The 56,988-nt window shown below is 43.8% G+C and overlaps 1 protein-coding gene and 1 long non-coding RNA gene across 2 annotated transcripts; one reads left to right on the forward strand and one right to left on the reverse strand.

The window, feature by feature from the left end:
- Window positions 1–8,722: 8,722 nt before the first annotated feature.
- On the forward strand, window positions 8,723–42,271 carry LOC128143024 (uncharacterized). Its single transcript, XR_008235593.1, has 2 exons — window positions 8,723–9,006; window positions 41,026–42,271. It is a non-coding gene; the product is annotated as an uncharacterized LOC128143024 (long non-coding RNA).
- CDHR3 (cadherin related family member 3) lies at window positions 13,816–56,038 on the reverse strand. The gene is given in 20 exon segments (XM_052789850.1): window positions 13,816–14,862; window positions 14,864–15,021; window positions 17,861–17,909; window positions 18,829–18,860; window positions 20,340–20,353; window positions 21,750–21,931; window positions 24,511–24,755; window positions 26,408–26,579; window positions 28,313–28,539; window positions 32,522–32,620; window positions 32,766–32,865; window positions 34,344–34,512; window positions 36,151–36,340; window positions 37,684–37,832; window positions 42,055–42,159; window positions 42,265–42,359; window positions 44,315–44,400; window positions 46,924–47,092; window positions 51,170–51,372; window positions 55,542–56,038. Coding segments are annotated over 20 exon segments (2,571 nt in total). The 5' UTR covers window positions 55,609–56,038; the 3' UTR covers window positions 13,816–14,802.
- Window positions 56,039–56,988: the final 950 nt, after the last annotated feature.

Below are 56,988 nucleotides of genomic sequence, written 5' to 3' on the forward strand. Positions count from 1 at the left end.
GCTGAATGAGTTATCTGTGCTACAGAAGGGGTTTTATACTGATGCCTTGGGTTTTCTTGTAGGGAGAACTATCTATCACTCTTGCAGACTAAAGCTGCTTGGTGCTGCCCAGAACTTCTTTCTGTCAGCCCAAAGTGGGGGCTTTTATTACTTATAATTCATTTGAATTTCATTTTGGAAGAGGTAAGAAGTGCAATGTTCAAGTGTCCTTTTTTAAAAGCATGCTCTTCTGTTTCTTCCCTGTTCCTGGATAAGGGATTTGAAAGCAATGAGCTTCTGCTGTTTCCTGTTTAACAATACTAGCTGTGTTACTGCCACAAGAAAACAGGCTTGCCTTTTCTCAGTGGTTACTCAAGTACCAAGTATTATCCCACCTCACAAAGGCTTCTTGAGGGAAGATAAGAGAAAAGCAGTACTCAGTTCCAACTCTTGCATTAAAAGTATGGCACTCAAAATCATAATGCAGTCTTCTCGGGACCTTCCCTCTGTGTCCTGGACCTTCTGCAACTCAAGAGGCAATTCTTAGCAGGAGAAGACTGGGGCATAGGGTTTAGGAAGGATGATACCACTCTTGTATTCAGAAGTGAGATATGAAACCAGTTACTTTTATTATGGGTTTGTTTGGGGTTTTTTTGATAGCAGCACTGGGCTATGATCTAAAGGGCTGATGTCACTGCCAAATGGTTTTGATGATGAAGTGGTTTTTTTAGCTTCATGCTCAAAGGTCTTTAAGCAGATTGGTGTTAACACAGTGATTGACCCAGGTGTCTCCACATCCTTGCTTGGGTAGATGTTATATGCAAGTGGGCCAGGGCACATGCATTCTTCTAGTAGTTCCATGCTGTTTGCACTTCCTTTATCATCAGAAAATGAATTATGGCTGGGAAGTCTTCCGTCATTTCAGTGGTCTGAACTAGGTCTTGAAACTTCACTGGTAGTATTGATGATAAAAGATGAGCACGATCTTTTCTTTTATCTCTGCTACCAGGCCCTACCCAGCAGAATTGCATTGAGCTATAAACGTAGTGTGACTTTTGTGGAGAGGCATGTTATGGAGAGCAATTGCAATGGTTTGGTGTTAGCTAACATAGAATACAAAGCTTTTATTGAGATTTAAAGTACTGAGTCAGGCAGTTGATTATAAATATAAGGAGGTGTTATTCTGAAGTTTTCTTGCACTAGTTGGTCTCCTGCCTCTCAAGAACTCCTGCCAACAATGATTTTTGTGCTGTCCTTTCTGACCTCTTCACTTGCGTCGGTTCCATGTTCCTAATACTGACTTTAAACCTTAAATCCTCATTCTTCCTTGAAGTGACTTCATTTATTACCTAATGTTGCCCTGAACTGAGGGTTATCACACATGGCTCATTTTGTAATGTTATATCTATATCACTATGAATAGTTGGGAAGAGAGGGACAGCAAAGAGTTGGGGAAAGAAAATTACTTTACTGTTGCACATAGGACACCTCTTTTTTTCTTTTTTTTGGGGGGGGGGGGGGCAAGTCAAAACTATTGGACCTTCTCTGCTTTCTTCCTAGCAGAATTACAGCCACCTGAGATAAAAAGCTCTGTGCTATTTTAGCATGGTGAGCTATGATAGGATCACTGGTATGAGGTTACAAAGATCAATATTTAGATGTTTTCATAATTCTATTACTATATTTAAATTTCAAAGCTAGACCTGAAGCAAATTATTATTTGTCACCTGATCAAAGTTAACACTACTTTGAGTGAGAGGTTGAACCAAGTTTTTTTTCAGAGGTCCCTTCTTTGTAATGTTCTGGTTTTTTCCCTAACACCTGATGGGCCATTGTTTGTCCCTTGTTTTTTGTCTTTTAGCCAGAGGCTCCCTGTTTGCATCATTGCATGTGCTTATTTAAAATATGTATTTCATCCTAAAATCTAAAAATTCTATGGATTTTCATATTGCCTAAGAGGGAAAAAAAACCCTGCTAATTGTAGATTAATGAAGTTTTTCAATGTCATAATTCTTTGGGATTTTAAGGTTACATATGATGTGGCTAAAACATTTATTAACCTTTAATATTTTTAACAAAACTATGTTCCTGTCTATTTAGTATATGCTTATCTACCAACTGAAGCTCTAGTTCTGCAAAAAACTGACTTTGCCATAAATAGCCCTGTTAGTCATTGGGATGGCTTAGTTATAAAATGGTAACTGTGTGTATTTTTTGCACATGTGAGAGCAGGAATGAATTAGCCACCAATGAGGCATATACTGATCTATGGTCTAGTCCACAACTGAAAGTGAAAGAGAGTTGGAAATCTTAGCATGCTATGACTGACTGTTTCAACAAAAACTTAAATTTCATATGTACTCAGAGACGTTCCTGTTTTCCATAGGGCTGAAACTTTCCCTTACATTTTTGTAAATGAAACAAGTGCACCCTGTCCCCAAAGTGCTTTCCTTCAGAAGACAGGGAGACCAAATATGGCAGGCAGGGCTATAGCTGGTAAAATATAGATCAACAGATACATGGTTACATTTTGTAGAAATTCAGGCTGTGTATGTGTGTGCTCTACACAGCTAATTGTTAACTGCATCCTGGCTCTGCAGGCTAATACAAGTGTGATGTGTAGTCCACAGCAAGCAAGATTTTAAAAAGGAAAAATAACCACATGTACCCTTCTGGTTCATTAGGAGAAGGCTTGTTTTCCTTTGCAAGGGGGGGGGACTGATGCAGAATACTGCAGGCTTTGATGTCTGCTAGAGTCTGCAGCTGAGATGAAATGGAAAGCATCGTGCAGCAGGAGCAAGCAGCTGCTCTCATTTATCCCGGACACCCACAAAGGGCTGAGCAGCCTTTGCCTTTGAATTGACATCACATTCATGCTGGCAGCATCAAAATACTCAGTCTTATTTACTCATGAGAGTGGGGGGGGGGGGGGGGGGGACGACTGATTTACCAGCTTTGTCTTGACTGCACAAGAATCACCATTGCTATAGGGGATGCAGTGCACTTGATCCCTCTGTACTGAGGGAACAAAGGGCCTGGAAATCTGCCATGTCTCTAGGTAAGGTATCCTCAGCTGGCAGCAATCTCTCTTGCAGTGATCAGTGGAGTGAGCTCATGAAAATCCTCTTGGACTGCATAAACTCTTCTGGTAGTGGGCTATAGTTATGCAGCTCTAGCAAGTGAAATGAAGTGTGATGCATGGTGTGATACTAGAGAGAGGGATTATGATCAGAAACCCACAGCAGGAAGAAATACTGGATGGTGTCAGTGAAGGAAAATGAAGCGGAGGGGTCGGTATGGGATAGCAATAGGGAGCTCCATGGTGGAGAATAGAATCCCATCAGCATTAGGAGGTGTTTAAGGAACCAAGTAATTTGTGGTTTAGGGTGCTGTGTCCAGTGACGTGAGGGTCAGGCCTGTGTGACAATGCCAAGAAATGTACGTACAGTGTGTGCTAACTCCAGGAGAGTCCCTGCTATGGGAGCTAACATGGTGTCAGTGGTGGCTGAGAGCTTTGCCACCATCCTGGAGGAAAAGGTGGTAGGAACTCAAGCCCAAGAGAGATCTGACAATGTCAAATCTCCAGAGGCCAGTGCAGACAGTGCTGAATGGAGTCACTTTGGGATCTTTGACTGCTATCACCCCAGCAAGCAAACCCATCTCAAACACAGGCTGTAGCCAGGACACTGAAAGGCCAGCAGTATTAGTAGCTTATATTATACTAGAGCTGAGCAGTGTTGTGATGTACAGTGAGTTCACCAGGGCTCTGCCTCTGCTTACACACCTCTTATTGCTAACAGTAGAATGTGTAGGTGTGTAGCTCTCACTGAAGGCAAGAAAGAGGATAGGTGCTGCCTTGATGTGAAGAGCTGTAAGACTGTGGGTTCATCACCTGCTTGAGGACACAGGGTAGCTGCAGCCTTTTTATTTTTCCTTATCCCCTAGAACTGAGCAGCCTGTAAAGCTGGGGAACTTGGCTATGCTGTGCTGCACCATGCTGGTTTGGCTGCCTGCCCTGCTGCAAACTGCTGGGGAGCTGGTAGGGTATCTCACTCTTGGAAGTTGTCTTAGGATAATCCCCGATGCTTCCACAAATGCCTGACTCTTGAGCAAATCAGGACTGCACATCAGACGTTGTGGATCATCTACTTTTATTCTTGTGGCAGTATTTAGGATGTGTTCATTCCCAACAGATTTGCTGTATAACCTAAAGCAAAGTTGTTGTTGCAAAGTCAGGGGCCAGTTTTTGCTGCTTAGTTACCTTTAACCTGAATAATTAAATTACTCAATGCTATGGGGCAGGAGCGCATCCCCCCCCCCTTAAATACTAGTGAGTGAGGCTGTTTCTTTCAAGGTTAAGATCAAGTCCATGTATGCTAGCAACAGCCATTTGGAGTTGTATTTCAGAGCCTGACTCAAATGTGGAATTCCCTCTTCTTCTGTCATGTCAAGTGAATCCAGGTGTGCCCTTAATAACACTGCCCTCCTACAGATGCTTGGTATTTAGAGCAGGGAAAAACAAATGAAAACTTCAGGCTTGTGTTTTTAGAAGTTTTCCTTATACTCTTCAGTTGCAACTTCCAGAAACTTGCCTGCGCTCAGTAGCTCTTCTTTTCTGGCTATTTCATTCTTCATCTTGAGTCAGGAAGGCAGCAAAATAGACCTGGGTTGCACCATCCTTAAAATTTGTGCCCATATGGACACAGTCAAAGGTTTTGCCCTTCATTTCAGGGCAAGCACTCTAGGGGCTAGAGAAACCTGTGCTAACCCTGACTGTATTTTTCTTGCATTCTTTCCTTAACAAAATCTGCCTCAGCCAGATCCTATTCTCTGCCATCCCCGTCTTCAGTTAATGTTTCACTGTGGATCCTGCTTGACCAACCCTGGAACTCTCCCCCTTTTTTTCCTCCTGGACCTAACCCATAATACTCAGGAAGATTTCACAGTATTTTTCTAGGTATCTAGGTAGGTTCCCTCTCATTCTACTACATCAGCACTTGTTGTGAATAGGTGGGGTGTATTTGGGCAGCCAGTTCTCATAATCCATCCCTTGTTTAAGGAAACTGATTGATTGCTGTTGCTGCCAGGAGAGCTGCAAGTACCTGTGCCCCATCAGCAACGGGTGGTTTGTACTTGCTATTACATCCTGCCAGTATTTGAGCAATTCCTCATTTATTCATAAAACACGCTCTGTCTTTTCTTGGCTTGTGGCTTAATGTTAGTGCTGCCAGCTGCATTTTCTTCTTACCTGTTTGCGCAGCATTTTGACTTAATGCAGTCATCAAGGAGGCTGTATACTGATCTTTTACTCATAATCTGAGTAAAACCTGGTGTTAGCACAAGCTCTAATCAATTTACCTATTTCATTTCAATTTCATTTAAAGTTTGAAGTAGTTTCTAAAAGGACCACACTCTAGTCCACAGTTGTGCTTGCTTTCTGTGGCCTAAGATCAGCAGCTATTTGTCCCAAATCCCCTGGGTTATTTCTTGTCTTGTAAAGCTGCAGTAATTTTACTTGCTGCACTTCCCTGCCTTTGGAGGGTAATCTATCTGTTGTTATACATGCTGCTGTTCCCAGCTCCTTTTTCTTTTCCCATTTATACATATCATCCCCTAAATCATCTTCCTCTGGTGACTTCAAATCTAATTCTCCACCACTTTCTGCAGATACAGCAGCTATTTTTAATTTTTGCATCCTGATCTGCTTTTGCAAGCATCTAATTTTAGCTTCACATTTAATATGATCAGATTCCCTTGGAGCTCTCCTTTGCTCTAGGGTGAATGGCTGCACTGTGCATGTTAATCCTTCTGCTGCTTTCTGCTTCTGTGGCTTTTCTTTCCCTTTTTCTGAATTGAAAATACTGTATTTCACTATTACCTCTTTGAGCCACTAGACTGTACTCCTTTCCAAGTTTCTTAGTATTTTCTTTTAAAACAGTTTTCAGATCAAAGTAGTTGTTTTCTGCTTTTACTCTGGCTCTGCCAGCACAAAATGTTTTGGCTGCTCCCACAACAGTCACAGTAATACAGGAATTGTATCCTCAAGTTTCACTTCATAAACTCTACAATAAATAGAGAACACTTATTCTACATCATCCCCAGTCCTATGAGTGACACACACCTTCTTCCATGGAGAGGTGCCTGTAGCCTGGAAGATCTTGGGGGGGTTTTGTTGATACTCTTATATTGTTCAGATCTTCCGCTGGATCAGTTGGTATCATTTGGGTGGCATTAGTGGCTTGTCTAGGACACTGCCTGCAGTGACATAAAGCTTGTTGTCCAGCAAAGAAATGGAAGACTGGGCAGACTATAAAGGACAGATGCTGTCTATCTAATGAGAAAACATTTTTTTTCTGGTACCATGCAACATCCTAGTCTGAATGCAGCAAAAGGAGGCTGTGGTGCCTTCAGAGTGAACTTGAACTATTCTTACACAGGTGATTTGTGGAGTATTTTATCTCAGGAGTCTTCCCTCTCTTCAAAGGGGCCAGCATTGTCTTTGGGCTCTCTACTGACATGGTGTGCTTCTAGCGCTCCTGGAACAAGTCACACTTACACCATGGAAACAGCCTGCAGTTCAGCTGAACGTTTCACTTTGTTGAGCTGGCCAGCACAAAAAAGATCCCTGATCAGAAGCAGAAGAGGAGAGAAAAGAATACAATATGCTAATAATGGGTCCAAAGCAGAAAAACAGAGATACAGTCCTTCAAGCTGTGAAAGCTCGGAGCTGAACTCAGGTTTATCAGTGGTTCCCAGCAGTGACTGTGGCATACATAGCATCTTCATGACCGTGTACAAGCAACGACCCCATGCACAGCACCAGCAGTACACCTGGAGAGGACTCATGCAGAAATGGGCATGGTACTGGCAGGGCCTCTTCCCAGGAGATCACGAATGCAGGTAGATCAAGCAGTTACGGTTAGAGAAGAAAAGAGTATGTGCCAGTAGAGGAGATAAGGGTGATTATTTTTAGCTTTAGTTTCCACAGAGACTGTGCATCAAAAGTAGTGAGAAAGGACTGGCAGGCACAGGAGGCTGTGAGGTTTGTACTTGGCTCCATGAAGAGCATCTTGAGGATGAAGCTAGACGAAGAATTTGAGAAATGCATTGCTAAAGCAAAAAAGCCAAAGGGCCCATATTCCCATTTTGTCCTGAGGCACTGAAAGCTCTTAATCAAGGAAGTAATTTAATTTTGAACTTTACTGATTGTCTGGTTTTCCATGAGGCCAACGGGGGTACTTCAGAGCTTTCAACCTTGCTGGAAATAGAGCAGGACTGCTGGAAACTTGGAATGTCTCTGCTCTCTTCTTCAAGAGACTATGAACCTGTTCTTCCATGTGCTGGGCAGTTACTTGGATGTGTCTACAGCAAGTGCAATAGGCCTTCAGTCTGGAGCAACAGAGTTTTACCTGCCATGCATCAGTGCTAGTGCCCCAAAATGGGCAGGACTGTGAAGGATCAGTCCCTTCAAGATTAATCCCTTGGGGTACCATTCAGTTGCAACCATGTGTCATGACCTACAGCTAGCAAAGCCAAAAGGACAATGAATCTTCCACGTGAGAAGAGCTAGCAGAGTGATTACAGCTAAGTTCTGGCTAGAGGCACTCTGGGGCTGGCTGCTGCTTTATTTTGCTAAGTGGGTAAGTTCATGCTCTTTTAACTTGTGGAAAAATCTTCTGGTTCAGTGAGGGGGCAGGATCTCTTCAGAAGTATGTAGGAATATGGTATTGATTCAGCCCTGGCTGTGCACGAGGAAATCCTGGGAGTATCCGCCTTTGTCCTGACTTGCCTGTCAGAACAGCACTGAAATACTGGCCTGAAATGTCTGTTACTTTAGTTCTTCATTGATCATCTGAGTTGGCTCCCTCACACCGAGCACAACAGTGATGGGGAGAGGGGACAAAAGTGTAAAAGGTATGAGCTGCAGCTTTTCTGGTCCTGGAGGGTACACCAAAGCATGTTAGCTGTCAGCTGTCCCACAGAGACTATCCACACAGTGCAGCCAGCCAGGGAGAGTTACACTGATGCTCTACTCGTGTCCCCCTTCCCTCTCATCCCCTCTGGGGTTGGTGGGGTAGGCAGGACCTCAAAACACACCCTGTGACATGAGGTGAAGTAGTTGGGAAAATTCCTCACTGAGGCTGATATGTCACTGAGCTTGATAAGTTGCTGTTGGACATTGTTGGTGCTCTGGTCTCTCTGAGCAGGCTCAGAAGTGCATGCTCAGGCACCTGGGGAGGCTTTTGGGGTGGTGATTGACAGACCAAGGTGTCCAACTTCTTCAGACACTTTCAGAGCTGGGTAGCAGCTGAATAGATGAGGTTACATATCTGGATTTTAGTCCTTGCCTTTTAATCTTTGACAGCAAGTAAAAACTGCTGTTTCTGTGTGTAGGGAATAGGAAGTACCTTCTGACAGAAGGTCACTGGTGTCCATTTTGATCTCTTTGAATGCTGTCACTTTTCTGAACTTCAGAACTACTTTTTTTTTCCCCTGGAATTTTGGGGGTGTCTGATCTCATAGGTGCTTCTGCCACAGGCTGTGTGCTCTTGCATCTGTAAGGCCATTCCAGAGCAAATACATTAGATAGTTAGCCCTGGCTGCTGGCAGTTAATGGGGAAAGCTCAGCCTCTGTAGATGTCAGTGTGGTTATACTGCTCACATGAAGTGGGAAGATGTGGTCAGGCTGGATATTGCAGGGAGGAGCATTCAAGTAATTAATTCAGTGTGAAAATGGATTGAGTATGATTCTTTATTGCTTTGCTGTCCATGGCCATGCAGAGAAATGCCGGAGCATCCTTCCCCGCCCGCTGGTTACACCCAATCTGCACGGATGTAAAAGAGTAGTTGATGAAGTACAGGAGCATCCATCCTGTGGCTTACATAAACAGTAAGGAATGGGTTCAGCTCAGTGTGGCGAAGGGAAAAGCTCAAAGAAAACAGAAAATAGGGCACTTGATGATTCCAGAAGTGACCCGCTGTGCTCTGCAAGAAAATTAATCCTACAACGGGACCATCTCTTTCTGGGTATGGCTGCACGGTTACGGTGCCTTACGATCCGGCTCTTTTTCCCCGTTTTTCTCAAATATACTTGTTCTTGCCGCCTCTTTCCCGGGCCTCGGCGCACGCCGCCTCCTTCCCTCCCGCCGCCCCCGGGCCGGGTGGGGGTTTGGAGAGGCGGGCAATTTGGCACCCGGCATTGAGTCTCTCGGCCCGGCCTGCCGCCGGCCCAGCCGCTGGGGGTCAGTGTTGCTCCGCTAAAGCGGCGGCGGGTCCCCGCTCCCCGGGACTGCCCCGGGGCGGCGGCCGCGGGCAGGCAGGGGGGGGGGGTCCTCTGCCACCGCGGCTCTGCTAGCAGCAATGCGAGCTGGCAGGAGCAGGGCTCAGCCCGGGACATTCAGACACGCCGCAGTCGTGCTTCTGTAGGGGAACCCCCTGCCTCGGTTTCCCTGTCTGAAATGCAGCGCCTCACCGCCTCCCTCTTCTTTGTCAGCAGCGCCCAGAGGCCGCGGTGAGAGTCTTCAGCTGACGAGTCGCTGACCAGACGGCAGACATGCCTTCTTTGCTATGGCTTTTAGTAATCACAGGAGAGGAGAGATGGCTAGAGCAAGCTGGGATCAGGCCAGCAAAGGGGATGCTGATGCTTCTCCTTACCTGCGGCCTGTGTGACCAGACGTGCACGTGTTGTCCTGGCAGCCTGCCTGGCCCTTGTCAGAGGCCGTGCCCAGAGCTCTGCCAAGTGTGCGGATCTGGCAGCTTGCAGGCCTGCCAGCTCTGCTGCTTATGTGGACAGGCCCCAGCCCGCAAACCCTCCGTGAGGTCCATTTGTACCGGGATACGCACAGCCCCTCTGAAAACAGTCGGCCGTCACGGCTCACCAGCAGGCAAGGCGTTGTGGGGTGAGCTCAGTGCAGACATCTGGGCAGGGCAGGCTGTGCTGGGCCCGGAGGGACTAATCCAGGCAGGTCCTGCACAAACACGGCACTGCTGCTCCTGTCCGCATGGCCCCAGCTAGTATCCGCAGGAAGGAATTGAAAATCAGACACGACTGCACCAAGCCTTGCCTTGCATGTGTCATTCACCAACTGCTTTTTTCAAGCTCTGGAAGCTAAGCAAGGACCTTGCCTCAAAATCAAATCCCAGGAGCTCTATTGACCTGTGGCAGCTAGAGTTTGTTACAAGAGAGCTGCAGAGCAGCGGTGGCATCCTTGAAATAACATTCAGAGTAAGATCTGTTCATCTATTTTGTTTTCAAGTGTGTCTTTCACTCAATAATATGGAGCTTGCTGCTGAAGCTTGTATTTGTCTTCTTCAATCTCCTGGCCAGGGCCATGCTTTTCTACTTGGCTGCTTTGAAGCACATCTTATAACATGCTTCCAGATGCAGAACGACCCTAAAGGCAGGTCCCAGAAAGCAGCCTGCAGACCTCAGAATGCTAACAAAGCATGCGCGATGCCCCATATCCTCCTGGGATCTGAGCAGGCAGCAGCAGAGCCAGGCTGACCTCCACACCTGGCTTCCCGCTGATTTTCAGCTTCCTGAGGCACTGGTGCAGCAGCACAGACCTGCCCTCGCCTGAACAACCTGGGCTGAGACTCAGCTGATCTACCTTTGTCTGTGTGTTGTGTAGGCATTGGTATCTGATCTAGTCAGCCAGAAAGAGCTGCTTTTAGGGCACAGTTCATCTGATCCATTCTAGACACGTCTGCTTTGCAATAAGTCTCTTTCTCCCCAGTGACTACACAGGGACCTTGCAGCAACTAGCTCAGACAAGGCATGTGCAGGTGAAGACCAGCAGGCACCGAGCCTGTGTTCAGCCTTTCAGCTGGAGCCTTGCAATGGGCCTGTTGTTGTTGGGGATCTCAGACAACCGATCAACCAAGGCATATGCAATATGCAGTTGTGGCTGCTTGCTGTCAAAATGTTATCTCCATTATGGTGTTGCAGTCTGGGCCTCATAAAATAACCTAGCAGCTAGATTCTTTGCTCAGGAGAAGGAGGATTGGTCCCCTTGTCTGACCCCCCCTCCTCTGAGGGGGTCCAAGCCCCAGCTCCTGCTCCTAGTGAGCAGTCACAAAGTGGCAGCCTCCTGGGCAGACATTCTCCATCTCTGCAGCTGAAACAGTTCTCTTGTGTAGGTCTTTTGGAGACCATGAACAAACACAGTATCACCACTTTTGCATTCCTTGAGATATACATGAAGTTACATGGCCAGAAGCTGAGACTTATAATGTTTATTGCAACTGCTATTTGTAATACGAACATGAAAGCAGAGCAATTATGCATTAGAAGTACATTTGCTTTGGAGAAAAGCACCAAAAAAACAGTAATATGATCACACATGAACTACCGGGGGAGCTAGACCCAGTCAGGAAAAGTGACCCATGCTCTTTTGTAATCACTCTTGAAACTTTGAGAGCAATGTTAATCCAAAGGTCTCAAAGCACTTCAGAGATGTGTAATAGGTGGAGACACAGCAATCAAAAGCTGTGGCAGAACTCACACTGATTTTTGTAGACTTTGGATAACATTAATGCATAATGTGTAACAGGCAGCTGGAGGTCAGGAACCGTTGCCCCCAGCCACTCCGCTTGAACCACCAGGTGCCTTTCTTCCTCTTCAAGTCTCAGCTTATTGGTGTCATCACTCTAAAATAAATGGCACCAAAGTTCACACCTTGTAACTATATGCACAGAGACTAACAGAGCTGTTGGAACACTAGGGAGGCTGTTCCCATCATCTAGTCTAACCCTTTACAGCACACAGCAGCCGTTCTTGACTTCTGAAGCCTTCAAATGATGGAAAGGCCTCACAGTCTCAGTTAATTGTTCTGATAATTAAATGCTTTTCTTGTCTAGAACCTGCACTTAATCCTTGCTCTCAGTCCATCTAGTGGCAGTTTTTGACACTGAATCTGTGTTCTCGAAGACACTTCTGAATGAAAAAAGCACAAAAGCTGGTCTAGCAATTAGATGAGGTTTCTAACCTCATCTAATTTAAATTACACATTTAAAGCTGGACTGCACTGCGTAAGTAGTATAATCTGTATTTTATGAAATAACATATGCTTCTTTTACATATATGCAAAGTATCTTTTCATATATTGTTCCATACAATATGCAATAAATGTACATGTAGGTCAGTCAGTTCTGTTTTCTCTACTTTTGCTCTACCAAAGACAGGCCAAAGAAATGAATGGCTGTGCTTTGGCTCAGTGAGACCTGAATTCATTCTTGATTCCTTCACGGGGAGGAAAGTCAATAGTAGTAGGGGCAGCTGATAGGAAAATTGTGCTGCTTTTGCATAAAGATGATGCTCCAATAAAGCCTTGTTATTCCTTGATTTTGTAGCTCCAAAGCAAGGAACGTAGTTTTGTGCATGGCCAAAATTAGGTCTTACAGTGAAGATCAGGATGAATTAGCTGGAGCTGGAGATCAGCATTGCACATATTGAAGCAACAGTGTGAGTGAGGAAGGATGTAGCTGTGCTTTATGGTCAGCACACTTGTTTCTCCATGCAGCAAGTAGCATGGGACTCACAAGATGCCTTATCTTGCCTGAACCTGCCCCCCAAAAGGCTGAGTACACCAGCTAAACTCACCTCATCTGGACCGAGGCATCCTGGGCAGTGTTAGCTCTTAGATCTGGCAGCTCTTAGATCCATGGTGCCTCTTTGTAGAGCTGTCAGTTGTTCAGAGGTTAGAGTATATGAGCATTACTACGAGGGTAGTTGCTTTTCACCCAGCTGTTGGCCAGCTGTGGGAGATTACGGCACCAGCAGCGTTGGCCCTGACAATACGTTTGCATATATGGATGTTCAGAGCATGCTGTGATACCGTGTTATGCTGCTGCTGTTGGTTTTGGGTTTTTTTTTTTTTCCCTGAGAAGGAAGGAAAGAAGTTTGTGTAGTTCAGCAGCAGGAACAGTAGTAAAGAAAGATGAATTTTCATCAATCTCTTTCCAGGTTTCCTGGCTGAAACTACAGCCTGTCTCTGCCTCCCCTTAAAAAAAAGTAATTATCTCTTAATCACAAAAGTAGAATGAGAGGAATCAAAGAAGCAGAGCAGCTGCCCTAAACGAATGCCCAGGAAAATAAATACAAAAGTCTGTGTATCTTCCTGTCGTGAAAACAATGCAGTTAAGTTCTTCAGGTAACAAAGATTTAACATTTGTAGGTGCCAGGAGTGCCTGTGGGTAGCTTGGTGTCAGAGTGATAGAAAGATCAGAGTTACAGCAGTACTACCAGATACCACAGAATTTCTCTATGTCACTGGAAAACCACCTGCATAGAAATTGAATATATCGTATTTACAGCAAACAAATGCAAACAATGGTGGGTTGGAGCTCTGAACGTGTGGCTAGCCCTGTTGGTGCTGGAGGGTCAAACAGCACTACAACAACTGCCGCAGACACAGTAAACTGATAACATGCTCAGAGAGTATAAATCACTCTTCCCTATCTCCATCATTGTGGTGTTCATGACACGCTGGGTTTCTGATTGTGCAAAGAAATGGCATTTGACTGAAGATGTTTGGTGTTTGTAAGGGAAATTGTTCCTGAGTCAAACCGCTCCTTTGGAGCACAGCAAAGACTCACAGCACTGTGATGGGTGGTTTTGTAAAGCATAGGATCCTCGATGAAATTACCCTGGGTCTCTCCATCCAGGTCCTCCATTGTATGACAAAAATGAATATATGTGATGGATTGGATAAAATCTTAATTGACTGTCCCGGCTCAACTTAAACTGAGTATTTTCTTTTGCCACCTGATATCAGTACCTTGTCGCCAAAAAACCTTTTTGTTATCAGGGAAGAAAAGAAGCCAAGACACAGAGTATTAAGTCATCATTTATAATTAATTTTCTTCAGATTAAAATAATTTTCTGAAATCTTGTAGGGTTTGCTTGTTTTATATCAGCTTCTTAGATAGCACTTACATTATACATGCGCACACTCAGAAAAGATTATGTCACCCCATGTGTTTACTGTCATTATTCTTTTGAGTGTGTTCGACCTGATTCTGTAAAACATTAAATATGCCAGAGGAAATAACAAAGCTGAAGATATTGAATGCTGCTAGTGTTACAAAAGATACATAAGCTGAAAGTGTTGACATGATGGCCTGAGATACCATAACAAACTGTGGGTTTTCTCCACTCCAAAACTGATTTCAAGACATGGTCTTTTCTACAGCAAGATGGGAGGGCAAGGAAGGGCTGAAATAAAATAATGAAAAGAAAATATTTTTAGCTTTTACCAGCAAACTTTTCAACCCTGATGTGCTTTTCACCCATTCTGCTGCTCGGCAGGAACGGGAGACCCCATTTACTGGTGAGAAAGCACGTCTGAGTGTACGCTGCTGTCCCCAAAGGCAGTCAGAAGATGTGGCTGTGTCGGTCTGGGGGGCAAAGCTCTTCCAGGAGGAAACTGCCAGTGGCAGTGGGCAGCAGATGCTTCTGTCTGCCACTCTGCTTTCATTTCCTCTTCTCCCCCTTTCACATCCTCCCCTTCTCTCCCACTCTTACCTGCACCCACCAAAGGTATGTCCAGCTTCACCCTGCTTTTGAGTCCAGTTGCAGTAATGGCCACCTTATGTTTTGTAGCTGAGATATATAGAAAGAAAATCACATCTGATTCTTTGGCCGTTCAGAGCAGAGTTTGTTTGGGAGGCACCTTGGAGTCTCAGGCACTCCGCTTTAAGGCTGGCTTAATGGCAACACAGTGTTCATTTCGGGAGAGAAGGTCAGTATCTGCCTTAGGGGGCTGGTGAGGATAACCCCCTGTCCTCAGACTCCTCTTTCTGCTTTTGTAATCTCAGCCCTGCCTAGGGCTTAGCAGCTGGTTTTGTCTCTGCAGTCAGCTCTTTCCTCTTCTCTGAAGGCTCTCTTTTTGCTTGGTGCACCTGCTCTGTCTGTCCCTTGGCCACTATCATCTGTGGCACTGGATGTTACCTGCATGGCCGGCACTGGCTGAAGGGGCTCGTTGCTCTTCTTCCACCTCCGGGCCCCCGAACGTGTATTAAATTCGTAGATTTTGCCAGTAACTTGCAAGGGAGAAAAGACAATCAATTAAAATCATTCCTGCTTTAGCAGATTAAGACACGACAGTCTCCTCAGGATGGGGTTGAAATGAGAAATATGAAGCACCTGGAAAATCAGCTGAGTTGGGGAGGTAGCCCTGAGAGGGAAAGCCTCATTTCCGCAAGCGAGCGTGGGGACCTGGGTATCGTGGTGGCCACTCAGGGGAGATACTATTCTATCAGTATAAAAACTGGCTCTGCAGTTCGGGGAATAGGAATATTCAAAACATTCCTATTCCAAAAAACCCGACCTTGTTATCATCCTATACCTCTATCCAAGCTACAGCTACCATGAGTTAACATGGGCAGTGTAACAAACACATCCATAGTCCTTAGCTGTTAGGACTAACTCTCCCCAAAATTTTGCCTTTGGCTATGATAAGCAAGGCCATGGTATATGTCTGCGTCTATTTTTTCAAGTAGAGTTGCCTACCTGAGGTAGCAAAACCTGCTAGGAGCACAATATCCTACATATATCTTCTAGACCATGTCAGGTTTTCTAGGTTCACCCAAGATTTGGACATCTGGGATCCCCAGTGAGTTTTGGCCATATGAATTTCTTCTCCATTTGCACAAAATGCTTTTCCCTAGGCTTGCTGTGTACATTGTCATTAATAGAGTGAAATACTACGTATTTTCTGTTTGTGCGAGTACATGTTTCCTTCATATATATAAAATACTGTTAAATTTGGGTTGTTTAGCACACATGGCTACCTTTCCTTGTTAGAAAAATTTTTGGCCCTCTTCAGATTTTATGGGTAATTTCTACTTGAACATTAAAAGCAAGTATCTTCTCCTTCAGTTCTTTTACTACCTAGAGACAGGCGGAAAAATTGCCATGCGTCTAGTGTGATGATTGCCTCACAGTCTAAATCACTGTCTCTTGCTAAACCGACACAGAATCGGGAGCTATAGTGGCACTTCTTGTAATTAAACATTATTAATATGAGACAAACAAAAGACCATTAAGGCCTGGAAAGAAATGGTTACATGTTACTACATGTTACAGTTTGTATCAGAATTAATGGTTTCTGACACATTAACACATTCTGAGCAATTAAAGATGAAACTGGATCTCTTTACATGTTATTTTTCCTGACTGCTTACAAGGCGGGCATGTTAAAGCAGCCCAGATCAGGAAGCAGCTCCTGACCATCCCTCCTAATCATATTCCACAGATGATGTCTTGGGAATTATTAAACCTCATTACCAAACCACCAACACTTGATCCTCTGGAGTTTGGGATGAGCCATGGAAGGGAGAGGGGAGGAGTGGGGAACACACATTTCTCTGCTGACACCACAAAGCTGTGTTATAGCTTAATGTTTGTGTCGGGCATGACACAAACACTATGGCTTTGGAGGGCAGTTTGGATGAGCTCAGATATCCTTGTCTGGTGTGGTCAGGTTTGCTGAGGAAGGGAGCCACCAGCTGGCCTGCAAAAACACCGGGAAGCAGCTCTTGCAGCAGCCGAGAACATCCATGTTTAATATATTACAAATGCAGTTACACAGGGAAAAAGCAGGGACTTTGGAGCCCATCCCTCCAGATCTCTTTATAAATAGCAGGTGGGCTTGGACCTTGACCAAACTGGCCTTGAGCAGCCTTGTGGATGGGCTTAATTGCACAGTAGGGTCCCATTTGTTTGCCCAAATTCTACTGAAGTCCCCATGCCTAGTGTTTCCCATTAGCTCACAGCATCTGACAGCTCTGAGCCAGCTAATATGAAACACAAGGTACACGCACTTGGGTGGAAATTTGGGCAGATGAATCCAAGCCTTGAAACAAGCCTGCCTTCTTCTGGATAATTTTTAGACCTATTGTTTCAGACCTGTTTTCGGATCTATTTGTTAAAGACCTATTTTGACTGACTGTCACATTTTAGCAGCACACCCCCTGCCCCCCCCCCACCCCATGCTAGGGCCCTCAGCCATTAGACACAGGGCTGGGGACCCTAATGCCAGGCCAAGCATCGCAGTGCAGGACTCAGGCGTGGGCTGTGGTTCAGGGGGATGAGGTAAGATGGATCAACCCTTAGGAAAAAAATATTTTTCTGTAATGAACCCTGCTGCAGAGCACAGTGGCTGTCACTTGGGGAAAGGGATAAGCACTACACCTGCTGGGTCATCCTGGTTTTCCTAGCTTTTGCCTTAATTTCACTTTTCCCAGCTGGTTAATCAGATATGCTCAGAGTTAGCATAGCTGGAGCCCAGTGACCACCCAGTAGCTGATGCCACCACAACTGCATCTAAAAGCAAATGGTCTTCCCTTTCCTCCCCAACAAGCGGTGCTCGAGCCTTAGATAAACAGCAGCAGTGCACTGTTGCTGCAAGGGAGGAGATTTGTGCAGGAGTGAGTAACTCACCCACCCACTCTGCATCCAAGAAGGGGTTTAAGAGACGAAGTCAGTACATCTGCGGCTGCATTAATCTGCTGGCCATTTCCCAGACATGGGAAGGGTGAAACCATGTAGCCATGACAGCACCAGGGCAGGAGGCTTGCAGCAAATTCCTCCTCCCCTCCCACCTTCCTATACCAGATCCATACATTCAGTTTTAGCAGAGGAGTAGTGAATAATCTGGCCATCAGATGTGTGATTTCAAGGGCCATAAGTACATTCTACCACTAGAAATGTTACTAGGGCACTGTCTTGATTTTCACTATCTGTGAAATATAGCTCCCATTCTCCTTGGAAACAGCAAACCTGAAATATGAAAAGCAAATGTTGAACGATATTTAAATCAACTACTCCAGTTTGTTTCCAGCCAAATATTCATATCCACTGTTAATTGCTTTTTATTACCTGGGTCTCTGGCTTCTCCATCAAAGACAGTGTTTAGCTTTGTCATTGTCTGTGAAGAGAGACAAAATGTGAAATGAATCCTGTGAATTAACTGAGTAAGAAGGAGGAGCAGTGACTTGGAAACAGTGACCTACATGGATGGAGGCGGATTTGTATGACCTGCATATTGCATTCCTGTAGGCTGGGTTTAATCAAAACTGGCAACAAAAGCCATTTGTGGTGTAGGGTGTTGCCACTAGATGTTCAAAGAAGAATTGATAAGGTCTGACATGCTAAATGCCTCCATGTGTGTAACCACAAGAGGGTCACCTCCACCCAGAGGAGGCTTGGGAATCCCCTCTCTAAAGAACTTGGGGAGGGAGAGTACACTAATGAAAGTCCCTTGCAGCCTTTATGCTATTATGGCTACGAAAAAGGAAGGAGCCCCAAGATCTAGCAGCAAAGAAACATCTATTACAGTGGAAATAACTATGGTGTTTTGCTGCAAACAGCTCATCAAGACCAAATTCTTTACAGATTGGGTACACTTGTGTACCTTACTGGTTGCACTCAGGTGAGTTAGGGTTAGCTGCAAGGGTCAGTGGTGTCCCAGCAGCACAAGATTGCCAAGCTGGGGCACTTGTCATCCTGCCTCTGCGGCTGCAGCGAATTTCCTTGTGACTGCTCTGGGCACAACCTCTCTGGCCTCCCACGTACCGGGGCTGCCAGAGAGGCTGGAGAATTCGGCATTTGAAAGCAAAGGGGCCACAGTGCGGGTGAGCACCCCTCACCCCCAGTGTTGCCTCCAAATACAGAGGCCAGTTGGGGCACTGAAGTGTTTTGCATTTGGGGACAATCCTTTTTTCCTTGCCTGTCATTTTTATATTGTCTTTGGAAAATGGACACCTTTCATAGAAAGGATCCTATGATCGTATTGCATGACGGGGCTGGGCAAAACCAGGTTTTGTTTTGAGGCTGGCAGTACTTACCACAATCACGTCTTTCTTAGGTTTCTTCTTTTCTACAGAAAGGAAAATGCACATTGTAAAGAATCAGATTTTTCTGACAGTCACTATAGACACTAAGGACAAGATTTCCTCCAACAAATAGAGATTCTTGGTACTCAACTTCTGAGACCTCTCAAATGAGCCTTATTTATTTTCAAAGGCTGATCCCTCATATGATTTGAAAAGTGAATTCCTTCATAGTATTTTGGAGTGAGAATCCACAGTTGCCAATGACTAATCAAAAGCTTAGCCTCAAAAAGTCTTATTCTTTCAGTAATGAGTAAATAACAATGGTTTCTTTAACATATTTCCCTTTCTAAATAATATGAACAGATACAGAAATTCACCTTTGGGGATATTTGAACTACAAATGTAGATTATGTTTTTCCATGAATGTTTGTAGTTGCAAAGCTTGTGCACTCAAATATGCACTTGGAGACAAAACAGGGAAGTGCTGCAGATCCAGTCAAGTAAAATTCAGATTGAACAGTTTGGTTATGTGTGAATCTACCACACTATTAACCCATCCCACATGCAAACAAATACAGCAGCAGTGCCATAGACATCTTGACAGCATGAATTTGTGGATGATACCCAACTAGTTGCTATGATTTCTTCTTGCTTGCTCCTTGCCAATTTGTTTAATGGCCTTTCTTTGGAGAACTGAATGCCTGGCCACCAACGGGCTTTACAGCCAGGCGTGCAATACTCTGAGGTGCTGTAGATGGGTCTCAACCTGAGCACTGATGGGAAACCTGTTCTGTCTGGCCTTTGCTGCCCAGCATTTGGGAACCAGTTTTTCAGAAAGCACCAAGCATCCATTTTTTGGAAACCAGCCAATGCTGTATGTCTCAAATTGGGCAACCAAAAGAACAGCTAATTTTGTTGGGTTTTGTTAGTCATGTGTTTGGGAGATACTGATTGAGGAGAGGGAGTTATAAAAGCAAGGTCTTACTGAGCCCATATGAGCCATGCTTGCTAACAGAAAGCTAATGGGACTAAAAGGAGCAAGACTGCTTAAAAAACCACTTTTTTTTTAATGTGCAACTTATACCCCTCATAAGTTATACAAACCCCTTTAAAAGCACCAATACTTTAAAATAAATCTTCAGCTACATGAAGTAATGGTGTCAAAGGAGCAAATGAAGGGATCAGAGAACAGGGAACTGGAGTGGAGATGACTCCTGAAGGTGCTATAGAGGGATGAGATTTTTTTTTTAACAGATAGCATATGAATTGCATTTGAAAAATACAGTAATTCTTTAGCGTTCATGCCGGAATACCAGGCTACTCTGAATAGTTAATAGATTTGAAGACCAAAAGGACCATGAAATCACTTATGCAGGCCTCCCATAATTAGCCAGGGTTATTTAATCTCAGTACTCTTGTACTGGGTCAAATTTATTTGTCTAGAAATGGATTTTCAAATTGTACACTCAATTGTAAACAAGATCTTGTTGTAAAGTATTAAAATATAGAAAAGAGGTACACACCTGCAGCATTTATCCTGTAATGAAAAAAAGATTAAGAATGTAGTTAACAAATGTCATACTTTTGCCTACATAAAAATATCACACTTTGTTCTCTTTCATTTGGCAAGAAGGATGTGTTTCCTTGAGTTCTGGGGTTTGCTTGATTTGTTTGGTTGCTGGTTTTGCTTTCACTGAAGGCCTGCATCATTTAATGCTGCTCTCAAACAGGAAAACAGCCCTGAGCATTGCTCTAACACCTCTCCAAGAAGGGATGGTATTAAAAAAATAAAGTCTTATTGATGATAGCATTATGGATTTATATAATCTGGAAAAATAGATATTAAAATATTGTCATCTTGTTCCATCCTCGGAGGAAGGTCAATTTTTTTGATCTAATGTGCTCAGATAATACCTTTTAAAACATTTGAAAGGTTGTAAATGTTTTTGAAAATACAGAAATTGCTTTTTAATGGGAGAGCCTGGCTCCCAATGACTCACTTGCCCTATTAATAAATAATAACAATAGCCAAGCTATGTGCTGCTAGATTCATCTGTCATTTTTATCACAAATTGCTAAATTCCTTGCACACACCATTTGAACTATAGTCACAGTTATATATTACGTCTTTACGTTTACTGTAATTTCTAAATTTAGGTCCAAATCCTGAGAATACTTATAGAAATCCTTTTCTTTTTAATCCCAGTCCACTTAAAGAGCTGCTTATCATTGTTTTGTGAAGTAAAAAGTCAATTTAGAGGCAGTCTGGCTCCAGCCCGCTGAGAAGGCAGCCCGCAGGGATCTCTGCTGCTTCCCACAATGAACCAGAGCTGGTCCCAGGTGCTTCCGTGGCTTTTGCCAAGCACGAGCACTTAGAGGTACCGCAAAGCTTTATGGGTCAGAGCCTTGCAACAGGCTTGGGTAAAACTCCAGGAAATCTGCAGAAGTTTTGCCAGAACAAAGAATTTGGCATGAGCACCAAGGTTTGGAAAGGACTCTGGGATCTGTAGCTGAGAGGGAGGAAAATGCATCCAGTAACTAACTACCTAGATGTGAGCTCCCTCAGAGTGGGAGCCAAATACAACCCAAAAACATTTGTATTTTTGGTCAGCAGAGTCAGGCACAGACTCTGACTGCATCTCACGAGCATGGCTGCCTTTAGAGGTCATAATTGTTAATTCCATTATTACCTTCACCTAATGCTAATGTTAGTAAATCCATGAAAAAAAAAAAGCCAAGGACATTTTTCCTTGATTTCATGTCATTAACACCAAATATCACTGTAGCCGGTAATAGCATTTACTACAGCTAAGGGCGTACCGCTATAAAATATTCAAAGCATAGATTTCATTACGGCTGAAAGGCCTGAGTTATCTCTGTCATCGCCAGGTGTTGCTGGGTACTTCCCCAGCGTGACATTTGGGAGGACTCACAGAAGCACGTCGCCTGCTTTGCCTGCTGGAGGGCAGCAGGTGCGGACCCACGTCACCAGCAGGAACCCCAGGTACCCCAGCAGTCCGAGGAGCAGCAAACTGCCAAGGGTGATGACAAATGGCACGTACCACGCCGATTCAGAGTAGAGGTTTTCCATTTTTGTCACAACAGTGAAGCCAGGCTTTTAAAACAAGATAGGAAAAGTTCCTCAAGGATGCATACTTGTAAGGTTACTGACACCTTTCATCTGGTTGAACTTCTGCACTGAAGCACCTGGCCCAAGCTTGCCCCGGGGCTCTGCAGATGATGGGCAGAGGGAGATAGTGTCTGCTGGAGACAGTGATTCATCCCACGTACCTGCCTGCCGACTGCCAAGGCAGCTCAGATGACTGAGATGGACTACAGAGCTCCTGGGGCAACCAAAGGCAGGTGAAATGGAGCCCACCCACGATGCAGAAAGGAGGTTCCAGATCATGTTTCAATGTCTTATATTAAAATAAACATGCCATGGTGGGGTTTAAAAGCCTCAGGTTGCCTGAGAAGCTGCAAGCACACCGTTGGAGGGTGAGCAAGTTCAGGGAATACTGCCATTACCGAGATAATGGTTTCTTGTTACCTAAGGCAAAACTGGAATTAGGTCATCTTCACTGCAGTGATCATTCGGCCCGCTTTGTAAGAGGAGTTGAACCCCAAGGAATTGGGTTATTGTATAAAAAGAAATGAAACTCCTTCTTTTTTTCCCTGTGACTTGTTCCAGAAGGGAAAACCACACTTCCTGAGCAGTTCCTATCTCCCACGTCTTCCTGAGTGCCAGGAGACACGTCTCTGAGCTGGCACTTCACTTGGTGCTAGCAACTCATTCATTAAGGTCCCATCATGAAACTATCCTCACACAGATCAGAAATTACTCTTTTGCTCTACCTGGGTCATCACCTAGTGTGGTACTATTAGTTTTGATCATCTACTGAAGTTTTTATTTAATTTTCTGTAAGACATTTGTAATCACATTGTATATGAAATTTAGTAGGGTATCTATTTCTTTCCTTTTTAAGGATACCTTTAAAATAACCTATTTAGCCTTGCAAGAAAAGGTACATCCAATCCTTACAGAAACGCTCAGATAATCTCAAGATCACCACCACCACTCCATCCTCACTGGGACTGAAGTCACAAGTGACTTTTTGTGACAGGGCTTCTTTTCTACACTACCAGCCTTCCAGCATCTGATTCATCAAGTTGCTGCACTGAGCGAACACATGTAAGGAGTAGTGATGGGAGAAGCTGCTGTAATGGAAATGCTCTTCTGGAAAATAGACTGAAAGTGGAAGGCTGATATCTCTGGAGGGGGCAGATTTAACACTGTGGTATGTGGTCTAGACTGTTTGTGTTTGTGGTAAAGCGTGAGAAAGAAAGTTTTGTTATTCAGCTTAACTTTTCATTTCCACATCAAGTAGGGGGAGGAGAGGGCTGTGAGAAAACCATTTATTCCTTCCTAACAGAGCATTAGATAATAACAGGGTTATTAATCAGTCTGCAAGTTTGGATTTAAGCGTTTTCATAGCAAACCATCCAGATTTGCATGTGCTGTTTGCAGATCCTCTGATTCTGCCTCAGTTACCAGTAGCCCCTAGAACATCCAGACCATTTTACAGTGAATAGCTCTTTTACTCCTTCACCAGCATACTCATATTTTCATTCCTGTATGCAAGAGAAAAAAGAGTAATGCCATCTGCAGGCAGGTGGAAAATGGACGGACTCTGGATGACGGATAGATGATGCAGCAAGGTGTGAGGGCAGTGACCGACACAAGGATGGGGACAGAGTGGTCCGTACTCTCAGGCTGTGCTGCTTCTGCAGACAGGACGAAAGCACTCTTCTCACACTCTGCACCAGCCTGATGGAAATCAGCTCCAAAATTAAACTGGTGAGCCAGAGCTTACCTGGCATGGCTGTGCGGAGGAGTAGACTGTATTGCTGGGGCGCAGGCCCACAGCTCCACAGGCTGTGCAAGGCCAGATCCCACCCTGGCTGCCAAAAGCTGTGCAGGCTTCCCCAGCTCAGCTGTGGACCACCATGTGGGCAGGGAGCTCAGGAAAGACCCATCCCACCCCTCTGGATTTGCTGTGTGAAACCTCAGCAACATGCTGAGGCTCTGCACAACTGCTTCAGTTCCTGACAGGCAGCTCGAAGTTTTACATGATGGTGACCTCAGGGATGGAAAAAAGCCCCTTCCAAGTGTTGAGGATTTCTTGTTGCTGTTGTTGCCTATTTCAACTTTGGTAGCCGCAGATTAATGTGTCCCACTGCTAAAGCAGCACATAGAAGTGCAAGGCAGCTGGGGGAGTGACTAGCTATGAATAAAAAAAGAGGTAGTGCAAAATGCATGAGGTAATTTTAAGGTTCCAGGCAAAGATTAACCTCTGTTCTTTCCTTATTAAGAAAGCTGCCAAAATCTTTAACTTTCCAGTTGCATGGTAATGGCAGCATGCCCAGTCCTTTGGCTACTTGCCCTTTTTGTTTTAGAAACTAAAATACAAAACATCTGTTACGACTCTGTACCTGGGACCAATCCTTCATGACACTAAGCACATCAACCACCTTGGCTTCAATGTAAGAGCACAGGGCTCAGCACTTCCCAGGACTGGAACCACTGTGGGTTTTTGCTTTCCTTTTGCATACATCTACCCTCTTTTCTTCACTCCTATGGAGATTAGTCCATAAAAGAAATGCAGAACTGGACATAAATTTCAGTGAACTTACCGTTGTGGTAATGACAGTAGTTGGGTTTGGGATAACTCTGATGCTTAAAGTCACCGTTCCAGTTTTAATTAGGTCTGTAGTTTTGTCCCTGGCAGATAGTAAATTGTCGTCTGTTATATAGACGTGCAGTCTGTAAATCCAGTTTGTATCAAGTCCGCTGTCATAGTCAAACCTTGATGCAAGAATCAGCCGAGATGTGTTGGAGCCGGCACTTGGTGAAAAGGTGAAATGATTGTTCACGTTGCCTGCAAAAAGCCAACACCAAAATGCAAAAAAAATTTACTTTAATCCCACATTAAAGTAAACGCATGGAAGAAGCAAACAGATCAGTTTCTGTTGACAGCTTGTTACGGATCACTATACACCTGTATAGTGAAATATCGTTGACAAGAATGGCTCCTCGATCTTCCTGATACCATATAAAATAATTTAAAACAGTACAGTCATAAAAGCATTAAAATACAGAATAAGACCCTCTATGGGGACACAACTGAGATGAAGCTGTGGAAACACTTCAGAGCCATGGGGCGCACAAGAGGTCTCCTGAATGACCTGTCCTTACAGCCTGGAGAGCACCCAGAAGCAGCAGCACCCAGCCGGAGCGAGGACCCTACGCTGTTGCAGGGCTCATTCTGCTGCTGGGGTGTCCCTGGAGTGGCCCCTAGGCCACAGGGGCCACCACCAGTGTCTTCAGAGGCCCCTCCAGCCCCTCTCCACGGCTTCTCCCTCTGCCCAGAGGCAGAGGCGTTTGAACAGGTCCCCCAGAAGAGAGCTAATGACTCAGGGACATTAATTGCCTTGAGGGCTTTGTCTGCACTGTGAGGGCAGAGAGGGGAGTTCAGCGGTGCTGGCTCCCCAGCCCTCGTTTTCTGTCCATATAGCTGGAGAGCTGCTAGCAGCCTGGGCTGCAGGTAGGCCAGCGGTTAGGGTCCGGACAGACCACACATACAAGAGATCGGAGCTATGAAAAGGCACCAAATGTGCTTTGGTTTTGCTCTTGTTGCCCCATAGCGCTCCAGAGTTGAAGTGACCTTGAAGCCCATGTCTATTGTACAACACAAAATGGGCCCTGGGCTGCTCTGTGGCTCGGAGGCCAACTGCATGGCAGAGCTCAAATCTGTACAGCCAAAAGTGGACCTGTGGTCAGACCCTGATTTACTAGTAGAAACACAGCCTTTGTATGGGTTTGTGTGTAAATACCACTGCTGCAGAGCTCCTCTGTGGCGTTAAGGGGCTGCAATACGACAGAGGTTCTCTCTTTTTACGCTCACAGCTTTTTACTGGCACCTGGACAATCTGCTCCCTCCTTCTCAGCAGTCACCTCAGCAACAAAAAAAGGAACTGTCCCAAAAGAGAGCATTCCCTTTTTTGTGGAGTGTAATCCCATACCATTGCAGTTCTCCAGGTGGATGCAGCTGATTACTAGGTTCAAACACACGTTCTTAAAATGGGGCTTTAATGCACACAGCATGGGCTGAGAACATGCAGGTTTGCTCAGTTGTTTTGAACTGTGTACCAGCATCTAAAGGTGAGGTATGCAGAGTAACAGAACCCACCATTGTTTCTCAAGATTTACTCAGCTGTAATTGGAAGGGAAATTTGACCCTGCATATCATTCCAGCTCATTCTTCTGAAGTCCTTGTCAACTGTGTAATTAATTGCCAATTATTTAACATGGTGGGCAATCCAGTCTTGCAAAGCAATGGTTCTAGGAGGTAGCACCAGTAGCCAACTTGTGGAGCGACATCTCTTTTGGTAAGCAGCAAAGTAATGATGTGCAGAACTTGTGGATCACAACTAGCTCACCATGGCTAGATTTTTATTTACAAATCAAAGTGAACCATCAACATACACTAATTTTTGCACTGCTCCCAGCTCACAGACAGTGACACAGTACCTTCATTAATGATGTAACGGAAAGACCTGGGATCAGAATCGCGATCTTGACATTCAATCTTGAAGCCATTAATATTGGTCCCAACAGCTAAGCTGACTGGGATTTGAAATGAATAGAAATTGGGTGAACAAACTGGTTCTTCATCATTTACTTCCAAAACATTGACAGTTACCTGAAAGAAAAGAGCAATAGCAAGCTGAAGCTCCTCCATTGTACTGAGCCAGAATTTTATTAACTTCAGAAACTGTTTGGCTTTGCCTGTTTTGCTCTTTTGATCAACAGCAGTTGAAGAGCAATGAACCTCCCTTCCAATCTAGTTTCTACCAGAAAATGTCTGTGAACATTTGACCTTCAATTCTTCTTGTGATCAGCACTCTTCTGGGAACAGGTTCCTTAACCTGAACCATCTTCCAAGACCACGGGGGTTTTCAAGCTGATGTGTCTGACTACTTGAATCACCTGAATTGTGTCATAGTTAGAATAAGAAATAATAATAGTACCACGTATTCATTAAACTTCCTTTCAAACCTCTCAAATTGCTTCACAGTCATTAATTAGGCTTCTTAGCATATTTAATAATAATTGAGAGCATGAGCCATGGAAGGAAGGAAGCCTCCTTATAGACTGTTCCCAGTGAGAGAAATGCTGGCAATGGCCTTCTGCATGACTGGGAGCACCCCAGGTAGCACCAGATGTGCTTAATGTCAGCTGGGATTAGCTGGCTGAGAGAAAAAGGTTACCCTTCTCAAAGCTCTTTCCTCTAATGCCTGTTGGTCTTTAACAGGCAACAGATAGACTTGTCATCATTAAAAGCTCCTAATGCTGAATTTTCCTTAATCGTCACCTTGAAATATAGCAGGTGATAAAGAGATTAAGTACCTCTCACCTAGCATCTCTATGGGTGGTGCTTGCCTGGAATAGAAAGCAAGCCTAGTACCTGTATCCCCCCCCAACAGATGTGCAAAAGTCAAATGTAAGGCAGTCATGAGGGAGAAGATGTGAAAAGGAGTAAAAAGGAGTCTGTATGTGAAGGACACCGGGATTCTTTGAAAGAAGTGAATATAAAATACCTTTGTGGACATACCATCTGTTTTTTCTTCTGAATATAATAGGTCTGGGCAGCAAACTTGAGCACAACCCTACTGTTTAATGTTATCATGGTCCCTGTCATGCTCTGGGCTCCTGCCAGATAGCACCATTGAGGACAAAACTAGATCACGATCAGGGGAAGGCACATATAGGGTTTCATCTCCAGTAGGCCATGTGGACACAGCTGTACTGGGCTGGGCCCTCTGGCATTGTCCCAAGAGGCTGTTCAAGCCTTCATCCCATCCCCAAGGTACGCAGCATATCCCCTATGTCCCAACCCATGAAAACACATATTTATGTTTTCTGATGGGCTGCGACATGATTCTTGCACTATTTTGGGCACTTTGCTGTGAAAAAATGTCACATACAAAATCAAAAATATGTTTGAGGGCCAAGGGGCACTACACGGGGTCCAAAAACAACTTGGCACTAAACATGGCTACAATTAGGTTGTGCTACCTGGACTCAAGACCCTGTCCTTTTTCTATTTTCCAGTACATATGTAGCCATAAAGAATATCTTAAACTGTCTAGGGCACTGAAAACAATTTCACTGCCCAGGTAAAATAAGAAAAAAAGACTGAGAAAGAAAAACCACAGAGTTAAAAGTATAAAAATAATACTTTAATCCTTTTTGTAAGAAATAAACCAAGACTGAGTGAACACCACCTCTTTCATCTGACTAATACATGACTCTGTGCAGGGGTGGACTTGCCTTTTACAGACCAAAGTGCTTTGCCCAATGTCTTACCGTTCTTGCCAGGAAGAAGAGAGAAAAATGTAGATAAAGGGGCAGAAGTAGAGTGGATTTACTCACAGATGCTGTTGCAGTCTTCTCTTGGTCTGAGGCCTGTACTGTGAGAATGTGTTTCTGAGTTGTTTCATAGTCTAATCTAGCTAAAATCTTCACATCTCCCTTGGTTGGGCTGATCCAGAAGATATTTGTGTAATCCTTGGTGCCTCCTCCAGCTACAATGGAGTAAGTGATGACACTGGGTGACCAGTCCTTGTCTCTGGCATTCACTCTTCCAATCCTGGATCCCACTGAGAGACAGAAAATACATATTTCATTAACATTTTAAGGAAAAGGAGGTACAGAGTAGTTGTTCCAACCAAAACTTGATGAAACTGAACTAAAGATTTGTTTTAGAGTTTTTCACCCCCCCAAAAGTAAAGCAAAGGTGTGAGAAATACTAGTTCACCGTGCTGTGTTATGGCTCCCCAGTGTATGGGCTTGCCTGCTAGCAATAAATACCAAAATGCTTGGAGTCTGTAGAGAACCACAACAGAAGTGCTCTGGCGGTGAGGGCCACCCCGAGCCCTGCACTGACACGCATGAACTCCCACCTTGTGGCAGCCCAAGCACTGGCTTGGTTGGAGGAACAAGGCTCTTTGTCTGCCTTGAAAAGCAATTGCTGCCGTTCCTTGCGAGGTGTTTGAAAAGCAGTTTGAATTACCTTTGTACCAAGCACTTATGAAGCAAAATACAAATGGCAGTGCTGTAAACTGTGAGAAAGAAGATGGGACTGTGCACACCCATCTCTGCAGGCACTGATTCAACACTAAGTGGATCCACATGACCTGGCGATATACAGGATGAGTAGTCCACATGCACAGAATAAGAAAGAAGGAAGATGTAAATGAAGGGTTGGCATATTTTTTTCTTTCCTGACCCTGTGAAGTCCAGCCCTACCACAAACTGTTGGCTGCTGTTTGGTTCAGCAATAGCAAGCACCCTGTTAATGTCAACTCAGCCCAAAGCAAAAGGCAGTCTGAGTCGGAAAAAACATATTATTTCTCTTGATAGTCTCAGTATCCAGCAAAGTTCTGTGGCTGACACACAGAGAGCTTTACAGACATATCCATGTCACAGATGGGTTTCAAGTGTTATATTGCTAAGATACAGATCAGTGGTATGAGGATACACACACGGAACAGGAAATGCTACAAAATTCATCATATCATGCCCACTAGGAAACAGCGTAGAAAGCCAAGCTCCATCCATGCACCATAGAAATGAAAGTTGAGCAAGAACAACAGGCTGCTGAGCAATGCGAGATGCTGGTATGAACACCTGAAGGTCAGGGTCCTCTGATTGCTGAGTGGCTGTCCTGTGCCTCCTCATCCCCCTTTAGCCTTCCTTGCTTTCCTGGCAGTTTGGCTCCTGCAGGAGCCAGGGCTGCCAGGGCTTCTCTGCCACCCCAACTTCCCCAGTCCCTCCAGCTCCCTTCCAGGCCATGCATCCCCACGCCAGCTGCAGCTTTGCTGTACTCAGCAGTGGCCAGCTACGGCTTCTCCACAGGGCAGGCAGGAGTGATTTTTGCAGAGCTGTGGACCTTGGCAGGATCCTCCTGACCAGAGAATGAAGAAAACAGAGAGCTGAGGGCTGGAAATTTGGGCTTGCTTGTTTGCCTATGGCAAGGGAGAGGAGGTTGTGGGCAGGATGGTGGAGCTGCTTGAAGCATGCCTTTTCCTCCCCACCACACCCTGCCTTCTGGCTTAGGCAAATGGACAGAGAAGCACCATCGAGCCTACAGGTCTGCTGACCATAGCCACAGCTGCCTTTTCCTGTGCTTTAGGCATGCTCTGGCCATAATAATTTGATGAATTCAAGAAGACACTGGATTATCTGGCTGCTAAATCTCCTGGAGTTTCATGGGCAGCTTCACCATGTCCCACTCAGATGCAGAGATGCAGTTGGATGTCCTCCTTGGTGACATGGCCTTTGGGGCAGGTTTGTGAGTAACAGCAGCCTGGGGCAGTGTTGGACGTGCTGAAGGACAGGGCTGCTGTTCAGAGGGGCCCAGCAGGCTGGAGCTACAGGCCAACAGGACTCGTGGACCTCAGCACAGACAAATGCAAAGCCTGCACCGACGCCAGAACAAGCCTATGCACCAGTGCAGGCTGAGACTGACTGAGCAGGCAGCAGCTCTGCAGGGAGGGATCCCAGGCCGTGGTGGACTAGTTACACATGAGCCACCAGGGCACTCTTGGGGAATGGAAACCACATACTGGGCTGTATTAACAAGTGTGTTACCAGCATATGCTGGGAAGTGACTAATCCACTCTGCTCAGCACTCATAGAATCACTGAATGGTTTGGGTTGGAAGGGACCTTAAAGATCATCTAGTTCCAACCCCTGTGCCATGGGCAGGGGACACCTTCCACTAGACCAGGTTGCTCAAAGCCCCATCAAGCCTGACTTTGAACACTTCCAGGGATGGAGCATCCACAGCATCTCTGGGCAACCTGTTCCAGTGCCTCACCACCCTCACAGTGAAGAATTTCTTCCTTATATCTAACCCAAATCTACCTTATTTCAGTTTAAAGCCCCTACCCCTTGTCCTATCACTACATGCCCTTGTAAAAAGTCCCTCTCCAGCTTTCCTGTAGGCCCCTCTTAAGTACTGGAAGGCTGCTATAAGGTCTCCCCGGATCCTTCTCTTCTCCAGGCTAAACAACCCCAACTCTATCCGCCCGTCTTCCTAGGAGAGGTGCTCCAGCCCTCTGATCCTTTCTGTGGCCTTCCTCTGGACCCGCTCCAACAGGTCCATGTCCTTATGTTAGGGGCTCCAGAGCTGAATGCAGTAAAGCTACCTGTGACCAGTTTGGGGGTCCAAGTACAAGAGAGTTACTAAAAACTAGAGAAAGGCTGGGTAGGGTTTAGCAGATGATGCAGGAAGAGAGGTTGGTAGGACTGGGTTTGTTCAGGGTGGAGAGGGGAAGGCGAAGGAGGGATTTAATTGCTGTGCTCCACTACCTAAAGGGCAATGATGCAGAAGACCAAGATACACTCTTCTCAGAAGGTGACAGTGAAAGGACAATAGAGAACAGACACAAGCCACGACATAGAAAATTCCAGCTGGGTACTAGGTAAAATTATCTGGAATGAAGGTTGCTCAGCTGGAACAGGAGCTCAGAGAGGCTGTGGAGTCTGTCCTTGGAGATTTTCAAAATGCAAGTGGATGAGGCCCCAAGCAACCTGATCTAGCCTTGAAACTAGCCTCACTTTGAGCAAGAGTTGGACTTGAGACCCCCAGAGGTCCCTTACACCTTCAATTTTTCTGTGACCCTAGGAAGTTCAGAATGAAGATCAAGATTTATCCAGCATATGTCTAACATACCTCTCAATTTTTTCTCAGCCAAGAGAATAAAGCCAGTAAGTGAGGTCCTGGGGCAGAAGGCCTGTGTTTGGTACATCAGGTTCATATGAGGGTGAAGCTGAAGCTAGGAAAGATGCCATTCCCGTGCCGACTCCTCTGGGCACTGAGCAGCACAGCACAGAGCTGGCTGGCGGTCACACCTCGCACACAAGGATTTCCAAGGAGGTAGGATGCCATGGCACTGCTGTGCAAACACATGAGATGCAGGACTCACCAGGGGACAGGAAGGGTGCTGAGATGGGAGTCAAGCATGTGAACAGTTTCAACAAATTCCGTTTTAAGGCTGTGTTTGCAGCCACTGGTCCTGGGCTGTTGCAGGAATGGGAAGGACCCTAGCTCCAGGCACAAGGAGCTGCTCTATTGCTGTCTGGCTGAGTGCAGGCACCCCATCCGAGCATTCCCATCCCACCCCATCTTCAGGGCACCCACTGCACCCAAGGTGAGCTGGGTCTAAGGAGACAGCAGGGTGGCCAGCCTGCACCATGCCTGGGCCAAGGGAGTCCTCACTCATCTGTGTCAATCTATAACGGTTTCTTAGCACCATCGCAATCCCTCCAAAAGATTAATTTAGCAAGAGCAGAAAGACGGTCTAAAACAAGACATCTGAGTTCAGTTCCTGGCTCTGTCACAGATTTCTTGTGCAGTTGCTGAATTTGTCTGTGTCTTAGCTTCCATCTGTACAATTGGAGTTGTTGCCAGTTTTGTCTATTTAAGGGTAGTAGGTGGTTGTATGGTGAGACCCTGGTTGAACTGGAGCTTTGAGCCATTCTCCTCATTCAAATATATGAAAATCCATTTAGAGCAAAAAGGTACTTATCAACATGATAGCATTATTTTTATCATGTAGGTGCTACTTACTGTACCTTTAGTAATTTCTGGAACATTAAATTCATATGATGAATTACTGAAGACTGGAAAAAATTCATTCACTGGCTTTATCCTGATGTAAATGTAGATGATATCTGGAAATATAACAGAAGATTAAATCATAGTTAAGTATGGCTGTGAAATTTTCTTATGCATATATTCAAAATACATATGGTATTCCTCTCTCCATGCTGTTACAGCACAGGAAAATATCAAAAGAAGTGTAAAAGGGATACTTGCTTGAGTAGTTAGGACAGGCAATATCTTGCACCCTGACAGTCAAAGAATAAACTTCAGCTCCTAGATTAGCTGGGTTTTCTAAATCAATACTTTCAGTCACCTAAATTAAAAAGAAACACAATTGTATTTATACTTCCTTACATAAAGTCACAATACACATGACGGCAATTACTCTTTTCAGCATTCTGTAAGTGTGGTCTCCCCCTTGGATATATCAAATTGGTCTGTAGGAGTAATATAGGCTATTAATCAATTACAGGATTGAATTCCAGGCTTTTTCTACATGTTCACGCTCTGGCGTCTCTTAGAAATTCAAAACTCTTTCCTCTGCCAACAAAATTTCTTCCCCTTACGTGCAGGAAGTTTTATCATTTGGATCATAAGGTCTTGGCCTTTTACCTAGTTAATTCAAAGCTCATGTAATGAGCTGGCTATTTACTCTGCCCTTTGTTGGCTCAACAAGAATCTGCTATTGCTAAATAGTAATAGTTACTCCTTGAGTTCACGCCTACAGACATGTATTAAAGGTATCAGGTTCAGCCATGAGTGTTTATCCAGGAACCATGTTGTTACTAAACAGTGGCTCACACAGATTTAAATCCTAATCTTCTGAGGTCTCCATCTTTCTGTAGGAGCCTCATAAACTTTGGGGCAGCAGGACTAAAGTACAGGCATCCACTGTTGATCATCTACAGGGAAATTCCTGGAGGAACAGGACACTTCAGATAGCCTGTTGCATTATACATACACCGTGATCAAAGGGCTGACAACAATCATACCCTGTGCAGCAATGAATACGCTTTTCATGCTGGCAGATTAAGCAGCTAAGGGCAGTGCTTATTGGCATGCATACCTCAGATCAAAAATTAAAGCCAGCCATACAAAATCACTTTACTGCTCCTGTAGTACTCTTGTCTTTTAGACAGAATGCCTATTTTTTGTTACGTTTCCCTTTTTCTGTAGTTGTCCACGGTTCTTTTTAAAGCAACGGAACAACCACCATTGCACATGTCCAGCAACTGGTGGGGGTTCTGGCCAATGCAAATATGCCAGCTGCTATCAGGATAAGGAACTCATATTTTGTCATGCAAAATCACACAAGTGCAAATCCCACCACACTTTTGTGAAAATTTACCACTCCAAGTGGTTTTACAATTCTGACCAAAGAAGCTGGGAAGTAGTTACTGAGCGTGGGATTTCTCAAGTATTTCAATTCTTCATGCTGAATAGCAAGGATCTTCCACAGTCTGTCATGAATAAATGGGTATGAAATGACACCAATTTGCTCTGTTTATCCATATCAAAGTTGGGGCTTCACAGTCCCTTAAAAAGTTGGGGTTATTTCAAACATATCTAGCACATTTATTTAAAACAGTTCTCTGTTCACCAAATTCTGTAGAATCCATAGAAAGCATCCTATCAAAGGATATGTAGTTCACATCCAGTCAAAACAGTCATTCTCCACATCATACCCACTGTGACATGAATTACAGTAATCCTTTTTTTCTTGTACAGACAATATTTTGTAAGCTGACTTCTGAAATAGGACAATCTAACATAAAGCCACAAACAACTGACCACAAGTCTTCCAGACACAGTGGACTCCAGAGCGAAGTTATTGCTTCCAAAACCAGATAATCCAGTGAAATTAAATTGATTGTTTGATGGATCAACATCAATATCTTTACAGTAATTTCTAAGATCAAGAAGAAACGTCCCAGCAATCGTATTTTCATTTGCCTCTATCCTGTTTAAAACAAACACATTTCCCATCAGAGAAACTTATTTCTTCTCTTGAACTTTTCATATATTACACGCCAACACATTGACTTCCATTTATTTTCTAAGTGAAATCCTAGATCTAAACAGGCAACAGTTGATGAAGCAACCTGGAATCTGATCCATACACTGTGGTGGACAATAGCCCTCTACAAAGGGCAGGATATAAACATTTAGCCAGATCCAAACCATAAACCTGAACTCAGCTAAACTTCAGAAGCTGCCACAAGATCTTAATTTTCAAGTTTAGCTCAATTAATAATTAGTATTTTAAACCATCTTTACAACACTCATTTATTCAGTATGTTATAATGTTGTCCTCATGAGAAGCTCGTTCTTTTCTCCTTAACTAATAGCTGGACCATTCTCCTGTTTTGTGAAACTAGCATTTCTGGCCCTGCTGTTGACAGTGAGGGTCCCTGTGACGCATGTGATGGAACTGGGGGCAGAGGGTGTTGATTTAATTTTTTTTAATCAAGAGAATTAAATACAAGAAAATGAAGAACCAACTGAAATACCATTAAGCCCTGATTTTGTTCTCTTGTGCAATCCCTATAAGACTAGTTCTTTATTTGATCGTGTTTTTCCCCTGAAGATTTTTGCCTCCTTCAGATCAAAATTTAAGCTCACTAGATAACAAAGAGACTGTTGTGTTATTGTCATGGATGTTGTAACTAAGCAGCGCTCTGAAGAATTGGATTCTCTTCTGTCCAGTATGTAAAAGTATGTGATTTCAATGCAAGACATTTCTATTAGACAGTGAGGAAGCAATTTAAAGATACCCACTAACTGGGAATTCCTCATTGCATAGGTTCTTTGGCTGAGATGCTGGATTTTTATCTGCAGGACCGTCAAACTACCATAAGTGCACCTGAAGAACTGCACTATGCAATGCCATGTACCCTGAAAGATCAGAGCCCAGGCACATCAAACACTTCAGATGGACAATTTTGACTTCAGTCTTTCTATGACACACTTCATATGTAAAATGGAGTTGATGTTATGTCCTCATCTGCAAATATAAACTACCTAATCATCACAAAGGCCTCAGAGCATTCATAGCCATAGCAAAGTCCATGACTAAGTTACTACGCACAGAGGACACCTATAACAAGAGGTGATCTGGGCACTGAAGACCTTACAGACTGTATTAGACAAAACCCATGCAGGTCACCAGGGAGAGATTTAGAAGAGAAGATGAGGAAGTTTAAAATAAAATTCCAGAACTGACTGGCAAGCTTTCCCTGGTGAATGATTCCCCACAGTTTAGCATAAAGAAAGGAGGATCCTGGATCTGTATAGGTCAGAAAAGTAACTCTATAACACATGGCTCTGATATCGTAAGCATTTTGGTATCTGAAAGGAAGATAAATAAATTATCTGACTATACACAGATATTTTTAGTCCAAATTTCCAGTTTGAACATGCCAGGAAATTGAGTTTCATGCCCTAAGACACTTAGAGTGAACACTAACCTTTAACAGCTAATGATAAATGTCCATTTGAACCTCTAGCTGTAGGTCTGGGGACCCTAACTGATGTGCCCTAGGCTGCACATTGGTCTGGGGCAACAAGGCAGCACTAAGGCAGTGAAGAGCCTCAGTACCTGAAGGTAGAAGGATTGCATTCTGGTGGGTTGTCATTGATATCATCAACAATGATTGTGATCTCCATTTCGCTGGCGTGACTACTGCTGGGACTGTCCTCCACCCGGACTATCAATGAGATGTTAGGATGGAGCCGCAGTGGAAGGGCATCTCGATTGATTTTCCCAGTCACCTGCAGCACTCCAGTCGCTGGGCAGAAAGCAGCCAGAAGTTAGATGTTCACCATGGGGAGAAGTAAAAAACACTCGTGGTGTACATGCAAGAGGACAGGGCAGATCAGCAGAGAGGTAGCAGAATAAAAAGTCTTCTATTCCATGCAAATCATGGCTGATTTAGTTATTTTTAAAATGATACAAAACGGTTCTGAAAGTTCTGCATAAGACTTTAATGAATAGATGCCCATTGCTCAAAAATACACCATAGGGTGGCCTCAGCAGAGGGCTTGGAAAGTGGTTAGATTTCCCTTACGCTCTCAAAGAGCTAGTGCAAGTTCAGAGTTGAGTGCAGTCACAGAGCATCAAGGACAATGAGCTGCTAATGCCTGTGCTGTCCTTGCCCTCTAGCTAGTAAGGCCGCTTCACTTTCTACTGTTATCGTTCAAGCTTCCTTCAGCACCTCTAAATCTACTCACACATCAACAGAGCTGCTCTTAGCTGTGCCAGATTGCGCCAAGTGTTCTGGTCAGCCATTCACTTAATATTTTTTTTTCACTTCTGTTAGCTTCTGTTCAAAAACAGAAGGTTTTTATGGCACAGCAAAATACTGTTCCCAGAGCACCAAAGAGGTAAAGGAACAGTGTATACATCCTCTGCCTTTTGGAGTGTAATTGAGGGGCAGGGTGGCAACACACGGCCAAAGGGCATAGGGAATCCAAAGCACTTAAGGGTCATCCTGATCCCCCACAGCACTGTGTTGTGTGGCACCTCTTACAGCTGTGACGATAAGCAGTTCTAAAACAATAGCAGAGGAGAAGCAAAGCAGTCACTGAATGACAGCCCTGGAGCAAAAACCTCAGGGGACTGGTGTATGCACCCCAGAGAGCATGAGGAGATAGAACCAGCATGGGAGAGAGGACTCTTTTGGATGTCCTTGCCTGAGGAGGGTCATGAATCAAGCAATGAAGCTGAGGTGCAGATTTGCTGTGCACCTCAATGCTAGAGGAGATTTCAGGCAGGAGAGAGGACATTATGGTCTATGTGCAGCTGTTTCAAGAGCCCCAGAAGGCTCACTGCAGTCCTCAGAGATTAAAAAGAAGGCAGCTAATCTTACTTCCACCCAAGGGACCGTCACCCTCCAGCCGTAAGTCAGTCTTTGTCAAGAAGTCACCTTTGGTCTGCTTTCTTCAGGATATCAAGGTATCTTCAGCTGACCAAAGAATTTGACCCTAATAATGCACTGAGCATTTCTTATTTCTAGGGGCAGCCACAGAATAAAGGAAGTCAATTTAAAACTAAGGCAAAAACATTTTTTTCAAAGTAGCCACTCTGTTCTCTTTTTTGGGGTGTCAGAAGGCACATTTTTGTTTGTCTTACATGGATTTATGGAGAAATATCTGTCAGAAGACTGGATGCTGTAGAAAAGTCTGCTGGGAGAGTCTTCATCATCAGGATCTTTAGCTGTTATATTGGCAACAACAGTGCCTGGGCTTTGCTCCTCTGGAATCCTGTAGATTCTTTGTTTTCTACAAGATAAAACAAAATTCAGCAAAGTACACATCTGTGTTTGCAAGGGCAGCTGATTACGGACTTAGCTGAGCAGCCAATTGTAGCAGCACAGCCATGGCCACGCTGGACTGAGAGACAGCTATTTGCATGTCAGGGTAAATATCCCAGTCACTGGTTCTGCCAGCTGGACATGTAGCAATAGCTGAACTGGTATGTGGTCATAAAGCATGACGGCCACACAAATAAGTGTCATTCCCCTGCAACTTTTTCACAGTAAAACCAATTTGACTTTCATAGAATCATGGAAGCTGAAGATGGAAGGGACTGTTAAGTCATGCAGTCCATCTCCCTACAGAGCCACCAGCTTGTAAAGCCACTTGCTTTAGTTCCTTCATTGTGCAAGAGAAGAACAAAAATAGAAGCAGTAATGTAATTAATCATCTTTTGGAATGAATGGTGGAGGCTTTTGGGGGACAACAGTATTACTAAAAATCTGAGTTGACCCTGCAGTAGGTGGAGGCAGGGAGGAGCACTCCTGTGGGTGCCCAACAGATGGACATGCTCCAAACTCCCAGCAACATCTGTCTGATTCATTTTACATAGAGAAAATGGTTCTTTACTGCTGCTGTTTGGTATGCCAGTGCTCCCAAATTTCCCATTAATTAAGTGAGTTTTATAGCCCAGATATAGTCTGCCAGGCAGTTGTGCAGGATTGCTTATAATGGTTGCAGTTGCATGTTCACATGGGTACTCAGGTATGCAATTATGGTACTTGAACCACATGCAAAAGCAGGCATGGGCAAGCACACAAAAATTGTGCAAGGAATTTATGAAGGGTGATTTATACTACAGAAACACACACAAACATCTCCTGCTTCTAGAAATCAAAGGGAGCTGAAGATGCTCCAGAGTCCAGAAAAGCAGGAGTATGTTTCAAGACCAAGTGGTTTTTGCACATTTTAAACCTTCTATGCCACCACTTAGCTAACTGCCTAGTCTATAGTTCCCAGTATAGGAAAGCATGAGCCCTTCGTTGTCCTCTGAAAACCAACATCATGGGGCACTTAGCAATTGGAGCAGAGAATTGCAGAGACAGAACAGAAGATCTCATGCCTCCAGGTCTCCACTCGCAATTTTAAAAATGGTTAAGAAGACACAGTATCTCCAACTGTTTTGTCAGCTCATATGAAAAGAGGAAAGCATACAGGAGAGAAATCACACAGAGTCTTCCCAGTAAAAACACCTAACTTACAGCCAGAAGTAAACAAGGAGTTTGTGAAGGCTGCGGAATCACTGTATTTATTAAGTTTCTATCTCACTCTTGGCATTGGATCTCTTCCTTCCTTGTTCTCCTGTTGCTTCCAGAGTCACTCAGAAACAAAACAAATAGCAACAGATCTCCTTCACTGCTACCAAAAATGCCACCCTAAAATGCCTTTCTGATCATGGGGGAATATGGGAGGGACAGCTCTAACTGGTTTGACTCAAAGTAGGGAAATCCCTACGCCCACAGGGACCACAACTCTGACCTCTCTGTGGACAGCAAACTCACCACCGCTCCACTTTCACAGCCCTACCAGCTGTCCTGCACCCTGCATGGGCCATTGTCCTGTCCCCACCAGATCTCTCTGGAAGAAGCGGGATGTTATCGAGCACATCCTCGTAGCACCGAGTACTAGTACAGCTGCGGAGGAGTTGAGGGCCGCTTCCTACGCCGCTACATCTGGGCTGTGTCCTGTCGTCCATCTGTTTGCCACCTGCCAGTGGCTTTTTACAGGGTGGTTCAAGCAGACCTTTTAGACACTGCAATGTAATTGCGAAGGAAGCATATGTTTGTTTTCTTGTCTCCTCTTTTGTTTTCCTGACTCCACAAGTTTTCCATTGATTTTAACAGCCAGAATTTGAAAAGGCTGAATGCCAATGTAGTGTTATGAACACCAAAACCAGATGTGCTTGCATATACTATGGGAACAATTAAAAAGACCCTTTGAAACTCTGTTCTTGACAGCTTTGATCGGGAGAAAATAAAGAAGGTTTGCTAACTCATCAAGTTTCCCCAGCTCCCATCCCAGCACTAATTATTATAGAGTCAGAAAGTACGTAGCCCCAGAATACAGCTCATATTTTAGCAGGAGGCCATACATGTGCATACTGAGGACAGATCGTGAAGTGTAACTTAATCTAAAGTTCTTTGCAAACTGAGCTGCTCTTTTTGGTCTGTAGTGTCAATCTAAAAGGGACAAGATTCAAACAAATACCAGGCCTTATTTGTGCCTGTCGTGGTTTAACCCCAGCCAGCAACTAAGCACCACGCAGCTGCTCACTCACTCCCCCCCCACCCAGTGGGATGGGGGAGAAAATCGGGAAAAAGAAGCAAAACCCGCGAGTTGAGATAAGAACAGTTTAATAGAACAGAAAAGAAGAAACTAATAATGATAATGATAACACTAATAAAATGACAACAGTAATAATGAAAGGATTGGAATGTACAAATGATGCGCAGTGCAATTGCTCACCACCCACCGACCGACACCCAGCTAGTCCCGGAGTGGTGATTCCCCGGCCCCACTCCCCCCAGTTCCTATACTAGATGGGACGTCACATGGTATGGAATACCCTGTTGGCCAGTTTGGGTCAGGTGCCCTGGCTGTGTCCTGTGCCAACTTCTTGTGCCCCTCCAGCTTTCTCACTGGCTGGGCTTGAGAAGCTGAAAAATCCTTGACATTAGTCTAAACACTACTTTGCAACAACTGAAAACATCAGTGTTATCCACATTCTTCTCATACTGAACTCAAAACATAGCACTGTACCAGCTACTAGGAAGACAGTTAACCATCCCAGCTGAAACCAGGACAGTGCCATATGAGAACTGAGTCTTAGACTTCAGGTGTTATGGATGCTCAAGTCACTACAGCTTTCACTAATTCGAACAACAGATAAATATTTAAAAGAGCTCCTTTAGCATTCCAGACATAAGGATAAATAAACAGAAATGGCAACATTTGGAGGAAATAATCAGTCTAGAACACAATGATGTGCAACAATTGGCACTGGGAAGAGGATTCCTCCTGCTTGTAGCAGTACAGTAATGTGGAGCGAGCTGTTAACCTTATTGATTATTGCAGACATGAGGTTCAAGTATTAAATAAGTAGCAACAACAACAAAAAATCCATGTCTGTTTCTAACATTTCATTCTTCTGTTTCTTCAGATTCTCCACCCCTGTACTCAGCAAGGTCCAGATCCTTGGCCTCAGCCCAGGAGCCATGAACTGCTCTGGCTCCACAAAACACCTAGAAGATTGCTCCAAACAAGTGGCTGGAAACCTCTTGGCATGGCCCAGGTGCTACACTGTCTTCTCCTTTGCATAGATGGCAGGAGAGCAGCCATCATAAATATTCTCAGCACGGTCTTTGTAAAGCCTCAGGATCAGGAGACATAAAGAGAGTGTCTTGAGGCCAATCAGTGTCTCATGCAAGTGACAAAGATAAATCAACCACAGATTCAGATCAACTGTAATAATTGTCAAGCTCCTGCTTCAGAAACAATCGTCCATCATGCTTTCCACTGCAAAGCAGCCTGCTGGTGGCACATGTATATTCTTTCCCATTTTTTTCAAATTTTCAACAATATTCCTGATTCCAACTAAAACTCCATTAGTCTTCAAAAGCTATTTCTGACTTGTGTGTTATGACACAATTTCCTGCTTATGAGACAATAAGAGAAGACAATGTTTCAAAGATCACTGGGATTGTTTACAAGTGCGTCTGGGAAGAAGAGGAAGACAGATCAAAAGTGAGAGCTTTTTACGTCTAGACATTTCTGCATGAATAAACATCATTATGATGAAATGCACATCTGCATGAGGGGTAAATGCTATATGATTCTATTCACACAGGGTAAAGTTCATCTCCGTGTCTGAACTTGTCCAAAGGTCTTTGCATAACTTTAACCTCTCTAAATGCTAACAAGTACAACAAGCTTGTTGGGCTGTTCTTAGCATGAAGACAGAGCCTGGAAAACTTGAAACTGTTAAGAATATAAATAAGAATAAAAGAGGGAAATGAAGGCAAAGCTTTCCAGTAAAAGAACAGGAATCATAACAAAATTAAAATACTGGTTTCAGTAGTATTTTGTTGTTATATTTACTTGCCCTTATGTTACACCCTCCCATTGGTGCCAAAGCAGTAAAGCTGGGAAAACATCTACATTTTGAGTACAATGGAAGTTTTTCACTCACGTCGTAAAGTAAGGTCTTTCATCATTGATGTTAATTATATTTATATTCACTGTTTTAGTCGAGTTGAGTCCATCTGGATCTGTCACTGTTATATTTAAAAAGTAGCTGTTAAATAAGAAAACAAAACAAGAATCATTCTGTGGCTATGTAGGAAAATATTTCTCTCCTTACTGTAAGCAAATAGACCACGTGAATAAAATACATTCTCACCAATGTGGATCTTTCTCATAATCAAATTCTTTTGTGGTAAAAATGGCTCCGCTTTCCAAGACCAAGAATGGCACTGGTGCAGGGAGCAGTGAATACTGAAATGAAGAGAGCAAGGAATTAGTCTTTGTATCTTTAAACATCCCTCCATTCATTCCTTGCCTTGTAGAATGGGCAAAGTTATAGTACAGCATTTGCCTCAAACTTTGCGTAATGAAACATGCTGACATACAGATGCCAGCACAAGCCCTGATCATCTAAGCTGAAGCAGCTCAAACTTGGTCATACGTGCTTCGTGTGCCAGCCAGTGGAGAGTCACAGACACTGAACTACATTAAAGCCCACGCTATTCTCTACCTCTGTGAACTCCAGGTCTGCAATGAGAATTTAACATAGAGGCCAGACAGCCATAGGCAAAATGAGCCACAGCGCCATAGGCAAAAATCAGCTTTGTGGCAGCAGCGGAGTACATGCACAAAGGAGAAGAGAGAGAAGAAGGGGTGAGGCTGGATTTGGGGGACATAAGAGCTGTGGAGGAGGCAAAGAAGTTTGAGGGTCCAGATGATGGGAGAGGGCAAGGAGGGGAGAGTGGACTTTCCTGGAGTACATGAGGGTGTGAGGCTGAAGGGTGTTCACAACAGCCCAGTGTTAACATGGCTGCTCAGCAGCCACATGTAGCAGCAGCCACTTTGTGCATTGCACGACACAAATGGGTACCACACCAGTGCACGGGTGTGGGAGGGGGGAGCTGAGCACCCCACCACTGTACACAGCAGGGAGAAAGGCAGCACCCTGCTCCCTGTGGCCATGAAGTAGCTACTACATACCCACCACGTCTTCCCTGCTATCTTCCACATGCCAAGCCATCACCAATAAGCCCTCGAGGACATTTCCTTTGCTAGTGCAGGTGCTAATAATACCCATAAACTCTGAAGTATGCAACACCAGAGGGTCATGCACTACACAAGTAATCTGCAAAATCCACTGAGCAGATCTTCCAGGGGATGCTACTGCTCTAGTGTTACCTTCTGGGAAAAAACCAGGAGGTACAGAGAGCTGAGTGAAACAACTTGCCTCCTGCAATGACAGATTTAATTGAAATTGATTTAAAAAAAGCAGCTAGATGATCACAATTCTTTTAACAATCTTTTGCCAGTTGACCTTTCTAAATTCCCCCTCTGGATTATTATTTTACCTGTTGCCCAGCATTTCTATATTTGCAGCTTCTTATTATGCCTGAGATTCGTCAGGGGTTAGAAGGTGTGTGGAAGTCACTGCCATGGCTTTCAGAAACAAAGCAGAGCTAAACCCCCAGGCCTCCACTTCCCTCCTCACCAGCTCAGGTGTGGTGGTTTGACGGGGCAAAGCCTGAGGACATACTTCAAGCCAATCGCTCTCTTGAATAATGCTATACATTGAAGTAGCATCTTCAGGTTCAGTTCTTGAATGTGCTGTCTTTAATAAAGCCAAAGCCAATAAAGCAAAGCTACAACACAATTCTTAGGTAAGTTACTTTTCCCCTGTCTGCAAACAAACTTATCACTTTCCAGATTTTTTTGCTGATGCCAAGAGTATTTTCAGATCAGCTAACACATTTTCTTAACTGAAGGTCACAGTTTGCCCTGGGATTGTCAAAAAGCTGAGATTCAGTTGCCTTGTAAGTAATTTCCTCACTGTCTCACTTAAAAGAATTTACATTGTGATACAGAAGGTTAAAAAATTTATTTACTTTTAGTCATTCTCATCTACAAGAAATGTTTTGCAAGCCTTTTTTTTTTAAAAAAGGTGACACAATTTCTACTGTACCTCTGCCTTCAATATCCCTTAATTTTGGAGGGCTAAGAACTCAAAATACAATTTGTGTCCAAACATTGAGGCTGGGTTTTCTTAGTTATTATTGAAAATGCTTCTTTTTTCCTGACTAAACCTTTTCCTGTGTTCCTGATAAGGAAGGAGGTTGTCGAAGGAGGTTGTCAAGAGATGCTGGCAATTACCATTTCAGATACAGTGGATTATATCATCTCTGGGGGTTTTTTTCTTTAATACAACTTACTTTGAGTTCAGCATTTTCAGGATCAGCTGCATCAACTTGGTAAATGCATTCTGGAGGTGTTCCTTCCAAGACATAGATCGTTACAGCTGCATGGATATAAGTGTACTCAATGTTAGTTAGGTAAGAATAAAGGACACAGCAGCAAATGTACTGATACACTAAAGCTGTCCAGACTTATTACTGCCTGCTGCGTCTTCTCACTTCACAAGTGTAATTCCAAAATCATCACAAAGAGCACAAATACTCAAAAGATAAAAAGAAATCAATTGCATATCTGTAAACAGGCAACCATCACTGCGAGTTGCAATACAAACGGTGCCTTCAGGAGAATGATCTTTACATATAGCCTATCTTGAGCTGCTCACAGGGTATGGAGTAAAATGATGCATTTGGACTACACCTGTGTCTTTCTTTACTATGCAGATGGGGAGAACGTAGCCCTGTGCTATGTCCTCATCACCATCCCCTCCCTGTCCACCCCGTCCCCTGGCAGGAGAGCTCAGAGCCTTTCCTCTTCATTTCTGCTTTTCCTTTACACCTGCAAGGTAAATAAATAGTGGATTATCTGCACTGACTTAAATTTTTGCCTTATTAAGGGTGCTAATGCAGTGCAAGGTGTATTTCTTTCCATGACAGGAATTCTCACAGCTGGGCTATCCCATACTAGGCCACTGGCAAGAGTCTTCTCTCTCCTTGGGTAGAGCAATTAACAGAACAACAGATCTTTAGATCACGTTATTTGCTTTATGTCCTTTTGTGTCTGCTGGACCTGCTGTTTCTGGACTATTAATTTCCACTGTGACCCCTGCTGACTGCTGCTTCTCATCAGAGCAGTGGGAATCCCAGAGCAGCGTAATGAGTTGTTCCCAGAGGACAACAATATGAATATAAAGTTTAATGAGAGGGAGATGCTTTTTCATAACCAGTGAATGCGCAATTAGTGTCTAATTGTAGCTGGTACTGTTAACTAAAGCCACACAGTTAGACAGATCAGACATCTGTGCTCACCAATTTATGGCAGCTCTAGCTGAGAGTTAAGCTGATGCACTTATTTGTAACAAGCTCCCACGTAGTGTGTTTCATGCTGTGCTGATCCCCTGAAGTGTCGCATTTAATTATTATTAGATTCCAGTAGCACCCATGATATGCAAGACACCAGCTATACTGAGAAGATGACACAGCCTCTTCCCCAGGGGAAGCTAATTTGCTTTACAAACTCAGTATTGTATGGAAGCAGGAACGTTAATGTGCTTAGGAGGCATTAGTGAAGCGGGCTGAATTGGAGCGGACCTGGTCTGAACCTGTCCAGGCAGACAAACCCTGCCCTCTGCAGCAGGCAGAAGTCAAGACTGCAGCCACGCTGCACTGCTGACCACTCCAAGGGCTGCGAGTCGCAGCCTACATAATACTGCTGCTAGTCCACATCTGGGGGGTTCAGCAGCCAGCTCCAAATACCTGCCACAAATGGATGACAGTTTGATATTTTCAGATTTTTAAAAATTGAATTTTGAATTATTGAATGCTTTTCCGTACAGAAAATTGCTAATTATTTGCTAATTGCTAATTGCTAAATTGCTGTTAGAATATCAAGACTTCAAACAGGCTCTCAGTACCTCATGAAATAATAAGAGCATATTTTTACTCACTACCTGAACTGTTCTGTCTGTGTGTGAACACATAATAAATACATCACTGTCCTCTGTTGCCTCATGGTACAATTTTTCCAGGTCCCTCTCATTAGTAAATGAACAAGATAAGATTGCTCAGAGAGTATGACAATTATTTCCTATCCTTTTTATTGATGGCATTGTCACTTGTTATTAAGTACTGCATGGCATGCAGTGCCTGCACTGACAACAGCTGGGCTCCAGACACTCCAGCCTCATTCCTAATGCTACTGCACACTCCTCCCTGTTGCACCTTTGCCCGTGGTCTGAAAGTAAACCTTGGTAACACCATCTGCCCCATGCAGGAGACAGAATTCTTTGCCTCTTTCCATTTGCAGCACCATAGATCTCTGAGATCTCACTCTTCAAACTGATTTTCCACTTAATTTCTCATGTGCAGGTGCAAATACAATATACAGGTGTAAAACATTGGCAGAGCAATGTTTTTATCATTTTCCCTCAGAAATTCTTGCACATACACATTATACACTTATTTAAATTTATCTGGCTTCTCCAAATCAGTCCAGTTGTCAACAAACTACTGAAACATGTACTCATACTCAATGGTTATAAACCCACCAAACTTCAAGTTTCTAATACATACCTCTAGGTAAGTATTCATCTCATCAAAAAAAGAACATATATCTTTATTGATATAAAAAACTTTTTTTTTCTTCTAATTCTTCAAGTGCTTCAAAATGGTTAAATCATTTCTGGTCACACTTCAAGAAAACTAAAAGGGCACTTCCAGAAATGAAGCATACCAAATACTTGTGTAAAATAAAGCTCTGAGAAAAACAGTATCCTGTTCCTCCCTTGTTTTCCTAAAGGAAAATGCTTAGACCACTTTAGCTACAGGCACTGTATGCAGCTATAGTTTTTTTTTTAATCTGATGTCATCTTTTCAAGTATTGTTCTTTTCGAATACCACCATTATCTTACTTTGAATTGCCATATTTCCTCGAAATACAGGACGTTCATTTTTATCTGTTACTTGGACAGTCAGTATATTAAGGTCAGATCTCCCAGTTGTATCTTCAACAAAAATCTGTAAATCAAAGCTCTTCGGCATGGTTTCATAATCTAGGACAGGGTTTCCAGTAGTAACAACCTGAAAAGAAAAAATTATTATTAGCACATCATGCAAGAGATATAAGTTATAGTCTATATGAGTGAATACAAGTAAAGGGACACTTTGCATCAGTAAGCAGTGAGTATTTTAGATCATCTACTTGCTGGCACATTTCTTGTCAGTGACAGAAATGTGACAAAAACAGAGTGGAAAGACCAAAATGTTGTGGCTTCCTGGAGCAACTCAAGGACCTCTTGTGTGAGGGACAGTTTGAGGAGGAGAATGCCTGGAAGGAGCTGTCCTGCCTCACAGGCAATGCTTTGCCTTCAAGGTCAGGACTACATCTTGCAAGTACTTGTCTGTGCCAAGTCTTCACCTTTCCACACCAAGCTCCAGGAGCAGTCGAGGTGTGACGAGACTGAAAACTGGGAGGAAGCCCTGCAGGACACAAGGGCAGCTTCACTATTTCTGTGAATCAGGAGCACAAGGAGGAAGACCTTTTACTTGCAATAAAGAGTGTGGGGCCAGGAGACGGTGTAGTCTAGCAGGTACCAGCCCCTTCCTTCTATAAGCTGTGTCTGGGAGAAGACTTGCAGGAAACCACAGGAAGAAGGGAGCTGCACGAGCACACTGTATGAGAGAGGGACCAGAACTGTTTGGTGAAAATGTTGAACTAATTAAAAAAATAACAGGCCTTAAGTTTTGCAAGATTGATAAGGCAAACATTTGCTTTGGGGTTTTTTTTTAAAGGCTTCCAGCTCTGCATACTGCCTCTTAACACAGAATATGTACAATCACAAGACTGACATTCCATGAAAAAACACTAAATATATTCATTTCGATTTAGGATGAGTCCAGAGCAACAGCAAGATGCTGAAAGTTGTATGCCTCAATCTTCACTGAAGGTGACACTTAAATTTGCTGTGTAAAAACTAAAAAACTGTGAAGCTTAAACAGAGTAACGGGGTGCTGTGGAACTGGAGAAGGAGAAGAGTTGGGGCTCACAAGTGTGTGTGACGAGGAGCTTGTCACTGTATTCACAATACTGCAGAATGGAGGAGCCTGGAGAGGATGCAGGAAGAGAACGATGAAATAAATCCTTGATTTTAGATGAGATGCCATGGCCAGAGGACAAATACAAAAGTGATGTCAGCACAATTAGAAGACAGAAGCCAAAATAGAGCCAATTAACAAAGACAGTTGGAGGAGAGTGAACAGAAGCACAAATGTTTTATGACTTCTGGTATGTAAAACAGCTGCTCTCTGGAACCTTGCGGATCTTTTTGTTACAATACTGTAGGAGAAAACAACTGTGTCCTGGACGGTCTCCCTCTCTCCTATATTGTACAAATAGAAGCTTCCCATAAAAGTGATGCTAACTCAGAAAAAACATTCTACAAAAGCTTGTAACACCAGTGGGAAGGTTGCTTTCCAAAATGAACGTTTGCTGGATACAATACAGTAAACAGATGCAATGAACTCAAAATGAGAAACTGCCCAATTCTAAGCAGAAATTATGTGCTCTGAGGACTACCCCTCCAGTTCACAGCTGAATATTTTCATTGGTGGTATAGCTACAGCCACACTGCCTAAATACGCATCTTCCACCCTCCTTTATAGAGATCCTGCAAATGAAGATGTAAATCTAGATGGTCTCTTTCTAGGTTGCTTTTGAGAACAGCTTGCCACTGGCGTAGGCTGCGAGCCACAGTTCACCCCTCCTCCAGGTAGGAGCAATGCTTACTGATAAAGGCAGCACTGTACACACTTGAAGCAGCTGCAGATTTTGTGAAAGGGGGGCTAGAGTCACCCCATAACTGTCTACCCCTTGTTCCACCTGAGAATTTCACTACTCCCTGCTCCCCTCTTCACTCCTGGGATGCAGAGTCAGCATCACTAACAGCATCAAGGTAGTTTCAGGCAGCCGTATGTTTTCATGCATTCAACACATCTTCCATGTGATTCTTCATCCATGGGATTCTTCAAACAAGAGTAAGGCAAGGAGGAATGGGCAGGGTGCAGATCTCAGAAACTGTGACTTTCTCAGAAATCTCAAAACATATCAAGAAATGTGATATTGCCTTGGCTTGCTGCAACAGGAGTAAATGTGCTTCATAAATACAGAAGCGCCTGTGCTAACAGGTACTTAGCTAATCTGCAAACCCTGTAATTCATACATTAAATACTGCCTTTTTCTATATCTTAGCAAAGATTTAATGGCAGTAGGTAGAGCTGAGGTATCTAATTTTGGATCACATCACTTTTGCAAAATATTGTACAGATCTGCTACAACAGAGCATAAATAAAAGTAGCAATGCTCATCAAATGAATGAACTAAGAACACTCATGTATTTATCCTTGCCTTATGCGTTGTAATCAGCACTCAACTGCTAATTTGCAGAATTTGTATGTAGCTTGCTTTATGATTTTCTCATGACTGATATTCACTGGCCCAACCTCTTTGTTCCGGTCCCTCAAGTGAGTTATGAAACCCTGAAAACAGCTACAGTTCAAGCAAGACATACAAAGGCTTACAGGCCGTTCTGGCAATGGGCTCTGGTATGAAATGAATATAAACTGGCACTTTGGAAGAAGCAGTCTCCAGCCTACACCTTTCTTGGCCATTCATTTTCATCCTTGTGTCACTCTCTGCATTGTGCTAAAATAAAAACTTCTCCATCATCCCTGCCATGAAAAAAAATCAAGAAGAGACTTTTTATCTATTTGCAGGGTTATTTTTCCTCCAGATTAATTTCTCAGTCCCACTCAACAAGCAGCAACATAAAATGTTTCTGCTGCACAGCATAGAGATGGCATGGGACAGGAGCAAGCAGGTATAAAAAAAGGGCTATGTTTTGCAGCAGAAGGAATAGCTTTACTTCAAAATGCCAAAAAACAGCCTACGAAGGGAGTCCCACATTATGAATTCTTTGTCAGCCAAGCCAGCTTAAGGGACATATCCATTTCCTTCTGCCTGTTACAACCCCTCAGCTGACACAGTTCAGCTGTTTGTGCAGCCACATCCTATGCTTCACAGGTGAAACGGGGCTTTTTTGAGAGTTTTTTGACCATTTCATTGATCTGGCTGGGGAGAGGCTAAAGAACCAGCAGAGCTGGCACAACTGAGCTTTGTACTCTGCTGGGAGGTGGGAGCACGGGAACCGCAGCAGCTCCCCACAGGCAGATCAAATCAATGAGCCGCAACCTCCTGGGGTCACAGTCTTTCCCCAAAATTTCTCCCAGAAGCACGAGCAAAGCCCTTGTATCAGTTCTGTGAAAACCTGAACTTCCTTGGAAACACCCAGAAAAATGCATTCAAATTAACTTTTTAAGACTCTACCCAGTGTCTCTCCATAACTTTTAAAGACACTTTTCAGTGTCACTGTTCAGGCTCAGACGTACAAGCAAGTTACAATGGGATGTCAAGTTATCATGCATCTGAATGCTCATTGCCAGTGACAAATGTGAGTTAATACTTGCTAATTTATCCAGCAATGAAAATTAGCCTGAAGTAATAGAAATTGCTTTGCATTTGCCATAGGATAAGAGCACACAATAGGTAGAAATAGATCACAGATGTGTGGAAGTGCGATAACTTCTTACCTCAAGATAACTTCCTCATGTGCCACAGCCTTCGTTCAGAGTTAGGTATGACTTTGATCTGACTCAGCTTACTTTATTTTGGACGCGACTCAAATTCATTTTAATTTTAGGTGAGAGTGGCCAAACAGAAGCTGCATGTGGTTTAACTAAGCCACTTTAAATTCACAGTGACTTCATATAATTTAGGTTGAAAAACTATGGACAAATCCTCAAAAGAGAAGCAGGGTCTGTATGTCCTTCTTCACTTCTTATTTTCCAAAAATCACATTTTTTCTATCATAGAATAAATGGAATTCTTGTGATAGGTGGTTTTTGCCTAGATGCAATTAAAAATTATAATCACTATTGCTATTCATTTGTCATATCTATTACAGCATGTCCAAATACTACCACAGTCTGCATTTGCAACTCTTTTCTGATTAAAAGATGAGACAGTGCGGTGTCAGTGCTCAGTAATCCAAGAAACATCAGCCTACATGACTGAACATTGCTCAAACTAAGCACAAAACTCACCCTGTATTCGAGATCTCCTTTTGATTCAATATCAAAAGCCTCTGTAAGTGGATTTGAATTTACTATGGTAGGAAGTATTGCAACACCTTCAGAAGACAATGGAGAAACAGTTACATTAAAGCTATAAACTGAAACACCAGCTGCTGCATTTTCTTCAACAGTGCTTGTTGCAGGTAAGCCCTTAAGCAACTGGGTTCTTCTTCCTGCAAGATGAAAATGAATGTAAAATTACTTTTGGGAATCTTAGGCTAGCAGGAATACAGAGCTTTTGCCAAGAGCTGCCATTAATGAGCACAGAATGGCCTGATTCTCTTTTTGCTTATGAATGGTGGCATTGCACGGTAATAAAACCAGTGCTAATGGCAAAAGAATCAATCTTTTCTCTAATTCAGTACTATACTGTTGTCATCTAGAGTGGCTGTTGTTAAAGTAGTATGTTACTGCATTGTTTGCCTTCATATATGCCTTTATATAGAAGCAAAGGAACTGAACATGTTTCTATTATTTCATTTCACCCCCTGTGCTAATTGCTGCCTCTGTGCACTAATCACATCAAAAAGCACCTTGAATCACACTGACCTGGATGTTAAAGCAGCAATCTTTTTTGTGAATTACGCCATCTGCAGCACCCATTTCCTCCTTTTTCCCTGTGCTTATTCTTTCTAGGATAGCTATGCATACGCCTGGCTCATGAGTAGTGTGAGTTAGCAACAGCTTTGGGGGTTGTGTGCTGCTGTTGTCTTCTGCTTTGAGCACGGAAGAGCAACCTCCAGTCCTTGGAGGAGATGCAGGCCCACAAAAGCACCCTGTGGTTCAAAACTGCCTGGAAGCAGCACAGACTGCTGTGGCATCCAACAGCTTTGCATGAGCTCCCTGCTTCTCAGTCAGACCTCTGGACTCCCCAAACCAAAATCTTTGCTTGCTCCATCATTTAGCTTCTGGTTTTTGTTACTTTAACAAAGGCCTGTTGTGCTTTATCTCATGAATAAAGTCTAGAAAACATAAATCAGGACAGCTTTTAGGGCATGTCCTGAAACAACATCTTAGTAACCTCAAATCCCTAAACTGGCAATGTACCTCAAGATGAGGCTATGGCAGGGCTGACTTGTTTGGGATGGCTTTGCTGGCTTGTCCCGAATGCTTGCCAAGAAAGCTGGCTGTGTCCAGTCAAACTTCCTACATACTGTGTGCCAAGAAGGAGGCAGATACTGCTCACTCAACTGGCCAGGCTGTTCATACATCAGCAATTACTGTAGCAAAAGCTCCATGAAGTCTTTATTCTTGCTGGGCAGCTGCAAGGTAAAAAGCTGCTATGGGAACTAGTCTGAGGCCATTAGGGCTGTAGCATGTTTCTGCTTGGATGCTCAGGCTCAGCCTGCAGCTTGAGAACGTAATGCCAAGGGCAAATGTGCTGCTTTGCAACACCTCTGCAGTGTGGGACAGAGCCATCTCTCTTTGCCCCTTCTCATGTGGCTGGGGAAGGATGGCCCACATCAGCTACCAAAGAGGCACTCTAATTGCCATTCCTCCAACGGCAGCAGGCTTTTTAATCTGGAGGGGGAGAGTTCAGCTCCAATGCTTTCCAGTGGCATAAGAAGAAGCCTTAATGACTTTTCCCCCGAACTATCAAAAAATCTTGTTTTCCTATATCCCTAGAAAAAATTTGGAGCATTTTAGGGGTAGCTCACATATGGCCTTTGCGTGATAGACTTTGCTCATTTTACTGGCCTCTCAAATAACTGTTCCCCATAGGATCAGAGAAGACTTAGGATCCCAGTGCCTTTGCTACATGAGAAGCAAAACTAATAGCAGTAGATGAGTCTGCAAGACAAAGCATGGAGTCCCACGGTCTCCCTTCTTCCCGCATCCCAACCCAGGAGGCACTTGTCCTTGCGGTGTTTCCTGGAGCAATTCTTAGAGCAGCATGACTCCATCAGACACCTCCAGCTCTTCCTCTTGCAGCCTGCAAGACTCACTGCATTGTGGGGAGGAGAAGGAGGGACCATGGGGGTTGTTGTTCATGTAACCAGCCATACTAGGCTGTGGTGGGACAGTTTGCCTCTGGGAAGACCTCTTCTGAGCACAGGGCCTCACTGGTAAGAGGCAGAGCTGGGGTACTTCCCCAGAGCTTCTCCACAGCTGCATGGAGGTTCCTATGCTCCCACACTCCAGATACAGCAGGTCCATGGATCACTGATCTGGCTGGGATTACTCTGGCATTTAGGGAAAAAAAAGGCCTTGGAGATGCTCTGCAGGTGGGTGAGGTACAGGCTGGGATGTGGGAGACTGTGAGGTGGGAACTGCCTGTAGGAGTTAATCTAAACAGGTCACACTGACACTCCAGTAAGACAGAGTTCAGCTGAGCTGTTACTGATCTATGTCAGTGGAAGCAGGACCCCGTCAAGGACTGAGGTTTTATCAATGTTCTTATAGTTTCTGGAAAACATCATCAACAAAAGTTGCCCATGCAAATGAGACTGGGCTGAGAGGGGCTTCTGGGGATACATTTCAATAAGTGGAGCTGAACTTTTGTCCTGGTTTCAGCTGGGATAGAGTTAATTGTCTTCCTAGTAGCTGGTACAGTGCTATGTTTTGAGTTCAGTATGAGAAGAATGTGGATAACGCTGATGGTTTCAGTTGTTGCAAAGTAGTGTTTAGTCTAAAGTCAAGGATTTTTCAGCTTCTCATGCCCAGGCAGCGAGAAAGCTGGAGGGGCACAAGAAGTTGGCACAGGACACAGCCAGGGCACCTGACCCAAACTGGCCAACAGGGTATTCCATACCATGGCACACCACATCTAGTGTACAAACTGGGAGGAGAGGGGGTGGGGGATTGCTGCTTGGGGACTAGCTGGGTGTCGGTCGGCGGGTGGTGAGCAATTGCACTGTGCATCATTTGTACATTCCAATCCTTTTATTATTGCTGTTGTCATTTTATTAGTGTTATCATTATCATTATTAGTTTCTTCTTTTCTGTTCTATTAAACTGTTCTTATCTCAACCCACGAGTTTTACTTCTTTTCCTGGTTTTCTCCCCTATCCCACTGGGGGGGGGGGGGGGGGGAGTGAGTGAGCAGCTGCATGGTGCTTAGTTGCTGGCTGGGGTTAAACCACAACAACTTTGAATAGAGTCTCCTGTGGACAGCACCTGATGAATCCAGTTCCCTCAGCAAGCCGCAGTTCATTAATGGAAACCGTTCATAAAATCAATGAAATCATTTATAACACTCAGAAATGTAGAAAGAAAAGATTTGCTATTTTTATATTATCTCTAAAGATTTCATTGGATGTTTATTTAGGATTTGTCTTTCTAAATCACAAGTTCTTACTTCTTGCTCTTTATTTTTAACTGAAATTTTCGGTACTGCATCTAAATGGCTTCTTCTTCTTCCAACTGCTTTTACAAAAGCCCTCCTTCCATATTCACAAGTCCTTGCTTACCTCCTTACTTCGGGGAACAAAACATGCCTGAAGCAATTTAATACATTATTTATCAGAACTACCAACCCCAAACATTGACAAATGCTGAGTCCAAGACAAAGCAATCATGAGGCTGGCTTTGAGAAGTACATGTATATTTAAGTCTCATTTATCTGTGATTTGTTAGTCTTTACAGTGTGCTTGAGTCACACCTTCAAGCTTTTCTCTCTTCACAACCATGCAGGTTAGAAAAATGCTGTTTTTCAAGGAAAGCTGAGATTCACATGCAGTGTCCTGATCACAGTTTGGGGGACATCAGGAAAACCACCAAATACTGACAAGTTCCTGAGGGCTGGCAGAACTCTTTCAGTTCCTCCAGAGCAAAGTGACCCTAACTGAGCAGCTAGCTTACTACAAGCAACACCAAGTGCGCTATGAGCCACAAAGACTGCAGTTTGAAGATCTACTTTAAGTTGCTAACATGCACATATTCATATGGGCAAATCTCCCATGTTTTTACACTGGGCAAAGATAGTGATATTACCCTACTAATATTCTCCACAAGTGTTTTCCTGTTTGGTCCTGTTTGATTGCTTGTTTTACTTCATCAAAAGAAATGTTATCAGTATTTGAAAGGAGAATACTGGAGTATTAATACTAGATATTGTTTCTTGGAGAGCTGACATCCTTTCCCACTCCAACACTGTCACACTGAGCAGTGGCTATTGCACATGAAGTGTCTCATCCAGCAAAGTGTCTTAGCAAGAAGTCATTCTCTTCTTCATTATACTGCTATAACCACAGAGCTCAATCTATTTCAGTAGGAAAATAATTGTTACTTGATTTTTTCCATCCGTGTCTGATCCCTAAATATGTATTATGAAGCTCCCAAGAGAAAGTATAACAGCCAACAGTGTTCTAATTTTAGCAGCGTAATGAAATCATGTTCTTACCAGATACTACTCCCAGCAAAATGAGAAGGAGCATGCTCTTCATCATCTTTACGATGCTGTCCTTCATGTTTCCAGGATGCAAACTGAAGGAAGATCATGGCATGTTTTCCCTAGTTCACATCAGCTCCACCTAAATTCTTCCTCTTTGTCATGTTGTGGAGTGAGAAACAAAACAAAGGACCCGTGTCTCTAAGGGAGTTTCTAAACACTGTTAGCTTGTTTGCTTGTCAGAGAACTGCTCCTTGCTGACACTCCATCCACAGACCTGGGCCACACTTGAGAAAACAATCATTAATAGTCCTTTCACTGTAATCACCTTATTTATTGAAGCATTATGAAAAGAATCTAGTATGTTCTAAATCTGGGAATACCATGCTGCTTTCATCGCTCTGGCAAATGAGATGCTCCCTTCACACACCAGAATCAAATATTCATGCTTTTTTACTTAAACCAAGAACCTGAAGTTTTCTCATTTCTCTGGCTACCAGAGAATTACTCAGACCACGCACAATGCACACGTGGAGGTGAGATTGCAGCATATGAACATGATGAAGTTAGCTTTGCTGTAGCCATCTCAGGAACAGCATGGACCACTATGTTAAGTGCACTCGCTCCCTTAGATTAGGCATTTAGCTAGTGAGCCCACAATACACCCATGCAACATTTGTGGTTTTTTTAATCTAAGGGCAGTCCTAGCATTTTTTCATGGAGCATAGTATAGAGGTGACACTAATACTGGAACTGGATGCAATATAGGTGCATCAGCATTGACTCATAGAATAATTTAGGTTGGAAGGGACCTCTGGAGGTCATCTAGTCAAACACCCGGCTCAGAGCAGGCTTAATTAGATCAGGTTCCTCGGGGATTCATCTAGTTGATTCTCAAACACCTCCACACAAACTTAACAACTGCGCTAAGAGGCAGAATTTAGATTCAGGTTTAACACAGTTCTGGAGAAACCACACTGACTTGTGAGCTAAGCTAGCATCTCTAGATGGTTCTGCATGACACTCTATGGCTGTCCCAGTGAAAGCTGACAGTCGTTCAGAAATCTCTGTCCTGTGCTCCTGTGTTTTGTGTAGTATGAGCATATTAATTGAACATGCTGAACAGGAACAGCTAGTTTAACGCTGGGGCAGGCATTGCCTATGCTTGCTGCATGCGCACCTTAAACTGTTGTACATATGTGCCCTGGAAGATTCTGCTGATATAATGAAACTGGAAAAGATGCATCAGTAAAGCCTACTGATTGGAACGGAGCCATACCTTCATATCTGATACTGGTTTGGGGAATCATAAGAAACATTCATTTGATGGTAGATCTGCATCTATTTTAAAGTGCTTCTAGGGCCTTGCCAAGTCCAGATGCAGCCTGGGTTTAAAGTGAATGTGGCCACACCATATCATCCAGGAGCACACACTGCATCAACCTGTAGCACTGAGGAA

The sequence above is a fragment of the Harpia harpyja genome, chromosome 6, assembly GCF_026419915.1.
Source record: "Harpia harpyja isolate bHarHar1 chromosome 6, bHarHar1 primary haplotype, whole genome shotgun sequence".
Classification (NCBI taxonomy): Eukaryota; Metazoa; Chordata; class Aves; order Accipitriformes; family Accipitridae; genus Harpia; species Harpia harpyja.